Here is a 55,292-nt window from a genome sequence, read left to right on the forward strand (position 1 = left end):
CGTTTCCCAGTACACAGCATAATAAATACCGTCAGTATGAATTGCAATTTGTTACGCAGAAAACAAGCACATACACAGCTCCTTACATGACAAAATAAAGTTATAGATTTTCGAAGGTAAGGAGTAAAAAACCCCTGGTCCTTAAGGGGTTAAATAAGCTTAGTCCCACAATGTTAGTCATATATCTTTTTACTTACACATATTGCACATTATATATTACAATTAAATGCAAATAGTCTTATAAAACAAGATATTACATCTAGAAAATCATTGATTACAATATACATAGAAATAACAATTACAATATACATCGAAATAACAGAACATGCAGCATACAAATTGACAGGAAAATGTATGATATTTTTTGCAATCAGTACAATAATGGATTTTAAAATTGGAAGTTAATTAATAGAATTATACAATACACACTGGCTAATACTGCTTGTAGTCAAGATTTTTTTCCCATACAGTTTATGGCACTGCAGAAACCATATGACATATGCTTGGTGTGACGTGAAGAGTCAACACATGGGAACACATAAGAAATGTGAATATTAAAAAAAGAGTATTGTAGTTTAAACATTATGAGGCACATTTGCATACCCTTCCGGAGTTGTTCACTGAAAGCACATTGTCATACAATAATGCACTGTGCTGCAATTCGCTAAGATTGTACGCACGATATCCTGCATGTGTCGCTTCCCCCGCTCAGGTCCGCCGGAGTTCAACATCTTCTTCCCGGTGCATGTAAGTGCATGGGATTGCGACTCAATTGGAATGATAAATCCTGCGCTTAGGCTACATGCACTTCCGTGGGCCCGCCGCACCGTAGCACGGCGGACACATGGCAGCGTGGGGAGAGGAGGAGGAGGTGAGCGCCGCTCACCCCCGCCCCTCTCCATAGGGATGTATGGGCCACAGCGCCGTAATACAGGAAAAGATAGGATATGTTCTATCTTTTCCCGGGCTACGGAGCGGTACGGTGCCGCACGTGTGCCGCTCCCGTACCATGCCGTGAGCCCATAGAAGTGTATGGGGGACGTATATCGGCCGTATATACGTTCCCCATACTTGTGTGTGAATGCAGCCTTAGTCCGAATCAGTCGGATCGTTTGACGGCCCCCGATATCTGTCGCATGAAAACCGACGCAACTGCACCAAAATCCAATCACGTGCGACACAATTCCCTGCTAAATACCTGTCACAGCAGCGCAATCCCCGAAAATTTTGGAAAAGTGTGGCCGTAGACCCTTAGTAAATAAGCCTGTATTTGTTATAAATCTGTTAATGGATTACCATTTTTAGAAAAAAGGATTTCTTCCAAAAGCAGTACCAAGGCTGTACAGGCGGTCCCCGGGTTACATACAAGATAGGGTGTCCAGAGGTTTGTTCTTAAGTAGAATTTGTATGTAAGTTGAAACTGCATATTTTATAATTGTAGATCCAGACAAAAAAAAGAGGTCAGTGGGGTTTGTCTGTAACTATGGGTTGTCTGTAAGTCGGGTGTCCTTGAGTAGAGGACCGCCTGTATTTGATATTGTAGCAAAGAACCATTCACCTTAATTGAGCTAAGCTTCAATGCCATACAGAAAGCATGGACAGATATGGTAGTGTTATTGAGAAAATACAACCAAGCTAATAATATAAAAAAACAAATTTTAAAGGGAACCTGTCATGAGGATTTTTACCCAATGACAGATTCCCACAGACTTTTTAATACTAATCCCCAATCTGCTTTTATTATTAACGTATTCTATTTGCTGTATATAAAAGTAGACCTGGCTCCCATGTAGCAAACTGGATGGAGGCATGTGGACATTGGAATTCTCTGAGTTCCTGAGTCATCACCATTATCTCCTCACAGTTCTCCATCCTTCCCTCTCTAATTTTCAGATGTGAGCTAATCCCATGCTGCAAGTAAATATCTTTCTGCTCACATCTGCATGAGGCAATGGGAGGGGGAAAAGCTGTGAGGAGATAATAATGATGACACAGGGACCAAACCAGCTAAAATAAGGATGCATGCATGTGATTGATCAACATGCTCTGTCATCCTCACTTTCATTTGTATCATTCTTGCTAATAAAGTACCAAATTTTATCAAGATGCAAAGTCTCAATGTACAGGTTTATGCCTACAAGATCAAATCACACGTAGCTCGAATGCTGTTACCATGGAGACATATAGATCTACATAGAGAACAAAATAGTACGTTTCTATTCAAGATTATTTCGAACATTGTTTGGTGGAGATTTGTAGACTTTGAATCACTTATCAGTTTTAGATGACCTTTTCAAATGCTCTTACAGAGTTTGTGGGTGCAAAAAAGGAGGACTACCTTTCACAAGCTCCCTTTTAAGAAAAGGGTAACAAAGCTTAACTAAGGCAGATGGAAGTGAAGTTCCAATCTCTTAGGAAAAAAAATTTACGCTTCTTGACCCAATGAAGCGTTCATGGTAGAACAAAAATAACATTTTATTTTGTTTCTGTTTTTATGACTGTATATTCTAGTATTAGTTCTAGAGACTGGAGCTAGAAGTATAAAATAAAGTATTGCACTACATAAATAACTGACCTGGAAGTATACCTGCCACAAAATTCTTACTAAAATGTGTGTAGCACGTCAGGATAAACCCTTTAGGGACAGGTGCTCTGGCAAGTGCTCCAACCCAATATAATGAATGGAAAAAAACCTGAGCACTCCACTACATGAGCAAGTTGACATTTTATTTATTTATTGTGCATTATTATAAATCTAAGTGATGTGTCCACGCAAATGATCTTTATCAAAAGCAAGAATATTGAGAGATAGGTACATTAAGTATAAATGTGAAAGAAATCAATTACATAAATACCTCAACAATTCATCAGTAAATATGTTTACCATCAGACTACAGAATATCGATCATATACAATATTACAGTATAATAAGTTGCAAGAGATATAGTCTGATAATTCTTACACTATGGGGCAGATTTATCAAACTGTCTGAAAGTCAGAATATTTCTAGTTCAACTCCCAGGGTCAACATCTGCAAAGAGTTTGCATGTTCTCTCCGTGTTTGCATGGGTTTCCTCCGGGTCCTCCGGTTTCCTCCCATACTCCAAAACATTCTGGTAGGTTTAGTAGATTGTGATTAGGGACAGGGGCTGATTTGGCAAGCTCTCTGCAGCACTGCGTAATCTGTGTGCACTATATGAATAAAGGAATTATTAATTTATCACAGCTACCCTTTAAAATATTCATGAGCACTGGTAAAATGAAAGTGGAGTAAAGTGCACTTTTTCATTCTGGATCTTCCTGGAAAAGAAGAACACATTCATGGAAGGCCATTGGAGATGGATACTATTGCATGGCATGCATCCCCAGCCTCTGCTGAATGTACTATGTGGGTTTTATCCAGTAATATAACTGTCAATATATGGAGAATTCCAGCATATCGGCAGCAGCAAATCACTGCCTGCTGCCTATGTTCATTGTCCCCCTTTCAGGGGTAGGTGCTAAAGGACATCTACTACCAGGATGAAAGACTGTATGCAGATGAGCCTGAGGGGCTCCAGGTTCCATAACACCCATGTAGCCTGGAGCCCCTAAGGCTAATTTGCATACCCAGATGCCCTATAAGGGATACACCAAAAATTCTCCCAAAATATTCTTACAAAGTGGGGATTAAATGAGATATGAACATAGCTTAATTTGTATGTATATCGCCTGTAGTATACATAGAAGAGGAATACATTATATTAAAACCTGCTTACATACAGCACACTGCTCCTTAACGCTCCATACATGGGAAAAAGATATAACGTGTCTTATTTTTCCCCCGTGTTATGACCCGTACACCATGGATCTCTATGGCGAGGGGAGGGGTCACCAACGCGCCGGACGTAGCCGGGCGGGCACACGTTGGTGTATATGTAGCCTGCAGAATCATTGTAGACCCAAGTCTTAGACCAAAATTAGTAATTCATTTTAAATGGAAATATATGGAATGTTTCTAATTGAACATTTATTTTGCATTGAATCTAAAAAGAAAAAAAAAATACATCTATATAATACATACATAATAGGATGGCATTCTGTTTAACAGAAAAATACTGACTATGACATACAACATAATAATATATACAATATACACTGCATAACATTAAGGCTTTCAGGCTAAGAATCTGTCCTATAACTTCTTCCTTTACTACAGTCTGGTTTGCAATCGTGGATGCAGTGACAATTCATTGTCCTGAAAAAGTAGCGGATTTTGGCGAGCATCATTTCCCTGAAATTATCCCCCATTAGGAAATAGAAGACAGGGTTTATCACACTGTTCAAGAAAGCAATCGGTCTTGTGATTACATATACAGAATTGATGGTGATCTTTGCTTCTCGGCTCAGGTGCCATCTATCCATACGTGATGCAATCCTGACATTTCTCATGAGGTGATATGGGGTGAATAAAATAAAAAACACAATCACTGCAACGGCCACCAAAGTAAGAGGTTTGTCCAGGGGGAAGGATGTTGTAAGAGTTTCACTTCTGGTTTTCAAAAAGCGGGCCATTTTCATGTAAAATATACACATGGCACAGAGTGGGATGATGAAGCCAGTGACAGTGAGGCACACGCTATAAATAAGGCTGTAGGACGCCATTCCGGAACTTCCGTAGCTGAGGCACTGGCTGCTGTTACGCAATTCTATAAAAAACAGAATGGGCGCTATTTCTAACATGACCACAAACCAAATCCCAGTAGAAATCACAATTGCCATTTCCTTCTTCTGCAGAATATGATCTCGAAAAGGGTATTTAATAATCAGGTATCGATCAATACTGATGAAGGTGAGGAAAAGAATGCTAGTGTAGAGGTTGGCGTGCAGCAAGTATCTATTGCTATAGCACAGGAATTCTTCAAACATCCAGCTCCCACTGGCGTAGCTGTGAATCAGCAGAGGAAGGGTGCACAGGAAGGCGAAGTCTGACAGGCACAGGTTAAATAGGTACACACTCCCGCTGGTCCACTTCTTCATGCAGAAAATATATCCAAACATCACTATACCATTGCCAAGGATTCCAAATATAAATTCCAGGGAATATATAGTGGATAAGTAATACTTCTCAAGTAGACAATCAATTGTTGTACAGTTGTGGATTTCATGGTCCTAAAGGAAAGTGACAAGAATATATATATAAACTTCCACCAAGCTGATTGTCAGTCATAATGAAAAAATGCATTAGAAGAAGTGATGAGTGGACCTCGACCCCCCTCCAGTGATACCCTCAATTAGTGCTGGCACCGTTAGCGGGTATTAACTGTTTTAATGCTGCTGTACAAGTCTCCACAAGGACTAGGTACCACTATGCCGACAGCACTGCCCACCGCCATTCTGAGGAGGATTTCACTCCCAATGACTTCATCAGGAGTGACGATCTTCTCTAAAATGGTGGCACACGGCACTACCCACATGCTGGTGCTGGAGTGTACAGTTTAGCCATTTATTAGCCATTTATGTGTCAGTTCCTCCAAATATTGCAAAAAATTATTTTATTGAAACAAACAGCCAACAGTAAGTAAAAAGTGTCAAAACTACAAGTACAAGTTTTGTAGTACACTTTTAGTGTGTGTAGGGGTATTAACTGGTTAATTCTGTGTACAGGCAGTCCCCGGGTTACATACAAGATAGGGTCTGGAGGTTTGTTCTTAAGTTGAATTTGTATGTAAGTCGAAACTGTATATTTTATAATGGAAGTTCTAGACAATTTTTTTTCTTTTGCCCCAGTGACAATTGGAGTTTCAAAATTTTTGGTGTAATTGGACCAAGAATTATCAATAAAGCTTCATTACAGACACCTTACAGCTGATCATTGCAGTCTGGGACTATAGTAAAGCATCCAGAGAGCTTCACCAGAGGTCACAGTGGGCAGAGGGGTCCGTCTGTAACTATGGGTTGTCTGTAAGTCGGGTGTCCTTAAGTAGGGGACCGCCTGTATTTGTTACTAAAATGCCATTAATATTTTAAAGAAAATTTACCACACGGATGCAGTGCTTCTAAACCAAGCACGCTTACATGCTGGGTTTGTGAATCTTGCAACAGGATCCAATCAACTTTGTGCTTTTAATAGTTAGTTTTGGAGAAAAATGGATTTTAAAATTATGCAGATGAGCCTCAGGGGCTCCTGGATATGCCAAAGGAGCTCCTGCTGGGTCCGTTGTCTGATTATCATTCCTGCCTCCATTCAGAGTTTTTCCCTCCCCTCTCCAGACAGAGAGTACAATCCTCGCAAATTGTTGTGGGTCGGCCATTGTTACCTGCTCTCTGGCAGGGGAGGAGAGGGAGGATGTGGCAAAAACACCAAATGGAGGTTTGAATAATTATTAGACAATGCTGCCAGTAGAGGCTTATGTGACGTAGACTGGAGTCCCTGAGGCTCATTTGCATAAGTTTCAAAGATGTTTGCCTCAAAATGTAAGCTATTGGACACAAAAAGAAGAACAGATACTGTTTCAGGAAGCACAAGCCTGCATGTAAGTGTGCTTGGTGTAGAGGAACTTCAATTATGTGCTAAATTTCATTGTAATAAAAGACTAATACATATCATAATAGTAAACAAGAATGCAATGTGTCTTTTCAGAGGAATGTGCTTCTTTTTCAAATTTTTTTAACTGTTTTCCTCATTGCATTGTGTATACCATTGGATATAGTACCATAGCATACTGCAATCTATGGAAATATCATTATGTTACTTTTAAGCTGTGAAACTTTCAATCTTTTGGAGGCATAAAATCATTAATAACCAAATGTTCCTACAATCTCTCCATTGGTCTTTTATTCACTTGAGAGAACCCACTTCCTCACCATTATATCTCACCATTATATCTGAGAGGTTAAGTGTCTGTAATCAGAGTTATCTCCACTTATATCTGTGACCACTGAAAACCTTTCACTGTAGAAATGCAGTCTAAGGCCCAGATCACAACTACGTTCGGACATCCATTATTATCTGCCATCACTAAAATGATAATAATGGGCGTCTAGTGGAAAAAATGTCCATTGATTTCATGCAATTTTTTTCTCTCGAAGCACTAACCAAATTCAATGGACATTCTAACGTCCAATATTAACATTTTAGTGACAGAAGTTAACGAAGGTCTAAACACAGATGTGAGCTGGGCCTAACTAATGTATTTTACTCAATTATCATTATTATTATTATTATTATTATTATTATTATTATTATTATTAGTATCTATTATTTCTTTCTTTAGTCTTGATGATGATAATTTCCCAAGTATTGCTGAGAGTATGACATATCACCAGCCTAGGATGTCAGCATGACCATGATACATAGTGGTGAGAAAGGCCTTCTACATTACAGATATGATTGTAGCAAAACCCATATAAATATGTTATTGATTCAATAAGAAGGTTTCACAAGAAGAATCTGTATCACTTGTACCAAATGACTAGAATTTACTGCAAATGTCATTGGGCCCCTGTATAAAATGGGAGGTGCCTGGATATAGAATAGAATACCCTATGACATCACCACACTACACAGACGCCTAAGGACAATTTCCGCCACTATCAGTAGTTGTCAGAAAGCTTCCATATTACTAGTTATGATTCATTTGTTTCACACTTCTGGACTTGTTCTCTGCTATTGATTGTGCAAATATGTAACTTGTGGTTTGTTTACAGCTGGATTATTACATGAGTTTAGTCACGTTTTCAGAAGTTTGTCAATCTAGGTAATTTATTTTTGTCACACACGACATCCGGGTCATCTCAAAGGTTTTCTACATGATTTGTTATTACTTTGAAGAATTTAAAGGGAACTTGTCAGCAGAAATTGACCTATAAAGCCATACCAATATGTTATCAGCTTCCAGATTATATCATTTTCATGGCCCAGCGTCATCCAAAAAAATCAACTATGAAGTGAGATGGAAGTTAACCTCTCCTTGCCCCAGAAAGCCACCTCTGCTGAGGACTCACATCACTCGACCGACTTCTGCGAGGGCATCAAACACAGCTTCACTGCTAAACTTTTATACAACCAATTTACATGCCACTTCTATGTAGATTGACTGGATGATGCAACCACACTGGGCCAGGAGGTGGCCTGGAAGGTGTTAATCTGCTTGACCCCACAATAGTAGTGTTTTTTTAGGACAAGTTCCATTTAAGATGTTCCTTGCTTGTACTTACTTGGTACCATGAATAATGGGTCAATAAAATAAAAAAATTATATTCTATCCTAATTTAACCTTGGAGATGAGATGTTGGGTGTGTCCACCATAGGGATGAAGAGAAGAGTACAGATGAGTGCAAAGCATGGGCTGGGAGCTATCAGAGAAGTGATGACATTTCCAGGAGGAGGATGGGCACAGGGAAAGTAACTAGGGAACTGTTCAATAGGATTCACGTGAAAGCTAAGATGGCATAAATGTTATGACTTTGTTATGAACGGAAGCTATAATGCTCTTGAAACTAGAGCCTGACTTTTATTGCAGTGCCAGGTTTACTTGACATTGTTAGATATTTTTAGCACAACAATCTCACAATGGTGGGTAGAACTTTTCCCATAAACACACAGAACATGGGTGAAACTGAATGGCTTCAAACTGTATGACTAAAATGTATTAACTTATTGTCAATACAGGAAACTTGGGCAACTTCTGGTCTTAAGTTTTACTGCATGAACACACCACAGAAATAATAGAATTGCTGGCACAATATTGTTTATCTGGCAGACAGTACCAAGAAAGTAGATGCTTCCTGGCATGAGCAACATCATTTAAAGGGATAGTTTATTCTATATAAAAGAGCTTTTTATGGCACTTCCTCATTCCAAAATCTTACCTCACCCCTAGCTCTGTGATGTACAGCCCTAGGTACAGCTCAGTAACATATTTTCAAAGTAGGATACTGTATGGCCTATACAACTTGGAATAATAGCTTCTTAAAAAAATCTTCTTGTTATAAAATCAGTTTGTAAACTTATCTGCAACTCCTTTGATGTGAGTCCAATGACACTAAGTGAGGCCCTGCATCTTCAGTGGTTATTGTATTGCACTGACTACCTTTTCCTGATTGATAGGTCTTAGTGCTATGATATGCTGCCTATTGAACGTTGAGAGAGAAAACTTTGTTACATTATTGGGCACTTAAAGTCATGTGACCAGTATGATGTCATCTAAGTCCTGTTACATCTACTCCATGTATGTATCTGATCACATGAAATTACAGCATGCCTCCATGGACTTCTATACCTTGCCTGAGGAAGTTGCGAGTCAGCAGCAATACACATGGAGCAGAAATCTCCTCCAGCTACATGGACTATGGTGAAATGCACTGAGCTTTTATTCAGCACATGTGATAACATTTTGGGCACATTTGTTTGCCAAGATTACACATTTATTTGCACTTTTTCAGTCCGTGTTTACATCTGGCCATAATTGTAGGCAGCTGTTAGGAGCTCACACTATTTTATTTTAGACAATGGCAGAGAGAATTATACATTTGGTGTGTTTTTAAGTGTGTTATTAGTGTATATCAATAAAATTTGGAGTTTTTATTTCATACTTGATTGAAGTGGTTTATAACACCGGCTCTGTTGTACTAAGATTACATAAATTCTGGTGTCAACCCATATATGGGACTAGTTGGTGGACTAACTTTTATAATGCAAATGCTTGCTGGTCCCTTACAACAGATGGAATGGAATCCAAACAACCAGGAAAGGGACCATCATGAAATCTTCCAGTGATCCACCTAACAAAGCCTTACAAACCTCCTCAAATTACAAAACAATAAATGTCTTAAGCATTGGAGTATTTCCATTTCTCCCTCAATGACAGCAAAGGTCCCCTCAACTCACCATAGTAAAACTGCAAACACATGCTCAGTTGAAAGAAAGCTTCAAATACATTATCTCTTCAGATATTCAGGAACCTAACACATGTATCCAAACTAATCTCCTTTCTGTATAAATTTCAGACATCAGAAAATACTACATCTCAGCATGGGAACAGGATCTAGACATCTGTGTTACTGAACAAAAGGTACGACAAATCTTCTGCAATAGTCATGGCTATTTGAGATGTATCACCTTACAGGAGATATCTCACAATCTAGAAAGTAGATGGTAGAAGACCCGAGTCCTTCCCCTTTACAAGGATCCAGTCCCAGATGTCTGCTGTAGATGTCTTCAGGACAAAAGTACCTACATCTACATATGGGGTAATGCACAAAAATGTGCCCACTTTGTGGAACTCTGTGTCACCAATTATTGTCGACCTACTCCCAGGAGCATCGCCTCTTATTAACAGGATCTTACACAGACTAAACTTCAACAAACCCCTCTCCACTGGAGGTCAACCTCACCACCTTCTACTATAAATTGGGTCCACAAGATTTTCCAACAATGCCACTAGAGGAGATCTGTGCCTTTCAAAACTGTAACAACCCAAAGCTTTTGAAGGCTTGATCCCCATGGTAGGATATGCTTTGGTCCCCTGCAGGTCTCTCTGACACACCCTACACATCTCGATTCAACAGCAGCCATTCTTCCACCTCTTCTTCTCCCTCCACCCATGCATTCCTGTATCCTTTTCATTAAACATTTCCCGCTATCTCTTTTCTACTACCCCTCCCTTTACCACCCCTACCCTGGATGCAGTGTTATGTTCATGTATTCTGTATACTGTTGATTTCAAGTGTAACCGTCATTTTGAGCAAAAAAAAAACAAAACTAAAATACATAATTCTGCTCCAGGGGTCCCTGGGAATCATTCCTCAAAGTATTTTGCCTCTCGGACCTCATTTAGTACCTTTTTTGGCCCATAGCAACCAGGGTTTCCAGCTCTCAAAAAACCTACAATCAGCAAGAAGGAGGGTCAGAGCCTGCCGCTGACCAATGACACCAGAGCTATCTATCTCATATCTATCTATCTATCTCCTATCTATCCATCTATCTATCAATTTATCTATCTATCTAAAAATCAAAAAATGGTGGCACAATATGGGAGCTGAAACGTAGCACTTTTGGAACAAAAGAATTCCTTTTTCACAAGAACTTAGAGTGCCACCATTTTTTGATTTTTATATGTGAAAGGATTTAAAAAACCTGAAGGTTGAGCACCCAGTTTTTTCTTAACTGGTGCAGCTGATTTGTTTTAATTTTCTATCTATTTATCTATCTATCTATGTAACACTCCAGCACATGTGGGCACAGCACATGAGGGCACAGCACATGAGGGCACAGCTTGCAGACTTGGAGAGTGTCTCCTGCCACTTCCTTGTGTGAGGTGATGGGGGGCTGCAGTATTTCTCTGTGTGGATTATTTGTTTATACACAAGTGTAGGGAAAGCTGAGGGAGAGATGAGAGTTTAGGTGCTTGGTTATGCACATGACTGAGTGCTGGGGCAGTGAGACATGAGGTGATCAGCTGGCTGCAGGGAGAGAGATTTGGACGTGTCTCTCCCTCTATTGTCTCTGCTTCTTTATGAACACACAATGTCCATCGTAACAGCTATCTGAGCAGTTAATGAAATCTAGGGGAAGTCTGCAGAATACAAGAGGAAGGAGCAAGATTCGGGTAACTAATCCAATTGCAAAAGTTTTTTGAAATGACGGTTACACTTTCAGTAATAATCGCTTTTCCTTGACAAAGATTTATGGCTAATGATTTCCCACCTTAGATATGTTTCCCAGGCTGAGGTGTCACCTGCATTTCTGGTTAAACTATTGTATTTTCTTTTGCTGTTAATTTAAAAAAAACTCAATTAAAAGAGATTTGAAATTGCTGCACTGATACTGATGCAACAAAGATGTAATCCTTGTGTCGTCCATATTTTGGGATCACGTACTAGGTAACACAATCATTGTGTTTTTTGCAGATCTTCAGAAATGGAAGATATATGGATTATACATGAGCCATTTTTGTGGACTTACAACTCTGAAAATATAAAAATACTGCGGACTCAACGACCGCAAAAATGCGGTCTGAGTCTTAGTTTGTAGCCAGAGGAGAAAAAATGTTTTTGCCCAGGTAGCATAGGGGTGTGTTCACATATAGCAAAAAGAAAATGAAAATAATAGAACACACATGACAGACAGGAACAACTCCTATGGACTCTAACGGTGCCAGTCAGGTTTCTACCAGAAAGCTCTGCATTGTACAGTCTGAAACAGATCTGGGAAAGGAATATGCTAATTACATTTCCTAGTTGGAAAAATAAAAACTTCAGGATGCTCTCAAAATATCAATGTCTGAATGTTTAGATGTAATATTACATAAGCTATATGAGGGTTTGTTATCTGTGAGACAAACAGTATTTTCTAGTGGCATCATTTAATATTCTGACATCCCCCACAGGTCCTCTTTTTGATTCGTGTGCGTGGCCACTTACTGACTTCATAGTGTGTGTGAGGGCAGCATCAGGAATCAAGAAGAGGACCTGGGGAAGGTAAGTACTGATTTTATCATTTTTATTTGCTGGGCATACCCAGTGCAGGGAGCTGGCTGGCAATATACTGGACTCAGGTGGCTGGCAGAATACATACTGTGGGGCAGCAGGCTGGTTGGCTATATCCTGAGGGGATAGGTGCTGGCTGGATCAAGGTAAGGTGTCATTGGTTGCGGAATCAGAGGATGTTTACATTGATAACATGATAACATCTGGTCAATCTTTTCATCGCTTTTTTATGTTAATTTGGTGGTGAATCGGACATTCAGATACTATTTTCTAGTTTGTGCATGTATTATCCGCAGTCTACACCAGAATTGTGGCATAGACTGCATAATAAATTTGCCCCATTATGTTTATGATTTGATTTGTTTATGTTTTATTTGTGTTTTAGGGGAAAAAAATATTTATTTTTTCACATATTTTTAAAAACTTTCTTTTTTTGCTATTAATTAAAGCCCCCTAAGGTAACTGACCACTTATAAAATATAACTGTATAGTTGTAAATATGTATCTATTATACACAGGTTCCCAGCTGTCATTGCAACTGATCAACACAAAGCATAAATGTGGCAATAGCCATAACAACATTTTAAAAAATGCATGACAAATGGTGCATTCACATTTCTTTGTCAATTTCACAGAATTTGAAGTTCTTCCCAGTTCATTGCATGGAATTGGATGGAAACAATTTGCCTTGGAGATAACAAACCCTTATACAGCTCTAATAATGGAAAAAAATAAAAAAAGTAATAGCATTTGGTAGGTGGGGAGAAGTAAACGGAGATGCAAAAATAAAACAGAGTCCTTTAAGGGCTTTAGTTCACGTCAAAGACAAAGTGACCTTGCTTTTACAGACTACTCACTGCTTAAAACTCTAGTGGGCTCATCTGTTTTTGAAATGATTGATGGTCTTAGTGATTGAACGGGTTGTGTTCCAGTGTTGGGTTGAATTGTAAGTGAAAATAATGTTTGGGTTTTTTTAACATGACATCCACAGCCTTCCATGATCCTATTCAGTGCTACTATAGACCTCCAAGTGTATACTGCCTGGACAATGGAGTCACATCGGTCACAAAAATAATACATCACTTTATAATAATTATTATCATCATCATTATTCATGCAATACAATTTATACCAAGGGATTAGTGCATATTTTTCTACACACTAAAAATGTAACACGGTCCTGAGTTTATGAATTCTGGCTACAGTTATCCAGAAAAAGTATATACAGAGTCCATGATAAAATATACATATATATATATATATATATATATATATATATATATATATATATATATAGATAGATAGATAAGATAGAGTTATTATCCAATGTGCCTCCTTAAAAACCTACATTAATACTATGCCAGTAGCTTATTGATTTTACTCAACTTAAATGTCAAGTCTTGAAGACTAACAAAACTCCAATTCACAAAGGTCAAGCATGAATATTCTATGTCCAGGAGATCTAAGAGCTCTATCTATAGTGAAATGATAACTATAAAGCAATAAACAACTCAACTGTAGCTGTTGCCTAAACTATATATAAACAATAGCAAAGTATAAGTGCAAGTAACAGTAAATATGTACATTGTAGAGATCTAACACAAACAAGTCTATGAACAGGACAGCATTACCTACCATTGTATCTGATGATTCTGATGCTTGCAGTCCACCACCAGCAGCCTGTGACACTGTGAGCAGTTCTGTGAGGTCTCTGTATGTAGCGGAGAAAAGCTGTAATAGGCTCATTTGCATATCTTGAGTAACGCTAGTTAATAATTCAGACATAAGTAACGAGTCTGTGTGGCCAAACTCCCATTGTGGTTAGCAACCAACAGGAAGAGATGTGGTTCACAACATCCATCCATAAACAACTTTACGTTTTTAAGGCAGATTCATTTCAGGGAAAGGAAAAACAGACATAAAAGGAATCATTAACATGACGTCAGTTTTCTCATCACAATTACTTCTTTGCTTATTGTTTTCTCTGTGATTACTGGATGCAATTAAAATTCTATAATAAAAAATGGCATTTTATATGGTAAAATGATCAGTCATTGCATCACTACTACAATATTTTGTCTACAATGAATGTGTAGAAACCCTAGCGTGAGTCATTAGGATCTATGCATGTCCTGTAATTATGATGAGTAGTAGTGCTATCGCATATGTTTCATTAATGATGAGATATTGTCTCTGGGTCTGTCAGTATGAAAGCTGCACGCTACGCAATGATGTAGAAAGTTTTTTCATTGCAGTAAGCCATGTTAAAACTTTATACTATATGCATGGCTTTGTAGTTTCTGCAAAATCAGAAACTAATACCAGTGTATAGACACATTTGAGAGATCCAGTGCAGCCATCAGCATTGCAATCATTTGGGGGGAATGTATTAAGACGGGCGTTTCGCACACTAGTTTTACTATCCTCTCCCCAAAGGGACCAGGATCTACAAAGAGGCTCCAGACTCGTCATAAATTTAGAACACATCAGATCTGTGAAGATTGTAGCTATAGTTTACGGTACTTTTCTAAGTAACTATTGTCCTCTATCTGCCCTGCACTACGCCTAATGTTGTGCCCAGGAAGGAAAATAAAAGAAAGACTGTGGGGGCGAGGTCTGTTTAATGCCCTCTTTGCCAAATAACCCCCCCCCCACCACCACCCATTGACATGCCATGAGGTTTTGGTTCCAAGTTTTAGTAGATTTCTATCTATCCTATTTTCAAATACAATGGGGAACATTTACTAACAACAAACTCCACTAAACACAGTTTCCCCGTTTAGTGTCCATGGTGCGACAGATTCAGGATTTCTGGCACATGTCATGAATCTGGCGCTCCCTTCACTGTTCCGACGGAGTGCACCACTTTTTTTGGTGCACCTTTAACATGGGGCGCACAATACAATTCTGGCAGAATTTGCATGTTAAATCTGATGCACGGTCCGACTGAGCACGGGAACGCCCCCTAATTTGTGTCGCATGAAGACCAGTGCAGCCGCACCACAAAAGGGTTATGTGCAACATACCTGTGCAAGTAGTCTGCACTGAAAAGAACATGAAAAAACTGGCACACGGCCCTTAGTAAATGTGCCCCAAAGAGTTATGACTTTTTCCTATCATTGCAACACAGGCAACTGTTCAGTCTGTAAATGATCCTTCTTATAGAGCACCTGTCAACAAATAGAAAGCTCTAAATGACATACAGTAATGTGTAAAAATATTAGGTAGTTGTCCAAATGCTCCAAATTAAGGATTAATTGACACCTGCGTTTGACAGATTCTTTTCAACTCTTCCAAATGAAATAGCAGAAAAAAAATAGGGAAAACACCAGCCTCCAAATGGGGGTGTAACAGAAGGTCCACTGAAGTTTACATGGAACGGAAAGCTGGACAGAAGATCTTTCATTATGCAAAAATGGAAAGTTTAACTGAAAGCCTTGGCGCCTTGGGTTACACTGGACCTAAGACTTTTTTCAATGTAGAAATGTTAATTCAGTGTCATAGAGAACTATCTTAGCCTAGAAATTATTATATGACCCCTCACAGATCTCTGATCTCAACATCGCCTGGTCTGTCTGCCAAAACATGAAAAGACAGAAAGATTTGAGCAAGAAAATCTGTGGTTAGTTCTCCAAAACGTTTGTAACAACCTTCCTGCTGAGTTCCTTAAAAAACTTTGCACAAGTTTTCCAAGAAAAAGTGATGTTTGTTTGTTTTTTTTTAAATAATCATTAGATTAAAATTTCTCATTTATTTACTTTGCATGATCTAAATTAATAAAAATAAACTAATGATAACTTGATAACTTCTCATTCTAAAATCAATTATAGTTTGCATCATTTTACACCTGCCTAAAACTATTGCAATGTTTTACCTCAATTATCACTGTTACTATCTGTTATCACAGATCGATAGTGTCCATTGAGAAGATATGATTCCTTGGAAGTTCTTTTTTTCTTAATTACATTTTTATTATTTTTGACATTTTTTATAACATTATACGGTAAAACAAATGTTAGCACTAACAGAGAATAAATATAGGGTAACAATTTACCTCATTAAAAACTGAAGGAGAAGGTATGAAAGGAAAGAAAGAAAAGAAAGAAAATGAGATCATGGATTATCCATTAGGATAATAAACTTAAATGGGTTGTCCGTGAGTATGTAAAAATAATGGGGGTCATTTACTAAGGGCCCGAATCGTGTTTTTCCATCGGGTTTCCCAAATATTACCATTTTGCGCCGAATTGCCCGGGGGTTTTGGCGCATGCAATCGGATTGTGACACATCGGCGCCGGCATGCATGCAACGGAAATTTAAAAAAAACAAAGTGTCTTACCTGCACCCAGGATAGGATAGTGAACTTCGGTGAACTCCAGCGGACTTCAGCACAGCAGCGACCCCTGGTGGACATCGGGCGCACTACCTTAGTGAATCCCGGCCGGACCCGAATCAGCGTCGGAGAACCCGCCGCTGGATCGCGACTGGACCGGGTAAGTAAATGTGCCCCAATGTGGTGGCTGGGGAGGGGCTGCATAAAATAATAAACTTATACTTACCTTGTCCTGGGCCAAGGGCCCTTTGTGTGTTGCGTGTTTGTTTACAGCTCAAAGCTCTGCTCGGACAACTTCCCGATGGCTTGTCCGGGTGTTACAGACGAGGTTAGTGCAAATTTCTCTCGGACGACCCATTTAAGATTTTAGAACCATGGTCATTCAAACAGGACTTCAAATACTTTTGAATAGTTTGTTCTTTGTTTGTTTATCTGTTTCTAAATGCTAAGTACTTCTGTTTTTCCAAACTTAACCAGTATTCATGCTGGAAAAATGAATTTACCCCATGGTGGGGGGACTATATATGAGAGTTACCTCATACTAGCCAAGGGAGTGTTAACATTTTATTTTCTCTGGGGGTTAAACTTTCTGAAATCTGAACTTGTTCTCTTTTCAACAGCACGGAGATGAGCAAAATAAAAGCAATGAACAAAAAAAAAATTTCTAAATTCGTCAGGAAAAAATACTGAAGGATGTTAGGACCCCAGCTGTCCTCCATTTTGAAGAGCTGCAGTAAAACATTTACCACTGCTTCTTATTTTGATGTGACCGCCAAAGGCATCTTAAGAGTTGACAGCATGTTAACATTGGGTAGAGAGCCGGGTATAGAGATGATTCACCCCAGGATCATAATATCGGGAGTGAATCATACACAGACTATTGATGCCATAATAGGTTTTGGACTAGATGATTAGGACGTGAAAAAGTAGTGCAGTGGAGCCAAGCAGTTAATAATACCCTACAGATATTTACAAAACAGGAGACGAGCAGGCACTACCAGGATAATTTCTGTGTAATAACATCCACGCATCCCAATAGACTATATGCAACCACAAAGAAAAAAAGATGGATGCGTATATAGGATTGAACAATAACAACAATATTTATTAATTAATCAAAGAAAGACAATACACACAGGACAACCAAGATTAAAAAAACACTTAAAAATACATCCAACGGATGTATGTGGCTACCAAGGGCAAATTATGCCCTTAACTCCCTATCCCAAACTGGTAGTTCAAAGTGTCTGCATGCAGGTAACCTATAAATCCAATATAAATCCGCATATAGCCAATACAGAGGTGGTGGAGTAGACAAAGTGACCTGTGCAAAGGAAATAAGTTGGTTATAACGTCCCTGAGCCCGATCATACAATACCCGAATGTAAGGAAGGTATTTCGAATGTAGGGGAGATACGAGCAGGTAAGCAGGGACAGACGGGAAGGGAGTGAGGCAGACCCCACGCTTATTCTCACCGAACTGGTGACTTCTTCAGGGGTGAGTCACTCACTTTGAACTACCAGTTTGGGATAGGGAGCTCAGGGCATAATTTGCCCTTGGTAGCCACATACATCCGTTGGATGTATTTTTAAGTGTTTTTTAATCTTGTTTGTCCTGTGTGTATTGTCTTTCCTTGATTAATTAATGTCAGGCTTGCAGGTGTGGATCCTCTGGACCACTGCAGATGGTGACGTAAGCCACTACCTGGGACCGGAGTCTAAGTGGTACCGGTTTTCACCAGAGCCCGCCGCAAGGCGAGTTAGACAAGCTGCGGCGAGGTACCACCAGGTAGTTCCTCAGGCGTGACTTGTCTGCAGTGGCGGCCAAGGAAGAAGTACAGAGATGGCTGACAATCTCATGGTCAAAGTCCAGGCACAATGTCAGGGCAGACGGCAGAGATGCAACGTCAGAGTCAGGTCCGGAGTCAGCAACAGGAGGTCCAAGCAGAAGGGTACGGGAACACAGCACACAGGACAGCAACACGGAGGAACACTGGTACACGGGAACACGGAGGGTCTCAGGTAACACAGGAACACGGAGGGAGTCAGGAACGCAGGAGACACTGGAACGCAGGAGACACTGGAATGCAGGCAAATCGCAACAGAGATTTCTCTAAGGCTGTGAGGCACAAAGATCCGGCAAGAGTGTAAGGAAGGTGCAGGGTTTTTAAAGGGGAAGTGATCAGCCAGTGCACCAATTAGCGGTGCACTGGCCCTTTAAATTTCCTGAAGATGCCGCGTGCCCTAAGAGGGAGAGGTGAGTCACGCCGGCACCGCGCCTGTGAGCCCCGGGGACCACCCGTGACAATTAATAAATATTGTTGTTATTGTTCAATCCTATATATGTATCCATATTTTTTTCTTTGTGGTCGCATATACCATACAGATATTTGTCACATATATGAAGCGTAATCATTTCTTCAGATCCTAGTCAATATTATATAAATGATCCCTATGAGAATATTCAAAGGGTCATCCAATTTAGTAATTTTGTTTAATAAGGGATTAGAATGTTGTGAAATTGTAAAATGAATACAGTACTTGCCTTACAAAATTTTCCATGGCTAATGTTCTTACAGGTCCCCTAACTCATTGTTTTGATGATGGTCTATCAACATGTGACTGCTGAAACCAATAACAGACTTTTGTATAATACTGTGGTAGCTAGTGATTGGCTGTAGCTATCACATACCTGTGTAAGGACATCATTACTGGAGCATCAAGTAAAGAGACTGTTAAGGGATTGGAGCAGCAGATGATTGCGTATGTCTCTTTGATTTACTTAATTATTTTATGCACATTTCTTTTCAAAATTCTTGCATTTATGAATAATAATTATCATAATGTTGGGAAAATTATCTCCTGTTTAACACTTTTTTTGGGTCCACTGCAAATATTTCTTACTCTAGTATTAAATAAAAAAGGAAGAGCAAAGTGCTGAAATAATAGAAATATATAGTATACAATTAAGAACAACACGACATTCCTAAATATTTTTGTCACACATTGCCAAAGCAGAACAAACACTCCTGCTAATAGTAATACACCCAAATTTAACCATATACAGGGTAAGCCATTTATACGGATAAAATGGGGCTTATTTCCTAAGGTTTGCGGATCACATTTTCGTCAGGTTTTCCGACATTTTCAGGGATCCCGCTGCTGGGACAGGTATTTAGCACAAATCGGGGGGGTGGGTCGTCATACGATCCGACGGATTCGGACAAACTGCGGACATGAACGTCAGACAATGCACTTTTTGGAACCCCTCCAAATTGGGTAAGCAAATGTGCCCCAATATATCAACCTACTGTCTGTGGTACATTAGGATATGGGAGGGGGAAAACCTTTTAAGATTGGTGTTAACCATTGCGGCCATTTTGAAGTTGGACATTTCGGATCAAACTTTATTTTTTTACAATAGGAAGAGAGTCATGTAACACATCAAAATTACTGAAAATTTCAAAGTGTTTGGTTTGCTTGGGTTTAAGGTAACTTTATTCTTTCATGAGTTATTTAGTTTCTCTTTGTTTACAGTCATTGACATGACACAGAGGTTAACACATGAGGAGCAGATACAAATTGTGTTGACATCTGGTGAACACAGTACCCACGTCATTGCAGCAGATTTAAGTGCAAGGCACCCTACGAGACCACTCATCTCCCATGCTAGAGTTAGTAAAATGCTTGCCAAATTTCATGAAACAGGTTGAGTATGGGATTTGCCAAAATGTGGATGCAAGGAAACTGTCAGAAATGAACAAACATCAGTGGCTGTCCTTTCGTCATTCAGCAAGAGCCCACAGCGTGGCACTTGCCGCACGTCATTGGAGAGTGAACATCCCTTTGTGAGATATTAGCAAGTCACAAATGGCAACTTTTACCTTTGGGGTCATCTGAAGATACGAGATGTGAAGCATCTGAAACAACAGGTACTGGATGCCTGTGCTAGCATTTCTTCTGCAGTGTTGCTATCAAGAATAAATCAGGACCTTAATTAGAAACATGACAATCTTTAACTTTCATTAATATTTCTATATCCCTCCATTGCCACATTCTGTCCCTATTAAACAGGCCTTCTGTGTCCACCTCTGTGAAGTTATGGTGGACACACATTCTCAGTATTTTGTGTTTCATTATGGTACGAATCTTATCTTTTCTGGAGAAAAAATACTGCAGCTTTTGGAATTATCTGGAATCCTTTTGCATATCCAGAGAAAAGCTATTCAATAGAAAGAGTAGAGGCCGTATGTAATTTCTGTTATCTGTGGATATAAGCATTCATGTAGTGCACTTGCAGATTTTAGCAGTCAGACCTCTAGTGATCAGACATGGTGCTATTGTAGTAAATCCCTTTCAACCGGAAAAAAAGAGAATTACATAAAAGAATGAAAATAATGTAAGGTTTGGAAACCTTTATCTTTTCTCTTCCAGTGAAGTTATACCATAGAATCTTATGTATTTAGCATTCCCCTTAACATTTTCTGTACTAGTACTGCAGCTTCTAGTATCAGTAAATGTTTGTATTATTATACTTACAAATGCAATGCAGGGCACTGTGATGCTTTATCCTATTCCATTCAGAGGTCCCGATCTTTTACACTTTAGTTATGTGAATGGTGAAGTTCTAGGTATTTTACAGACTACATGTGCCCAGTCACTATGACCCTCGATATGCCACAGGAGATTTGGCGCCGAACATATCACTGTACATCAAAGATCTTCTAATGAACATCCTGTGGGAGGAGAGGGGCTGAGAAATAGATTAAGTGCTTAGAGGAAAAGACAATCCCCTACAGGAAACACAAAGAAGTAACAGAGTTTTTCGCATTTGCCCAGTTGCAGAACGCTAGGCATACAGATTTAATGCCACACATATTGTAGGCTACATGTTTTTACAGGGTTATCCAATCTATTAAAAACAATTGCAGGGAAGAACACCCGACTTACAGACAACCCCTAGTTAAAAACGGACCTCTGGCAATTGATAATTTACTGTACTTTAGCCCTAGGCTACAATAACAGCTACAACAGTTATTAAAAGGAACCTACCACCACGGATCTACCTATAAAGGTAGATCGGATGGTAGTTGAATCTGTGGGACATGAGGATAGCCCTTTTAAGGGCTAATCCTCATGTCCCCACAATCTTATGAAAATTTTATATTGCTAATATGTAAATTTTCTAAAGAGGATTCTGGGGCTGAGGCTACACGGCGCAGCAACTCCACGCCCCAGTAGCCTCTTTGATCCTCCTACCAGATAACTTTGGTGCACAGCTCCTCATAGCTGCATGCTTTCGTCCTGGAAGCCTGCCGTCTGCACATGCGCAGTGGCTCCGACTTTGGAGCTGTTACCGCGCAGCCCCGGCCTGTTGTTCTGCGTTGTTCTAGCCTTTTTAGAAAATTTACATATTAACTAAATAAAAGTTATCAAAAGATTGCGGGGACGTAAGGTTTAGCCCTTAAAAGGGCTATCCTCCTGTCCTATAGATCCACCTACCACCCGATCTACCTTTATAGGTAGATCCGTGGTGGTAGGTTCCATTTAAAGATGTCTGCAATGAAGACATTTTTTGTTAATCCTGGTTCTTAAGAGAATCCAACATTTTTAAAATCCAAATGTCACAGAGACCATAAAAACATTTGTCTGTAGTTACAATTATAAAATATATAGTTCCGACTAACATATAAATTCAACTTAAGAACAAACTTACAGAACCTATCTTGTACGTAACCATGGGACTACCTGTACTTACCTCTACACGGGTCTTTGGGATCTCAGGGCTAGAATTGCTGATACCATGCTCATTACTAGAGATGAGCGAGTATACTCATCCGAGCTTGATGCTCGTTCGAGTATTAAGGAACTCGAAACGGCTCGTTGCTCGGACGAGTATTTCCCCTACTTGAGATCGAGCATTTAATTAAAAAAACACAGTGAAGAACAGTGAAGAATAGAATAAAAACAGTGAACACAGGATTATTTAAGTGAAAAACACAGTGAAAAACACAGTGAAGAATAGATTTCAGATGTTCGGCATCGGGGACATCGGGGGAGCAGCAGCACGGAGACACTGGGGAGCAGCAGCATGGAGACATCGGGGGCACAGCAGCACGGAGACATCGGGGGCACAGCAGCGCGTGGACATCGGGGGCACAGCAGCGCGGAGACATAGTATCATAGTATATAAGGCTGGAAAAAGACGCAAGTCCATCAAGTCCAACCTTTAAGAATGTGCTGAACATCTGTAATCTATTCTTCACTTTTTCACTGCGTTTTTCACTTAAATGACCCTGTGTTCACTGTTTTTATTCTATTCTTCACTGTTCTTCACATCTGCTAACTTGTCGGGAGATAATATACGCACGGAACAGTGAAGAATGGATTGCAGATGTTTGCATACATCTGCTAACTTGTCAGAAGACATTCTTTTTCAATTAAATAACACATTTTATTCCCGAACCATGGTCCCTTTGAAAAATGCTCCAGTCTCCCATTGACTTCAATGGGGCTTGTTATTCGAGACGAGCACTCGAGCATCAGGAAAAGTTTGTCTCTAATAACGAGCACTCGAGCATTTTAGTGTTCGCTCATCTCTACTTATTACACATGTCATGGCAGAGCCAATCACTGACCCCACTGGCAGCATGTGAATGTAAGATACATAACTACTAAGGGCAGCAATTGTCTCAGGCTTTACATGGTTATTTGATGTGAAATCAGCAATGCAGATCTAAAGGTAGTAGGAGCTGCCCCTCTTAGTTTGTAGGAGTCATATTTTGCCTAAAATGAGTAAATTTTAGAGGCTACAGGGTGACAGTCAGTTCAGAAACCTCAATCTAATCTTTAGTTCTGTAGTGTCTAAAATCTGTTTTTGGTATCATTTTAAGGATATGAATTTCATATTTCAGACCATAACAGGCATCTAAAGACATTGGGGGTTTACTAAGGGCCCAATTCCCTTTTTTTGTCCGGTTTCCCAAATTTTTCCGATTTGCACCGCATTGCCCTGGGTTTTTGGCGCATCGGCGATGGAAATCGGAGGGCATGGCCATCGTAAAACCCAATGGATTCGGAAAAAACGCTGAATTTTTTTTAAAAAAGTGTCGCTTGACACGCGCTTACCTGCACCCAGCAACGGATAGTGAACTCCAGTGAACTCCGGCGGACTTCAACGCAGCAGCGACACCTGGTGGACATCGGGTGCACTACCTTAGTGAATCCTCGGAAGACCCGAATCCTCGACAGAGAACGCGCCGCTGGATCGCGTCAGGACCGGGTAAGTAAATCTGCCCCATTGTGTTAAGAATAAGAGTTGCAGATAAAGTCTATTATTAAAGACCCATGACTTAGTATGGAGAGGGCTCTAGCAGCACTTAAAAGGTGAGGTCTCTTGGGCACTGCCATCTTTGACGTAATGGTCCAATCATAAAGAATGAAACAGCACTTATTGAGAAAGACAATGGGGCACTTTCACTAAGGTCCTTGCCCCAGTTTTATGCAGACTTTTCATATTCTTTTATGTGCAAACTGCTTACACAGGTATTTAACACATATGTGTCACAGTCAAGCCTTTTGTGGAGCAGCTGTGCAATTCTTCACGTGACAAATTTCATCACTGAAATGCAAAGTCCAACAGAATTGTATCACACGACCCATGTTATTGGTGCAACAAAAAATTGATCATAAGGTAATAGTTCTCTTTATAGAGAGTTTGACAATTAAGGCCGCCTTTTAGGCGTGTGCAGACTTAGACATAGACGCTCCACTATGGAATTCTGGGAAGCATGTAAATATGTTTTCCAAGGTGTTAAATGGAAAACAATGCCTCCTTTTGCTACCTTGAAAGGCAGCCCCCTTAACATCAAGTATGACCTAGCATGATGTGGGATTAAGCCAAAAATGTAAATAAAAAGTGATCATACAGTCACCAAAATAGTCGTAATGAAAAAATACCTTGTCCAGCAAAAAATGACTCATTACACAGGTCCATGCAGTGAACTATGAAAAAGTTATTTGTGTCAGAATATGTCAAAATTAAGATTTCTTATGTACCTGCTCTCTCCATCCTCCCTTTGCTTGTGTAATTGAGCAGCAGCAGTAGGTGCAGGGGAAGGGGATACCTGCTCTGCTCATTGTAACAGCCTGTGAAAATACATCACTGAGGAGCTCAGGAAACACCCACCAGAGCCCCTTAGCATAACTTTAAAAGTTTTTCTTAGAAGGAAGGTATAATAAATATTAGAAAATTACCAGAGTCAGGGTGCATGGATCTATGAAGGAGTGTCCCTGGTGTGCCAAATACCAATGACTATTAGATGTCAGGACGCTTACTGTACTATGGCACAGACCATCCAGTAAAAGATGAAATAAAGCAGACCTTTAGGATATACCTATGATTTATTTTTTTATCTTATTCAGAACATGTTTTATTCCATGTTTTGAGGGGAGAAGACCAGAAACTGGATTTCTAGTTATCTTGTTTGTTAAACAGTGCATGATTTTCATAGTTTGGTCATTACAGAAGGGGTGATGCTAATTATGTACTGTCTCTTATTAGTTTACATAATAAAGATAGTATATACTTACTTAATAATAAATGAAGAAATAAACATGCATCCATTACAGGGTCCACAATGTAGAACACTTTACCAGTGACTGTGATACTGGAATGACTATAAGATAAGATTCTTAGATACTATCTTGCAGCAGTCATAATTCTTGGTAGATGATAACCGATCTCCATTTTGGTTAACTACAGTAATGCAGTTTCTTCACTCAATATTGTTTCATGATGAAATGCCCCCACAGCATGGCCGCACATAGACACATGTGGGATGGTTATTATGTTGTGTCCGGCTGTCACAAGATGTTGCTGTGTAAGAAGCAGAAGTATAGTGACACATCCAGCAGACTGGATCAATCTGTATCAATCAGAACTGTATTAGATCTGTATCAATCAGAATAAAGTTTCCATATATGATTATCTCTATGGATTAATGTAATAAAATCCTTACATGTCATGTAGGAGTAGTTATGTGTTTTATATTCTATGTACCAGGGGGGATTTCTGAAAGGATATGCATCACCAGGGAGGTGTCCCAGCTCATCTAATGAAACTGCAACAATCTGGCTTCTTATTTCTATGGTAGACTGTAACTAGGTGGTAAACTTTTTCTAGGCACCGAGCAGACATGTATAGGGGCACATCTGTGGTAAAGGCATTTATTGGGCCACAACTCCATCTATACCAGTAATCACTTACAGTACATGCACTGATGTGCTGGTTGTATGTGGCATGCAGTGCTGAACATGCAGCATCAAAAGTTGCTTAAAATGTATCACTGACTCACCATTTTGGGAGGAAACAGTGGAAGTACATTTTTATTTTTAAATGTTGGCTGGCTTGCTCACAAATCCCCCTTGTATTCATGTACTCATTACGTTTATAGAGTTACCATGAATAGATTTAACATGAACAACAGATTAAAACACTTTAATAATTCTTTATTTATATAGCCCACACGGATTACGCAGCACTGCACAAAGCATGTCAAATTGCTCCCTGTCCCCATAGGGCTCCCAATCTAAACAACCTAACAGTATGTTTTGGAGTGTGGAAGGAAACCGGAGGACCCAGAGGAAATCCACGCAAACACGGAGAGAACATACAAACTCTTTGCAGATGTTGACCTGGGTGGGAATCAAACCCAGGACCCCAGCGCTGCAAGGCAGAACCGCTACCCACTCTGCCACCGTGCCACCCTGCAGTATATACCCATGTCCTGGACCCACTATGCTAGGAACAGCAGAGGGTGAGGCAGTGTAACAGCCTGTCAAGTTACATCACAGAGGGGCTCTGTTACTGCCTCCCAGAGCCCTTCTCCTTGCCAACCAGGTCTACAACCCCAAAAGGGTCTTTGATACTCTTCACTCCTTACTACTAACACCAAAGGTGCAGCCCCCTGTCATAGAGCTTGGGTCTGAAGATTTGGTCCCCTAATTTAAAGATAAAATTTATTGCATTCATCATGAAATAAATTCTGAATCCAATCACTCCACTATTCCCCTTCCCTCTGTTTTCTCACCCTGTTCGCTCTCTTTCTTTGAGCCGGTCACAGGAAGAAGTGTCCAGGCTCCTTTCCTCTGCCCGCCCCATTACCTGTATCAGTGACCCTATCACCTCACATCTCGCACATTCTCTCTCCCCAGCAGTCACTTCTTACCTTTCTAAAACCTTAATCCTTTTTCTCTTTTCTGGTGTCGTTCCCTCTTCCTTCAAACATGCGGTTTTTACCCCATTACTAAAGAAACCTTCCCTGGACCTATCCAACAGAATAAACTACCAACCAGTCTCTAATCTTCATTTCATCTCCAAATCCTGGAAAGCCTGGTCTATTCTCTACTAAACCGCTATCTCTCAGCTAACTCCATCCCTGCCCCCCTACAATCTGGTTTCCGCTCTGTGTATTACACTGAAACGGAAGTCTCCAATGAAGTCCTCACTACTAAAACCAAAGATGACTATTCTCTCCTCTTTCGTTTGATAATGTGGACCACCAGCTCCTCCTCAGGATGCTTCGCTCCATTGGCCTAAAGGACTCTTTACTCTTTTACTCTTTTGGGTTTCTTCCTATCTCTCTGACCGCACTTTCAGTGAATCCTTCTCTGTATCTCTCTCCTCCCCTTCCTCTCACAGTCTCAGGTCCTTTTCTCTTTTCCCTCTATACTGCCCCCATTGGACAAACCATCAGCAGATTTGGTTTCCAGTATCATCTCTATGCTGATACCCAGCTGTATACATCTCCATGTATTAAATGAACAAAGGGTCGTGTTCACAGACTATTATATACACTTACGATGTGCACCACATGTAAGATCTAGTTACTTTGTTGGGGAAAAGAAAGAGATGAGGGAAGGGAAGAGTGTGTAAGCTAAAATATAACTTTTATTAATTCTTATAAAATAGTTTCTTATTTATTTGTTGAAATATATATATATATAAGAACTAGTATGGCTTCATTAGTATGACCATACTTTATGATAGCCAGAGAGGCTGTCAGGCACCAGTCCAGGACAACAATACAGGAGTGGATCCCCTAATCCACACTGACCCTCAGTCTGAATACGCCTGGAGCTGGGAGCACGGCATCTCTATACTCTTCTCACTACGTATTCCGACTGAGTGGCAGTGTGTAGTTGCAGGGGAAGTAATGGCGCTATTGTATACACATAACAGCAGTGCTTTACTGTGTCTCTGAAGCAGCAATTTTGAACTATATAGTGAAACTAAGTTTCTGCACAAGAAAACTATTATACTGCTTGATAAAGCATTTTTGTGCATATACAATAGTAGCTCTAGGTTATATTTACTACCAAGTGAGAGCAGATTGTGCAGTTGCATATCGCTGTTGCATATACAGTGATAATACTCTGTCTCCCAAATAAAAATATTTTAGGGGGACCTAACATATTCTTACAGGAGAAGTTGATGGAATTTGACAGCGCTATATAAATAAATATTATTATTATTGTTCTCAGAGGGCTGAATCATCAAGGGAAATATTCTCTTGGTATGAAAAGTGTTAATCAATTCTTACTCATATCTGCCCAAGGTAAGTGGATCTCTGACAACTTCCAGATGCACTGCTAACTGCAGGAGAAAAAGCAGAAACAAGGCAGAGAGAAACTGCGTTGCTCAATAAAGTACATTATAAACTTTACTATTATCATCTGTACTATTCTTTTCTGAAATAAAAATGTTTAGTTACCCTTCAAATATTTGTTTTTTTCCATCATTTAACAATACTGGGTTATCTTCTCTTGTAACCTTATACTGGGATGTTGATCTGCTATTAACGGGCTTTAAGATATATGTGTCTGGGGCAGTGAACCCCCTGGACCACCACGGATGATGACACAAGCCGACATCTGGTACCAGAATCTAAGTGGCACAGGCGCAACTTGTCCACTTGCGGCAGCTGAGGTCGAGGTACAGAATCAGCAGGCAGAATCGGGGACAGGCAGATGGTCAAGGCAAGCAACAATGGATCAAAGTCAGGGACGGAGCAGAAGTTCAGGGCTGGCAGTGGAGGAGCGAAGTCAAGAACAGGTCCGGGGTCACAACAGGAAATCAAAACACAAGCGCGAGGCACAGGGAACAGTTTTCTTATCGGCAATAGCACGATGACCCGGCAGGTCTTTTTCCTGAAAAGGGCCAGCACCAATTAGCAGTGCGCTGGCCCTTTAAATCTGTGAGTGCCTGCATGTGCGCACCCTAAGCAGTGGGGATGCAAACACTGACCAGCCAGGACGGGAGCAGGAACGCGGAGAGGTAAGTGAGGTACAGGGGAGCAGGAAGGGCCGGCGCCACAGAGAGGGGCATGGTTGCACTTGCAATCCGAGATGGGGATTGGAGGGGCGTCCGTGACAATATGATTCTATTGCCAACTGGGTGCTACCAATTGGGATGTGGCCTTGCATAGTCTTCCTGATTGTCATCAGTATCAGATTGTGAATTGGGACGTGCTACTAACTGAGAACAACCAGTTATGTAGAAAACATACGGTAGTACACAAAGTCATCACAAAAGTTGATTCAGAAATGTTATTTGATGAAGAATGTACTTAAACAGGCATATCACACCAGGGGGCGGGACCACTTTATTATCATTTTTATAATGAACATTTTCATAATAATAATAAATCGTTATCCTGCTCACAAGAGCTCACAGTCTATTTTATATTTTGTTTCATGTACACTATATATCATGTTTCAATGTACACTATAGTATTTAGGCCACTACATATATTTCTAGTACTTAAAATAATTTAACACAGGAAAATGAAATAATATATTATACCTGCAATGTATTCACACTTACTGCATACAGAAATACATTCTGTGTATATTCAAGAAATAAAGTTCCTCTTTCATAGTAAAACAATTATTTTGTGAAATCTTGAGAGGGAAGTTGCACTACAACATACGGTAAGTTTTCAACTACAATATGTAATTCAATTAAAATATTCATGTATTTACCCTGTTAATATTATAGTATATTATAGAATGAGGAACATCGCTTGAGGGGGTGCCGAGGTCGCAGTCACACCTGGACTGAGGAGCCTCAGGGACCCATATAGTTTCTCATTCCAATTTAAGTAAACCAGTACCATAAATAATACATTATAGATCCAGGAGCTGCTGGAGGCTTTATATTGGGGCCAAGCAGCTGTAAGTCATTCTTCTGTGTGTGGCAATACTTACATAGTGACTAGAATAATAAAAGCAATTCTGGTGCCATTATTAGCATACTGTAAAGATAATTCTCTGATCAGCAACCTCTAATGCTATCTCAGGTAATAGACACTGGCCCACATTTATTAAAGCACATTTATTATTTTGTCTGCCTTTGCACAGTCTTATCAGCTTATAAGGATAGGCAGCTTACAACAATAACGTCTCAGATGTTAAGTTTTATCTCTTTAATTCTTCTAAGTTCCCACTACTGACTCACTCAATATCTATCTCTGTATTCAAGTATTCCTTATCTGTATATATACCAAGTTATTGTTCAGGGGAACATTACCGTAATGTTTTGGCTGTTGCTTCCTCAGGAGGCGTGGTCTTCTACAGTCTTATCAGCGCAAACTGCTTGCACATGTATTAATAAAGTGTCTATGCCCTATGATAAAGGTGCACCAAAAAAAGTTGGTGCTCTCATTCAGAGTAGTGCAGGGGGCGCGATTCATGAAGAACGTGCAGCACAATTCAGGAATCTGTGCACACTACTGTGCAAGCTGCTCCTAGTACAGTTTTTGCAGTTTTTGATAAATGTGGGCCAATGTTTGAGTTTACATTTAACATTTACATTTTGATTTTTACATTTTAATGCATAGCTGTGTTCAGTGTTGTAAAGTTTTTAAGTACTGTAAATGTCCTACTCGGGGAAGCTGAACACATGGTGAGTGATATAGAGAGGGTGTGAATGACACAGTTTGGGTCCGTACTGAACTGAGATCCGGCCCAACACTACTGCTACAAAGTCTTGATCAGTGCTGGCTCTGACTGCAGTTCTTACCAGCGCAATGCATGTGGGAGGAGGGGAGGATCAGAGCTCCTCTAGGACATCACCGTGAGCTACTATCCTCACCAAAATGGTGGTGCACATGAGCTGCGGTTGCTAAGTGCCCGCAAAACATCCCACATTAATTTAAATGCCGCTATTGGCTTTGGCAGCATTCAAATAGATAAAACCAGCAATCAGTGCCAGGATTTTTTTATTCAATCCCCTTATCCCTAACAGTAAGGACAACTTATATGTTTGTAGTAGGCATTCTAGAACCTGTGTCACGAAATAAGAATGGCAGGAGCGATTAATATGTGTGTATAAGTTCGTATATCATTTTATAATACTCTGTGTTACTCAGTTTTGCTGTTTTTCATCACTTATGTCACAATTTGGCAGGTCAGTGCCACTTCCTAAAATGGAGGCCAGCCAAGCTCTGGGATGGAAAAAGTTAATGCCAAGCTATGTTAATTAAACTGAAGTGTATGTGGGGGGGTGTTACCAGAGCCCCTCAGTGCTGTCGCTACACAAGCTATTTCACTGATCACAAAGCAATCCTCAGTTACGATTAGTTACAATGGCAATATCCTAAAGACTACCATTTTCAAAGTCATCTCACAAAGATACTAAACTTAGTAAACTCAGTACTAACACTGGTGGAATACTACTGGTGTGTTCTCCCATTATATGCCACAAGTGAAATCTATTACTAACCTGATAAATTTTAAAAATATTATGATCACACAAATTTTTAATTGTAAAATCATAGTAAATGTTGCTCATTGCAGCTGCCCCAATATGTAGAACAAACTTTACTTCAATCACCTGGTAGAATCCGTGGTCACATTGTTATGAATAACAAGTAAAACTGATACTTTGGCACACATATTTGCATCACAACTTCTCAAACTCAAGAGAATTAGCCTGAATAGAACAGAGGTGCTATACAAATGTGCAATCGTCATTGTTCTTCACTCTCTATTGAGATGCTTCTATAAAGGAAACCATGAAGCAGAATTGCCCCTAGCTCTTTACTTATAATTATAATTACACAATTCATACTTTATTGTTGTTTGAATGTTATTTTATTGTTAATGGGAAGAGATCCATAATTACTGTTATACTGTCAGATTAGATTATATTGTCAGGTTCAGAGGTAGTGGATCATGCGGACTGCGGATGATGACACAAGCCACTACCTGGGACCAGAGTCTAAGTGGTACCCGGTTTTCACCAGAGCCCGCCGCAAAGCGGGTTGGACTTGCTGCAGCATGGTACCACCAGGTCGCCAAGGTCGAGGTACAGAAATGGCAGGCAATCTCGTAGTCGGGGACAGGCAGGAGGTCAGGGCAGGCGGCAAAGGAGCAAAGTCAGAAATGGAACCGGGGTCACAACGGGAAATCACAGAAATAGCGCAAGGCATCAAACACAGCTTTCTCTAAGGCTCAAGGCACGAAGATCCGGTCGGTTGCACAGGAAGAGGCAGGCTTATATAGTTTTCCTAAAAATTACCAGCGCCCATTAACAACGAGCTGGTCTTTAAATCTAGAGAAGCCGTCGCGTGCGTGCCGTAGGAGCTGAGAACGCGCACGGTGGAGGGAGTCATAGCAGGAGCCAGGAGAGGTGAGATGCGCGCGCGATGCACTTGCGGGGGGGAGGGACATGGGTGAGCCCACAGCCTGCAATATGGGTCGCGGGACCACCCGTGACATATATATTCTGTAATAGAGAATATCATATCTCTATTGTATTTAATTTTAACTTTTTGATGTCTTTATTTAGACTAAAAATACTTGTGCTCTAAATCTCCTCGATAAATAGAAACTAACACTTTAGACATTCAAAGCACGCGTGTCATAAATTTGCCAACACTGTTGTATATCATAGTCCCCCGGCTGAACTGTGGTTAGGTATGGGGCTTCTCTATTGGCCTTACACCACTGTTGCTTGTGCGGCACGTTGGCGTGAGTTAGCATAGACATGGTTCCCCTTATGAAGCCTGCTTGACTGGCAAAATATGTAGGGGGGCTTTGTGACCAATGCCAGGTTTTAAAATATAGCATTCCTTCTCTCATTAATAATATAGATAACATAGTTACTATAGGGAAAATCATATAGGATGTTTAAGTAAGTTATAAAAGTGCTGCAGAACTTATTGTGAACAATAAAAACATAGATAATAGATTGTCCTAATATCTACCTTTAAATGACAATTGGTGGAAGTATTTACTATGGGAGTTAGAACAATTTTTTAATGTAAATTTAATTGTATAGTGGACCCTTTTGAACAAACGAAGTCTGCGCTTTCAGGGATGTTGCAAGTAAAATCAAAAATTCTTTATTGAATGCCGTTAAAATCCAGAATAGGCAGATAGCATAGGTGTGAGGGTCCAAGTAAAGCGACCTACGCGTTTCGCCCTTATCTGACTCTTTGCATATTACTTTAGTGATATAGAGGAAGCTGTTAAGATGCATGAGAACCAGGAAACATTAATAAAGAAGAGCAGGAAATAGAAGAATGTTGTTGGGAACAAATTGTTTCACCTTGAAGAGTGAACAGTTTGCTATTATGCTTTTCCATATATATTTCCATTGTTTTGATGATGCAATTTATTCCCTTCATTTGCAAAGTTTGGAAGAGGCACAATTCTTTTCCCCAATCTGTGATATGTAATTCCCCAATTTTGAGCTCTTTCCAAAGGTACAAACTTGTGAATATTGTTGCCACCCATATATTTTTTAGCCTTGAATTTTGGGGGCAGCAAATTCTTAATGCTCAATGGTTATATTTATAAAGTTTTATTCTATAACTGCAGAAACTCAAAACTAACGTTTTTCCAATATATTTTCATTACTGCATCTGTTTCTCTGCTATCATCCTGCTTCAGCCCTTTCCAGTCACCCTGGCATTCTGGTGAAGGGTGACTGGAATGTAGAGTGAAGGGGCACTTGTTTATGATTTCTGCCTAGTAATTACAGGAAGTGGCAGCTCTGTCATTGCACCTCTGTGTGCTATGTCTTCTCTGTTCTCTGTACTTCCTCCCATACTTTCCTGGGATGAGAGGAGAGTGAGTGAACAGCCTGATTGCCATATCCAGATCTGTACCGCACATCCACACATTATACATTGATCTATTGCTGCTAGGCTACATAAACAAAACAAATTTGAGGTACATTTTGATCAAATTGCATAAGCCCACTTACCACTTCACAGGGACCTCATTCTTTTGGGTCCCTCCAATACTTGGTACAGCATCACAACACAGAACCAGTGGCAATAGATCATGTTCACGTAGAGTAATGGCAATAGATCATCATGTAATGTGTGGATGTGATCCAGATCTTTCTCTCTCAAAATGTTGGTTTAGTTTGAATTCTGTCCCCTCTTTTAATTATTTATTTTCCTGGCCCCATTTGGCCCAAGTGTTTTTTATTCGTAGGTGACTACTTCTAATGGCTGCCTACTTGCTCTGAGGCAGTTTCTGAGACCTCAATAAACCTAAACCTGTTCACACAGTGCAGTACTACATGGCATCCGCTGTTTCTGTGGTGCATTGCTGGTGGGAACCCAGGTCTCAAAACCACAGAGGCCTAGTCCCTCAGTATGGGTACTGGAGAGATGCTGGATCTTGGTCCCTGCAGTGTTGTGGCGACAGTGGACGCCATGTGCTGTCACCCCCACTAGTGTAGGGACCCACTAAAACAGTAGTCCATGAAGTGGTTAGTGATCTTATACAATCTTACCAAAATTTAACTAATTGAACTTCAACTTTGCTTTGTTAATGTAGTCTACAGGCAATAGATCATTGCGTGATGTATAATGTGTGGGTCTGCAGTCTTAAACTGGGCAGTATTGAACAGTTTGACAGGCCACATTTCATGTGACAGGTCTTCTTTATAGTAGTAGTGCCTGAGTGGGCGAAGATTGCTGTGAAGAACACTGAGGACTTTGTTTCTATTCCACTGTTATGCGGAACCATGTTTATTACGGTAGGTATTATTCAAAATGTTATCATCGTCTTTTGTTTTATGCTATAACTTTACTGCAGGATTTCGCTTATCACTTATGTCATTATAACATTTTGAATACACCATTATCAGTCTATTGAAGCAAAGGATTAAGCAAAACTGCAGTATACTGCAAAAGTTGCAGTATACATTGTACCAATCCATTTCCAATGACAGTGCTTGTTACTCAATCTAGTATTGTTGCTATTTAATTCCAATGGATATTTATGCTTTAAGCTGAATGGAATTTTTTACTAGTGTAACCTAGAACAATAGTCTATTCTTTTACTATGGTAAACAACATTTGAACTGAAACCACCTCAACTAGTTTTTCTACTAGTCATCTTCTTTTGTATCCATCTCTATATATTACACTATTTTATCATTGAGCTGATAGTAATAGTTGGCTGTGTGTCTACAGACAGCCAGTCCTCTAGCACCCATCTAGTCAGTTACTTGTGACTAAATATGTAATTTTGGGTATGATTCCAATGGTAAATGTTTAAAACACTCCTAGACACAACATAGATGTTACCATGTTTCCCCTGTTTACAGCGGCATAGCCCATAAGGTTTACTATTGTTTGATGTCTTTGTTAGATACTCAGCTAGGGACAGACTGAAGTTAATTCATGATCTAGTCTTATATATAAAGCTGGATGTATGTGTATGTGTGTGTATGTATGTATGTCTGTCGCTAAAGGAATACGTCAGTAGTACGTCACATTTCGTTAAAGGGTTAAAGTAGACTCATTACAGCATTATATCAAATACTATATACAAAAACATTGGATTAACTACTTTCATATTATTTACTTAACCCCTTAATGACCTGGGATGAAAATGTATGACCAGGCCCCTGAATGTACATTTTCATCCTTCAGTGCTGTCGCCATTGATAAAAGTTAACGGTGACTGCAGTGAGGGAGTAATCAAAATGTCACATTTACATCACAATGATTCAAATAAAAAGTACAACTCATTCTGCAAAAAAATGATCCCTAATGCAGCTCAATCAACAAAAAAATCTAAATATTATGCCTCTTAGAAGACAGCGATGAAAAACATAGGGGCAGATTTATCAAGTGTCTGAAAGTCAGAATATTTCCAGTTGCCCATGGCAACCAATGACAGCTCCCCTTTAAAATATTCATGAGCACTGGTAAAATGAAAGCTGAGCTGTGATTGGTTGCCATGGGCAACTGGAAATATTCTGACTTTCAGACACTTGATAAATCTGCCCCATAGTGTTTTTTCTCTCCAAATGTGTTTTTATTTTCCAAAACTATTCAAACTTAAAAAGCTTTAAAAATGGGATTTCATTGAAATGATACTGACCCATACAAGATAAATAACATTAAATCTGTGTTATATGTATAAAACAAAAAATAAAGGTAAAAAATAAGTATCAGAATAGATATTTTTATTTGCATCCTAGCCAAAAAAGTTAATAAAGTATAGTAATAAAGTTAATAAAGTAATTGTTTTGTTTTATTACATGTTCGATGCTTAAATGGTTAACAAGCTTTACAAAGAGCTGTTTTGAATAGTTTGAGGGGTATTATATAGAAATGTGGTGCTTTGTGGGGAGTTTCTAATAAATAGCCATTTTAAAACTCCTATAGGTATGAATAGGCCTCTAAAATAATTGAATCTAAAAATTTCTGGAAAAAATGGAAAATTGCTAATTGATTTGTAAGCTTCCGAACATCCTATTAAAATAACATCAACATAAAGCAGAGATATGTTTAATGTTAGTTAGTAATCTATTTGGGATGTCAAACGAATTGTATGATAAGCGTAACATTTATAAAACAGAAAATCACAAATGTGTCTAAATTGTCACCAAATGTAAAAAATTTTTATCAACCCAAATATACCACTTGTATGAAGTACAATGTATCACGAAAAGACAAGCTGAAAATCACCTTGGTAAGTTTAAGTGTTCTAAACTTATAATTACAGATTTGAAATATAGGGCTGGGTCCTTAAGGTGATAGCGAGGTAAGTCCTTAAGGGGTTAATATTGTACTTTTTCTTGCTATAAAACTGTACAACAGTGCTCATTGTGTTTCTAGTGTCATTGAACCTGTACTGTCTTGTTATAAATTCAAATTTAGTGATAAGTAGTTTCATCAATGTCTGCTTTGGGAATTCCCTTCATAATTACATAGTTTAAAGGGAATCTGTCTATTAGGGCTTGGAGTCAGTGAACCCCCTGGATCACCGGGGACAATGGCACTAGCCGACACATGGGACTGGAATCTAAGTGGCACCTGGTCTTCAGCAGGGCCCGCCGCAAAGCAGGATGGTCTTGCTGCGTCGTGGTGCCAACAGGTCATTCCCTAGGTGCGACTAGCCCGCGGTGGCAGCCAAGGTCGAGGTACAGGAACAGCAGGCAATCTTGTGGTCAGAAGCAGGCAGATGTTCAACGCAGGCGGCAGAGGTGCAGAGTCAAGGTCAGGTCCCGGGTCACAACGAGAGAACAGAACAGGAACACAAGGAACGCAGGGAGGAAGCTTTCTGAGATGCATGAAGCACAAAGGGTTTATGGGAGCAGCCGGCTTATATGAAAAACTCGGAAGTGGCCAGCGCCAATTGGCGGTGTACTGGTCCTTTAAATCTTCGAGAGCCAGCGCGCCCGTACCCTAAGGAGCATGGACGCGGTGACTGGACAAGGAGGAAGCAGGAGCGTGGAGAGGTAAGTGAGGGCCGGGACAGGTGACACCACTGAGAGGGGCACGGACTCACTCCCATTGCCACTGATACTTTCATATATACAGCCCATTCTACATAAAGCCAAAATATGATAGGTGTAGGGGGGTGCAAAAAATAATAGCAATCTAAGAAGCCCAGCATGAAAGCATTATAAAGGAATAATTTATTTACTAATGAATGCCAATACAGGCAGTCCCCGGGTTACATACAAGATATGTTCTGTAGGTTTGTTCTTAAGTTGAATTTGTATGTAAGTTGGAATTGTATATTTTATAATTGTAACTCCACCCAAAATTTTTTTGGTCTCTGTGACAATTTGATTTTTGAAAATGTTGGGTTGTCATAACAACCAGGATTAACAATAAAGCTTAAATTACAGACACTTTGATAACTGTCATAGCTGATCATTGTAGCCTCAGGCTAAAGGACAATAAATTACCAACAGCTAGTGTTTCATAACTAGGGGTCGTCTGTAAGTAGGGTGTTCTTAAGTAGGGGACCGCCTGTAAATCCTTCTTCACAAGAAAGATACATCACTTTAATGGAAGAGGTTAATAAACGTGGTGTCTGAGAGACGAAATACATACAAAAGTCTGGCCAGGGCAATGCACTATGCACAGGTTGAAATGCTTGCTGAGAAATGTGCAATTTATCCGCAACAAAACACTTGATTTTGGTTGAGTTTGCCAGTAGGATCCACCCATTGATCATCCATAATCTATTAGAGATGTGAATGGTGATCTATTGGTATCCTGCTTTCAGGGATTTTTAACAAAATCTAAATTGCCTAACTTTACAGTCATATCTGCCTTATGTAAGAATATTGGCAGAGGAAACATGAGGAAATATAGACTGGTAGGAGGGGGGATGGATATATGATGGATTTGGTCCTGACACTCCCTGATATGTTACATATATGGGCAGGGGGGGGGGGTGTCTCTTTATGGCTCGCCTCAGGCAGCAGACAGGCTTGGTACACCCCGACTACATAGATACATTGCTGAAACAGTAATATTTATCACAGTGTCTGATGATGGATGATAAATCTGATACAATAGAAGACTTGTCTTCAGGAGAAGATAATGGAGTCAAGGGGACTGCTGAGATACATTACGGGGGACTGCTGTGCAAGCTAAATTAAATAGGCTCTACAAATGAATTAAAGAGGGGATAGTATACTTTAGAATATTCTATAAAATATTGAAAAGTAAGAGTGTATAAACGGTATATGGGGTGACATTAGTTTTAAGGGGTAAATATTACTAAGGAGCCCCCTGGGGACATAACTGTTATCAAGAGGACATCATACTGACTGTTATGTTTTTAGGGTCACAGTGTGGAAATGTGCTCCAGAGGCTGAAATCACAAGACTGGCAAATTCCTCAGTGATAAGACATGGTCGGGAAAAGATGTGATTACATTCTGTACCTGATGTAGAAGGATTGTCATTCTTGAGGAATCTTCTAGAAAGAAGACCAGGAAGCACAATGCCAGTACAGAGGGAGAAGGACAAAGATACAACCTAATTTGAGCAGTTTGTGATGTCTGTATCTACATGATTGCAGCACTAGTGTGCAGTACATTTATAACTGATGTATTTATGTGAGGGTATTCAATGCTGGTATATATTTATTTGTGCATTATATTCTTTCCAGGGATATATTTATGTGTGCTGTATATTCATTGCAAGTAAATATTTATTTGTTCGGCATAGTAACTACAGGTATCTATGTTTTTGGTATAATAATTGATAAAATATGTGTGTTTACTACTTTCAGGATGGTAAAAGTAGGACATACTCTAGTTTTGATGCATTGCAACGCCGACGCACAGTGATAAAAACTGATGTGCGTAAAGATCTATTGAACAGCTATGTTTAGTGCGAGTCCAATCCAATGACGGATCGCATTAGACTTGTATGAGAAAAATGCTTCTAGGGAAAGGGGCTTAAATGATGCCAGGAAGATTTGCGAAAACGTTGCATTATTTTTGGTGTATGCCCCCTTTCCAGAAAAAGTTTCAGAAAAAGGAACAGATGCTGCAATGGCTGCAATGCTGAAATGTATTATTTTTAAACAGTTATATGCAAAGAAATTGAGTATTGTTATAACGAAACTGATATGGGTTTTTTTAGAATGAGGGGACAGCACAAGTTGAGCATCCATTTCTTTTTCATCTGTAGCAAATATTGACATTCTCCTGCTATGATTTTTAAGGCAGAGCTCCCTCTACCAGCAAGAAGTGTTTCTTACATCTTGTTTATTTTAAATTATATATTTTTGGAATCATGTGCAGTGTAGTCAAAGTATTTGCAAATATACATCACAATAGTTTTCTGTAAAAAGAAAACCATGTCTGAAACCTCGTAATGTCTCACAAGATGCAAACGTATCAGTCATGTAAATCTTTTGAGTGAACTTTTGAAGTTGCTGTCTTGGAAGACAAGTCTTAGGTTCTGTTACTATTGAGGATTCTGGAATTGGGAACAAGTTAGTACATTTAGTATTTTTGAATCCAAATCCAAAGTGTTTTTATTATTTCATTAGCTCATCATCTAGTCATGATGATGGAACATATTTGGATACTGTGACTTCTTTGCGCTTTGACATGAATAACAGAAGTCACTGGCTGTGGTGAGGTGGAATGTCCTGAAAAAGATATTTTATAACCCATACTCTATGGTCCAGATATATTATTGTGCCTGTGTTGTGTCTAAGATTATTTTTCTAAGTTTGCACCAAAAAAAGGTTGTTTGGACATGTATTTATGAAGTGTTTGGGCCACTGTTGTGTCATGGTGGCACTTTGTCCGACACTTTAGAAAACTGTGCACCTAAAGGAGCATGGTGGTGTTTACATGGAGTTTGTGCAACATTTATCACTGCGCTTCACCACAATTGAGTGGCAACAGCATGAAACAAAATGCACACTGTGTCACATCCTGAAAACTTATGAGGAAAAAAAGAGAAATAGAGAACAGAAAGGATAGCGCTACCTAGTGCAAGGTTATCCTTTTTGGGAAATAGTTATTCAGAAGACATACAGGTATCAGACTAACCTTAGGGAGTTGTGCTGGACATTATCTTTTAATAATTCTATATACATATACAATGACTACAATGGGTCAGTGTGCAATGCAAGTTCTGTCCCTCCAAAGCACACGCAGAACACTAAGGCCCCCTTCATACTTCTATTTTTCATGCACGTGTTCTATGTGTGCTTTTGATTCACTGAACTTGCATTGAACTCTGACCCATTGTAATCAATTCTTTTTTCAGTCTTGCAATTTTTTTCACGCACAACAAAAAAATGTTTAAATCTCGGCATGCTCTACTTTTGCAAGTCACACGCGTGAAAAATGCACCATACAAGTCTATGATGATGCATCAAAAACGCATTGCACTCTGAGACACATGCAAGTCCAAAGCCAGTGCAATTTCACTGATCAATTGCCATAGAAAAGAGAGACCTCAGTCCTGAGTCTTTTTCACTTGCGTTATCTGCCCGTGAAAAATGCATTGAAAACAAAAAAAAAGGTGCGTGATAAACTGAGACACTGAACAAACTCTGATGAAAAATGTCAGTTTTTAACTTACCAAACCCTGATCGTCCTCTGATCAGACTCTGACGTGATCTGCAACACACGTGTGAAAGAAGCCTAAGGGAACAAGGTTGTACCTGTAAAGAAAGGGAAGTTACCCAGCAGAGGAAGAAAAATATAATAAGTTACTCCATCCTAATGTCCTTGATAGAACCAAGCTCTAGCATCCACCATTCATGATAACGGTATATTGGAGAGGCAATCGCTATAAGACTGACCGTATTAATGTTTTACCCACCAAAATGTACCCCGTTCCCCTTTCCAAAAAACCAACACAAAATACAACTTTTGGGATAAAAAACTGGGGGTCGGCCACAGCTTTATTATTTACAATAACCAAATAAGCGACCTGTGGGGAGAACCCTGACCCTTACCCTAATTTCACCTTGCATGCCTGGCCCCGCCTCCGCGGGGGCATGTCCTAGTTGTTCCGTCAGGTGATTTAACTACCAGCCGAGAGGGTCAAGATTCCACCACAGGCCAAGCTGTGACTACCAACAACAACATGAACAACGCAATAACAAACAGCAAAGCATTAAATATTAACAAGCCAATAATATACAATAGTAACATAGGGAGGGTGGGTGGGATCTCGTGAGCGCGGAGCAGTCAAAGAGGCTGGGCTAGCTCCGCGCTCATGAATAAATATCCTGGCCCGCTGCCCCCCAGTGGCCAGCGGAACTCGCTGGCCACCAATGGGAGCTTAAACAGAGGAGGAAAGGGGAGGGGGAGAGCAGGAGGGACAGTGCCCCTTAAAGGAAAAGATCACGGCCAGTCCTGCAGTCCCCCCACTTATACAGCCTGCGGGCTGAGCAGGACAAACCTCTGGAAACTAATAGGGACTGTAAATAATTATAATGTATGAAATTGACAAGAGGAGCCGCCACTGATGACAGGGACTATATGGCTCTGTCACTCTGCTTCACTTGATACTGGAATTGACATATACATAAAGAGAACATCTCCAATCTGAAAAGTGGTCACCTATGATTCACTTTGCTGAGAAGTTGTTACCTCCCCTAACATGTGTGACACATATAGGTTCACATTTACCTACCCGTCCGGAGGAGTTCTCAAAAGTGCATACTCCGACGACAATGTACTGTGCCGTGATTCACTAACATTGTGCGCTTGATATCCTGCGTCTCCGTTCAGGTCCACTGGAGTTCACCATCTTCTTCCCGGTGTATGTAAGTGCATTGGTTGCGACACAACCACTTAAATCCCACGCTCAGTCTGAATCAGCCACCCCCCTGATTTCTGTCGCAAATACGGTGCCGCTGCCCCAAAATCCGACTGCGTGTGACACAATCCACTCCTAAATACCTGTCAAAGTGGCGCAAATCCCAAAAACATTGGAGTCCGGGAAGTCCGACAGAAAGGCGATCCGTGGACCCTTAGTAAATAAGCCCCATAGTCTCAAAACAAAAGGAAACACTGCACCTGTTTTGGATGTTATAAGGGTGTTAGATAGATGCTGTAGTGTTAAAGATACATGTAATTTTACTCAAAAAACAGTCCTGTTGTGTTTATCAGCGAGTAGCGTACTTCTGACATCCAAATAGTCACTTTCTTTCTGTGTCACTTCCTGTATTTTAGCAAAGTGCAACCAGGAGGTTACTTCACTGGCTTCTCTTTAATCATAGAGGTTTGCTGAGGTATCTTATCAGCATTCCTCATTCTCACTTTCAGTTTTGTGAAATGTTATCAACAACAGTTTTCAACAACATCTGCCAATATGTCCTTTCCTCCAGAACATAAATTACTGGTAAAACATATCTAACCCCTTTACAACAAGACTCTTTTCACCAAGAGTGAAATTGTGTGTCATCTACTACCACTTAGTATACTGTCAATAGAGGACAAATTTAATAGCAGATGCCAAATTAATTTAGCAGACAAATCTTACAAAGAAAAGCTGTTCTGATGTAACAGTAGAAAGCTCTAATGGGGAGAATTCTCTAACCTACTGTACATTTAGTTACTGTTGTCTTCCATCAGATATACTGATGGTAGACTGTCAACAATGTCATGCTCGCTACCTGAATTAGGGGATGGCACCTTCTTTACTTAGTTCTGGAGTTCTTAAATTGTTGAGAAATCATCTTTGTAAATAAGCCAAGAGGTGTCAGGCCTCCGCCCTCTTGTTAAACATGCACACCCCCCCAATTCATATTCACCCCCTTGTCCCATTTGTTCATTTGTTCATCACAGCCAGTGATGTCCTTTAGAGCGATATCCTGGGCTAATTCTAGTGACCTGGATGGGAAATGAAAGCATCTTAAGACTGAAAAAAAACATGGTGGTTGCTTTTTTGGTGGTGGTTTTACTTTACACAAATTTTGTGGGTTTTGTGGGTGGGCTGATAAGGGATGGGAAATATAAAGGAAAGGCTTAGAGCAGAGGTCTCCAACCTTTTTTGCACCAGGGACCGGCTTTAAGCTAGACCAGTTTTCCATGGCTCGGTGGGGGCGGGGCTTTGGTCATATGGGGTGGGGTTATGGAGGGTGGAGCTTATAATATAAGATATCAGGGAGTGTCCGGAACAGATCCATCATATTGGTTTGGTGTAAAAATAAAGCAATGCAAAATGCATACAGCGTATCACCATGTAGTATAAAATGCATACAGCGTATCGCCATGTAGTATAAAATGCATACAGCGTATCGCCATGTAGTATAAAATGCATACAGCGTATCGCCATGTAGTATAAAATGCATACAGAGTACTGCCATGTAGTATAAAATGCATACAGCGTATCACCATGTAGTATAAAATGCATACAGAATACCGCCATGTAGCATAAAATGCATACAGAATACCGCCATTTAGTATAAAATGCATACAGAATACTGCCATGTAGTATAAAATGCATACAGCATATCGCCATGTAGTATAAAATGCGTACAGCGTATCACCATGTAGTATAAAATGCATACAGAATACCGCCATGTAGTATAAAATGCATACAGCGTATCGCCATGTAGTATAAAATGCGTACAGCGTATCACCATGTAGTATAAAATGCATACAGAATACCGCCATGTAGTATAAAATGCATACAGCGTATCACCGTGTACTATAAAATGCATACAGCGTATCACCATGTAGTATAAAATGCATACAGAATACCGCCATGTAGTATAAAATGCACACAGCATGCCACCAAGTATTATAAAATAGATACAACGTACCGCCAAGTAGTATAAAATGCATACCGAGTACTGCCATGTAGTACAAAATAGAAGCCCTGATAAATATCACAAATATCACAAATGCTGCATATACATACAGCATATATACACCTAAACAAACAGTAGATACAGCATATACACATATACACATACTTACACATACATATATACACACACACATATACATATATACAAACACACATATATACACACACATATTACATATATTTACACATATATACACATATTATACATATATATGCAAAGATAAAGTAACCTTACCTATTGTGTTCTTGGAAATTTCGGTGCCTTGTCCTGCAGCGGTGGTGGCGCGGTGAGGTAGCCGGGAGCGAGTAGGTCGTGAAAGCCGGGAGGCAAGGGAACCTGAAGCTTAAGCGGGGGCAGGGGGAGCAGGGAGCCGGGAGCCTGAAGGGGGGGACGTTAGCGGAGCCGGGTTGAGACGGGAGTGGAAGGGGAGCCGGGAGCGGAGAGCCGGAAGCGGGTAGGTCAAGAGCCGAGAACCGGGAGCGGGGTGGCAGAGGGAGCGTAGAGCCGAGAGCGGAGGAAGCAGTAGTCGAGCCTGGAGCTTGAGCAGGGGCAGGGAGCCGAGAGCCTGGAGGAGGGGGGGGGGGGCGTTAGCAGAGACAGGTTGAGACGGGAGTGGAGAGCCGGGAGCGGGGGGCGGAGAGCCGGGTACCAGAGGGAGCGGAGAGCCGGGAGCGGGGGGCGGAGAGCCGGGAGCAGGGAGGACGTTAGCAGAGGGAGCGGGAAAGGAGACTGGAGCTTGAGCGGTGGCAGGGGGAGCAGGGAGCCGAGAGCCTGGAGGGGGGGGAGCTCCGTGCCGGCAGGGTCTGGGGGCCGTTGTAAGGTGCCGGCGGCGTCGGGGGGTGGGCGCAAGGTGCTGGCAGCGTCGAGGAGCAAGGTGCCGGACTTAGGGCTGCAACGTGGTCCCGTCCGGTGCGGGAGCTCAGTGCTGGCCGGTGCCGCCCCTGCGCGGACCGGCTGATGAACTCCAACGGCCCGGTCCTGGTCCGCGGACCGGCGGTTGGGGACCTCTGGCTTAGAGTATGTAACTTGTTCCTGCTAAATCCACTCTTTGCTAGGGTATAAAAAAAGCTACAAACAAAAAGACATTGGGGCTTATTTACTAAGGGTCCTGCGGACAGCACTTTAGTCGGATATTCCAATGTTTTTGGATTTGCGCCGCTGGGACAGGCATTTAGAAGGGGATTTTGGCGCACGCGATCGGATTTTGGCGCAGCGGCACCAGCTTTCATGCGACACATATCGGGTGGCAGGCCATCGGACAATCTGACTCATACGGACAAACCGCGGGGTTTAACTTTAAAATTGTGTTCACGATGTTAGTGAATCGTGGCACAGTGCATTGTCCTGTGACCAGGACATCCGCATCCGCTAAACCTAGAGGAGAGGTGATGCTACCAGCACCATAGACAGGATGAATCCCCGATACCTAGAGGAGAAGTGGTGCTACCAACACCATAGTGAATAGACAGTTTTACCATAGCTTTAGACAGGGGGTATCCTCTACACCTAGAGGAGAGGTGATTCTACCATCATCATAGACAGAGGGCATCCTCTATACCTACAGGAGAGGAGGTTCTACCATCATCATAGACAGGGGGCATTCTCTATACCTAGAAGAGAGGTGATTCTACCATCACCATAGACAGAGGGCATCCTCTACACCTAGAGGAGAGGCAATTCTACCATCACCATAGACAGGGGGCATCCTCTACACATAGAGGAGAAGAGGTTCTACCATCACCATAGACAGGGGGCATCCTCTACACCTAGAGGAGAGGTGATTCTACCATCATCATAGACAGAGGGCATCCTCTATACCTACAGGAGAGGAGGTTCTACCATCATCATAGACAGGGGGCATTCTCTATACCTAGAAGAGAGGTGATTCTACCATCACCATAGACAGAGGGCATCCTCTACACCTAGAGTAGAGGCAATTCTACCATCACCATAGACAGGGGGCATCCTCTACACATAGAGGAGAAGAGGTTCTACCATCACCATAGACAGGGGGCATCCTCTACACCTAGAGGAGAGGCGATTCTACCATCACCATAGACAGGGGGTATCCTCTACACCTAGAGGAGAGGAGGTTCTACCATCACCATAGACAGGGGGCATCCTCTACACCTAGAGGAGAGGCAGTTCTACCATCACCATAGACACGGGGCTTCCTCTACACATAGAGGAGAGGTGATTCTACCATCAACATAGACAGGGGGCATCCTCTACACCTAGAGGAGAGGTGGTTCTACCATCACCATAGACAGGGGGCATCCTCTACACCTAGAGGAGAGGTGATTCTACCATCACCATAGACACGGGGCTTCCTCTACACATAGAGGAGAGGTGATTCTACCATCAACATAGACAGGGGGCATCCTCTACACCTAGAGGAGAGGTGGTTCTACCATCACCATAGACAGGGGGTATCCTCTACACCTAGAGGAGAGGAGGTTCTACCATCACCATAGACAGGGGGCATCCTCTACACCTAGAGGAGAGGCAGTTCTACCATCACCATAGACACGGGGCTTCCTCTACACATAGAGGAGAGGTGATTCTACCATCAACATAGACAGGGGGCATCCTCTACACCTAGAGGAGAAGAGGTTCTACCATCACCATAGACAGGGGGCATCCTCTACACCTAGAGGAGAGGCGATTCTACCATCACCATAGACAGGGGGCATCCTCTACACCTAGAGGAGAGGCAGTTCTACCATCACCATAGACACAGGGCTTCCTCTACACATAGAGGAGAGGTGATTCTACCATCAACATAGACAGGGGGCATCCTCTACACATAGAGGAGAGGTGGTTCTACCATCACCATAGACAGGGGGCATCCTCTACACCTAGAGGAGAGGTGATTCTACCATCACCATAGACACGGGGCTTCCTCTACACATAGAGGAGAGGTGATTCTACCATCAACATAGACAGGGGGCATCCTCTACACCTAGAGGAGAGGTGGTTCTACCATCACCATAGACAGGGGGCATCCTCTACACCTAGAGGAGAGGTGGTTCTACCATCACCATAGACAAGGGGAATTCTCTACACCTGAAGGAGAGGCAGTTCTTCCATCACTATAGACAGGGGACATCCTCTACACCTAGAGGAGAGGTGGTTCTACCATCACCATAGACAGAGGGCATGCTCTATACATAAAGGGAGGAAATTCTACCATCGGCATAGACGGGTATTCCTTACTGTAAGAGCAAGGAAGGAGGGGGTAGGTCTGCTCTGCTCATTGTAGCAGCCTATGAAGCTGCACTGAGTGACCCTAGAAACATCTACCTGAGCCCTTGAGGCTCATTATCTTCATTTTAAAAGTTGATATTAGAAGAAAGGAGTCTACGGATAACAAATATAAAAGGATTACCACAGTCACAGTGCCTGGATCTATGCGTAATTGTCCATGACTTATGCTTGATTTTGAAAGTAGCATTTCTTTAACTAAAGTTTTATCTATTCAAAATAAAAATGTGTGTGGAAACTAAACTTACATAGTACTATATGTGAAGGGGAAAAAAATATCCTAAGTAAGAATACCGTTACATGCTTTCATTTCTTGTGAGATGATTCTATAGACTCTTGTGACAGGCTAAAAAAATTCTTAACCACTTGCAATCCACATCTAAACCACTGTGTGGCCCCACATAAGCACATATAGATAGACGCCTTGTGACACACAATCCTAAAATTGTGGTGTTTTAAAATGTGGTCATTATGTCGCATACATTTAGACCTGACAAGTTTTGTTAAAAAGGGAAGAAAAGTTTTTTATTTAAAATTATATTCCCTTTAAATTGTATCATTGCAATGTAACCTTAACGCCTTCCCAACCGGTCAACATAAGCATTTGGTGATGGAGACTTTAATGGGCTGCTGTATTATAGAGCAGATACTTGCCAGATACTGACGCAATCAGTGCCGGCACCACTGCATTTAATGCGTTTGAACCCAACAACAGCACTTATCCGGTGATAGCACATGGGCACCGCAATTCATTGGTGGATGCAGATTGGAGCCTCTTGAAGGCTCCCAGACCTGTAATTCATTACTCTCAGAGGCAGTAGTACCATTCATCGATCATAAAACTTTTAATAAAAAGTGATCAAAAGGTAGCAATGAAAATATTATCTCCACCTGCATAAAAATGACATCATGTTATATACTTACTGGTGTCAGAATAAAGTGATGCTAATACATTTTATTTGTATGTAAAAGTATGAAATAACTATAAACAATACATTCTGATATCTTTATGATTGTACTTAGTAAAAAAAAAGGGAGGTGTGTCATTTGGACCAAACAGTAAAAAAAATAAGTAAAAACAAATTCAAGAAGAAAATGATGCAACAAAATATTTTGTGAAGTCCAAAAAAAATTAGCAGAGTACATTGCACAAAATATTAAAGGAAATCTATCACCTGGATGAAGGACTGTAAACCAAGCACACTTACATGCTGGTATGTGCCCCCTCAGAATCAACTCTTCTTTTGTTATCTTTTGCCTTTGTTTTCACAAGAAAAGCTTTACAAATTATGCAAATGAATATGAGGGGCTCCGGGCTCCATAGAAGTTAATGATCCCTTAGGCTCATTTGCATAATTTTTAAAGTCTTTCTTACTTAAATTAAATAAGAAGCTAAAATAAGTGCAACTCCTGTCAGAGGGGGCACACAGCGGTATGTCAGTGTGCTTGGTTTACAATCCTTCATCCTGGTGGTAGATGTCCTTCAAATTATGTCATTAGGAAGTACAATTTGTCCTGCAGATACAAGTCACAAAAAGCTCTGTAAATGGAAAAAATCATAATACCTGGCTTGTTGGAGGAGCAGGGTGAGATATAGGAACACAAAAACTGAAAAAAGGTTAAGAGGTTAAAACATTTAAAACTCCATAACAAACCGGTATATACAGTAATATCCCTATGGCAAAACCTAAACCCTTGTCCTATCATTGTCACCAGGGAACAAGCTTATACCTCAGCTTTTGGAGCAGGGAGAAGAAGGATGTGCATATATCAGATTTAACATCAGCCACTGCTATTCCTATGTGACCCATTCCTATATTTAGCAGTCAGAAATTGTATCATGCAGGAAAATATGGAGGGTAGTAATGTCATAATTCTCCTATGAATATTATGCTTTCAGAGATGGAGCATCTATTTTCTGTCACTTTATTAAATAAGCTAATTAAAATGATAAAGCCGTACAAGCAATTCTCTGCTACAAAATAATTTGCTAGACAAATTGCTTTCATCCTGGAGTCCAGTCCTGTGTGCTAAAACCCATACTGATAAAGTCATACATTTATGGTTTGTTTATACTGATTTATAGTCTTAGTCTCCGGCTTCTACAATATATTATGTGCATTTACTCCCTGACTGCATGATAGATGCTCATATTTATACAGCTGGAGAGCCAGGCTGCAGGAACAATATCACTGAGAAATAATAGGCAGCTGTCGAACTTGTTAATGAATTCAGAAAGTACTGCAAGGCTATATGACTAAATGGAGTCTTCTCAAGTAATCCACGCACCATCTGCTCTTCACATGCAACTCATCCAATACCATAAACTTAGTTTTTAGCTGGAGAACTGGGAAAATGGCCAGTCAAAAAGTCAAATTTAAAAAGCAACTTTTTTGGAGAGTGTAAGATGTAGTGGGTCCAAAATTGAGATAAAAAGGTGTAACGAAATGTAACATTCGAGCCCATTCAGGTTTCAGCGGCATCCTGTTTCCGTAAAGATTTTGCATTTTGTCTTGCACTAGTCTGAATGCTGCCCTATTTCACTCCTGGCTGTTTCAATTGAATTCTACTATAGGGTCTCCTGTTGATTTTGTTCTGGGCTGCAGATGGTCAAGCTAGTGCTGGACAGATACATTCTCCACTCCCATTCTTCCCCTGCTGATCTGTTTTCTATTTTGGATCACGGACAGATTTTTATCCAATGAAAAACAATGAAACTCCCTGTTAAATGACAACAAGCAGAGAAAATATCAATTATTAGCCGAACATACAACCCCTTTAATTTGCCATCTTTCCATTGCTTGCTAAAAGTCTTTTCTAGGGCTATCTAGCATATTCTGCATTGCTTTATTTAGTTTATTCTTAACTTTGCTCCTTACCTTTTGTCTGATTGTTTCCCTGTTCTTTGTTTCCACCCATATTTGTACAACCTTCCTCTTTTGTTTTCTCCTGCTTTTTTTCCCTCTGTGTTTCATTTTGGTGCAGGAAGGGAAAATTGCCCGGATGTCGAGTGTGTTTGAACAGCCTGGTGTGTCTGCCGTTATTGCTCACCGTCTTGCTTTTTTCCATGTTCTACACTCCCTATAAGTAGCATTAGAGGAAACATATTTTTATGGAAAATATGTCAACTAACTCATACCAGCCAAACCTGAAACCCATCCTTAGAAAACCCTGTGTTGGGGTGCTGGTCCTTCTTCAGTACAAGGTGGGGGTGCAATTCTATTTCTATGTGAAGCACATTAGTCTTCTACGACTTATTACAAAGCTTCTAACATTCTGTTGTACAAACATGTGCAAAGTTTATTAAAAACTTTGTCAAGAATTGTCAAGAATTGGCTGATAATTAGAGATACGTGGAATTGCTTTTTAAGTTTGGGTCCAGGGTTTGCATGTGTACCGTGCGACCCAGACATAATGGTGGCTCTGCAGTCAATCCAGCAAATTGCCCAATCATAACCATGTGTAGTAGGTAGAGGCATCAATTTTCTGGATTGGCTGCACAGTGTCACTCCTGAACCCCAGACCTGAGCTTAAAGTTTGGGTCCGCTCATCTCTACTGATAATGTTACATTTTCTCAGTTGCAATTCATGACTGAACTCTTGTGATAGTAAGAGAGAGGGAGAGAGCTACATGATAATATGAAGGTGCTTTTCATTAATTTTAAGCGCATCAGCTGAGTTTGGTTGTCAGCATATTGTAAATGGCTGAATAGTTCATATGAAACATTATGCAGTATTTATTTCTGCACTGTTAACTAGTTTTCTTTCCCTCATTAATTTATAAAAACACCTCAAACACATCAAGTACTCACCTGAAAGAATAACAACCAGAGAAAACAGCAATATTTGTGTTGGCGATATGCCCAGTTTCAAACATTTCTTGTTGCCAATAATGAATATATGTTGCTAGGGGCCTAAGGCTTCATAAATTACAAATTAAAAGATTTGCAAGTGCCGATTAGATAGAACAGAAAATAGTGTAAAATTACCTGGGAATACAAGGGTGCACATAAACATCATGGGGCCAGGGGAAAGCATTAAACACAATTAGTAATATGTATATAATATTTTGAACAAAAAACTATCTATCTATCTATCTATCTATCTATCTGTCTGCCTGTCTATCTATTCCTCATCTATCACTCTCTTATTTATATCTATTTTTCGGACTAAAAGACGCTTCTTACTATAGGACGCACCCCAGATTTAGGCTTCCAAAAAAGGAAATATATATTTTACACCAATTAAAATATCCCTGTTGGTCGCACTAAAGCACAGCACACACAGACATACATTTACACAGACAGCTCTTCATCATTCATAGTTACACACTCAGCTTTGCATCACCCATAGTTACACACTCGTCCCTGCATCATCCATTTTTAAACGCTCAGCTCTGCACCATCCATAGTTACACGCTCAGCTCTGCATCATCCATAGTTACACACAAAGCTCTGCATCATCCATAGTTACACACTGAGCTCCGCATTATCCATAGTTACACACTCAGCCCTGCATCATCCATAGCTACACACACAGCTCTGCATCATCCATAGTTACACACTCAGCTCTGCATCATCCATAGTTACACACTCAGCTCTGCATCATCCATAGTTACACACTCAGACCTGCATCATCCATAGTTACACACACAGCTCTGCGTCATCCATAGTTACACACTCAGCTCTGCATCATCCATAGTTACAAACTCAGCCCTGTATCATCCATAGTTATACACTCAGCTCTGCATCATCCATAGTTACAAACTCAGCTCTGCATCATCCATAGTTACACACTCACCTCTGCATTATCCATAGTTACACACTCAGACATGCATTATCCATAGTTACACACACAGCTCTGCATCATCCATAGTTACACACTCAGCTCTGCATCATCCATAGTTACACACTCAGACATGCATCATCCATAGTTACACACACAGCTCTGCATCATCCATAGTTACACACTCAGCTCTGCATCATCCATAGTTACAAACTCAGCCATGCATCATCCATATTTACAAACTCCGCTCTGCATCATCCATAGTTACACACTCAGCTCTGCATCATCCATAATTACACGCACACAGCTCTGCATCATCCATTCAGATACACACTCAGCACTGCATCATCCATCCAGATACACACACAGCTCTGCATCAGCCATTCAGATACACACACACAGCTCAGCATCATCCATTCAGATACACACACAGGAGGTCTTGTACCTGTAGGCAGAGGGAGAGAGCAGTACAGAGCCTCTCCTCTCTGGTAGATAGGATGCAGCTCTATATAAGAGCATCACCCGATCTCCATTACAGTGGTCAGGAGGGTCTGGCATCTATATATGTCTATTTCAATTCAAAGAAGCTTCACTGTATTGGCAGGATCAAATATAAGTTTGCATTGCCAAAGCATTTATAAAATATTGGATTGTGGGGAATAAGGTGGGGTACAGGGTGATGGGGAACAGGATTAAAGGGGATATGGGTTTAGGGGGGTTATTATAGTTCATGGTATATCACATGTCTCTCAGCCTATAGCAAGCAGTGACATATTGTGCCACTATGGCCATTGTGGTCTCCTCTTCCCCCAGCAGGATGGAGATCTGAGAGATCTGAGAGTCTCCTGAAGTGAGTGTCCCTCACTGCTGTGTATCAGGAAGTAGACCACATCCTCGTTGGCCTCCTGGTCCTGGCACTGTAGGCACAGTCTGCTCTCCCTGGGCACGTATGTCTGTCTGTGCCACCCAAACTTCTTGGCCAGGTTGTGGGAGCTCAGTCTTCAGCGGCTCAGGATCTGACGGTCCCTGGGGTCTGGAAGTTTCTCCAGGTACAGGGCCACTTTGTAGTCTCTCTGTAGACCCTGGTAGATGGTCAGCTTCTTGGATGACTCTATCACTCCAGTCTAGTACTCTAGTAGTCCAGTCACTTTCATGTTCCTCCTGTGCCTTATTTATCAGCACCAGCTCTCCTGGCTTTGGTCAGTTGTGGTTGGTCCATATTTATGTCTGGCTCCCAGGTTTCCAGGGACCACCTGCTGCTTCCCTGCTTTATGGTTGAAGGAATCTGGATTGCTGTTCTGTAGGTGAGCTAGGAATGATAGCGCTCTCTTCTGGACTGTAATATGTAGAGGGAATCAGCCCAGCTCTCCTCTACAGCCGCTGTTTGAGGTGCTCTGATGGACTTGAAGAAGGTATTTGCAGAGCTATTTTGGTTGGACTGGACTCCCACCTTGACCAATCTGGGTATGTGTTTGGGCCCCAGACATTACTGCCATACAGAATGATAGGGGATATGATACTGTCAAAAAACTTTGTACGGACTGTCACCGGAGGTAGCTTCTGCAGGCCTTGTCTCTGACCACCTGAATGGCTTGCTTGAAGCTTCCTAATTGGTGTATTTCCAGGCCCAGGTAGGTGTACAGTCACTGTCAGTGGGCAGCTGTTCAGCGTAAAGGAGGGAAGCATTTCTACCATGATATTGGTTTTCTTTATGTTGATGGGTAGTCTAAAAAATACTTTAGAAACTGACACTATTTGTACCCATAGAATTCAATGTAAAAGATGACTTTACTCTTTAATGACTGCCCTATTGGGAGTTTACGGTGATCATTAAAGGTACTACTTCTGACATGACGCCTTTCTACGGCACTAACACCCGGGAGTGCAATATCTCCCATCCAGGGTGCTTAATCCCTTACACGCCATGGTTATGTGTGTCCCCATGGACCCCCCGGTGTGTGCCCCGAGGCTGCCAGCTCCTCTTCCCGCTGAGTTTCGCCTTCTGGCAGGACCCAGCTGTATGCACAGCATGCTCAGTTACTTACACCGTACACTGCAATACAAGTGTATTGCAGTGTAAGGGCTAGAACAAGCGATCGGATAAACAATACAATTACAATACTTGATCCTGGTGGTAGATGGTATTTATGTTCTAAACTTGGTTCTGGTGCTGTATTAACTATATGTACTGGGCTTAGATCTGGTGCTCTGGTACTTTGTCTATGGTGCTGTATTTATGTTATGATCATGGTTCTGAAGCTCTATTCAACTTGGTTAAGATGTTGCATTTGTTCTATCTTCTGGATATATACAGATAACAAAACGTTTTTGTATTTTTAAAGAACATCTACCATCAGTCTTACTAACAGTAGACATGTCCTATTAAGAAGTTCCTGAGGAACGATGTACCTTGGGAGTCCTTTTATTATAACTCTAGATTTATTAAAATAATCCTAATTAGCCTGAAGCGCTCCGGGACATCAGCAGGGCGCCTCAGAGTGCCTAGTATATTAATTTATTTACTCCTCCAGTTTTGCTAGCAGTCCACCCTTGTCCCGCGCCCCCACAGTGTATAGAGCAGGTGACAGGTAGAGATAGGGTGTGGCTGCTATAGCAACAGGGGGAGTGAATAAATTAATTAGCATAATTTGCATAATTTTATAACTCTATATTGTAGCGATCGCAGCATATATAGTTAAAATAAAAGAAGTCCTGAGGAACATAGTTTTTATTAGGACATATCTACTATCAGTAAAAGGAGATACAAGTTCTATATCTAACTAATTTATACATGTAGAAAT

The 55,292-nt window shown here is 40.7% G+C and overlaps 1 protein-coding gene across 2 annotated transcripts; it reads right to left on the reverse strand.

Moving 5' to 3' along the window:
- Positions 1-1,008: 1,008 nt before the first annotated feature.
- Positions 1,009-21,497, reverse strand: SUCNR1 (succinate receptor 1). Of its 2 annotated transcripts, XM_072142980.1 has the most exons (3): positions 21,344-21,497; positions 14,107-14,182; positions 1,009-5,151 (listed from the first exon to the last, which is right to left on the reverse strand). In XM_072142980.1, exons 2-3 carry the CDS (start codon positions 14,107-14,109, stop codon positions 4,162-4,164), a joined length of 993 nt encoding a protein of 330 aa, XP_071999081.1. In that variant the 5' UTR covers positions 14,110-14,182; positions 21,344-21,497; the 3' UTR covers positions 1,009-4,161. The 2 variants fall into 2 exon arrangements, with proteins under 2 accessions (XP_071999081.1, XP_071999080.1); XM_072142979.1 differs by lacking the exon at positions 21,344-21,497 and having other exon boundaries at positions 14,107-14,328.
- Positions 21,498-55,292: the final 33,795 nt, after the last annotated feature.

Source organism: Engystomops pustulosus, chromosome 3 (genome assembly GCF_040894005.1).
Source record: "Engystomops pustulosus chromosome 3, aEngPut4.maternal, whole genome shotgun sequence".
Lineage (NCBI taxonomy): Eukaryota > Metazoa > Chordata > Amphibia > Anura > Leptodactylidae > Engystomops > Engystomops pustulosus.

Coding starts and splice junctions, on each gene's coding strand:
- SUCNR1 (XM_072142979.1), bottom strand. CDS start 14,256: ATGTCTGAATTATTAACTAGCGTTACTCAAGATATGCAAATGAGCCTA. Junction 5,152..14,106: donor CAGAATCATCAGATACAATG/GTAGGTAATGCT, acceptor ACTTTCCTTTAG/GACCATGAAATCCACAACTG.